The sequence below is a fragment of the Panthera tigris genome, chromosome X, assembly GCF_018350195.1.
Source record: "Panthera tigris isolate Pti1 chromosome X, P.tigris_Pti1_mat1.1, whole genome shotgun sequence".
Classification (NCBI taxonomy): domain Eukaryota; kingdom Metazoa; phylum Chordata; class Mammalia; order Carnivora; family Felidae; genus Panthera; species Panthera tigris.
Genome location: NC_056677.1, coordinates 41604959 through 41677047, shown reverse-complemented (window position 1 = coordinate 41677047; position 72089 = coordinate 41604959). Strand labels below are relative to the sequence as shown.

At 40.6% G+C, this 72089-nt stretch overlaps 2 protein-coding genes, 1 non-coding gene and 1 pseudogene across 7 annotated transcripts; 3 read left to right on the top strand and 1 right to left on the bottom strand.

Moving 5' to 3' along the window:
- The first annotated feature begins 2779 nt into the window (after nt 1-2779).
- LOC107179578 lies at nt 2780-3267 on the top strand (annotated as a pseudogene).
- An 11195-nt stretch (nt 3268-14462) lies between these two features.
- LOC102958733 (sperm acrosome-associated protein 5) lies at nt 14463-16983 on the bottom strand. Its single transcript, XM_007081617.3, has 4 exons — nt 16798-16983; nt 16218-16376; nt 14670-14748; nt 14463-14566 (listed from the first exon to the last, which is right to left on the bottom strand). The coding sequence occupies exons 1-4, from the start codon at nt 16940-16942 to the stop codon at nt 14467-14469; spliced, it is 483 nt and encodes a 160-aa protein (XP_007081679.1). The 5' UTR covers nt 16943-16983; the 3' UTR covers nt 14463-14466.
- A 5678-nt stretch (nt 16984-22661) lies between these two features.
- On the top strand, nt 22662-51968 carry ZNF182 (zinc finger protein 182). 5 transcript variants are annotated; one of them, XM_042974795.1, is made up of 6 exons: nt 22662-22786; nt 23128-23210; nt 24089-24147; nt 44259-44385; nt 44697-44792; nt 49040-51968. In XM_042974795.1, exons 3-6 carry the CDS (start codon nt 24133-24135, stop codon nt 50668-50670), a joined length of 1869 nt encoding a protein of 622 aa, XP_042830729.1. In that variant the 5' UTR covers nt 22662-22786; nt 23128-23210; nt 24089-24132; the 3' UTR covers nt 50671-51968. The 5 variants fall into 5 exon arrangements, with proteins under 5 accessions (XP_042830729.1, XP_007081674.2, XP_042830727.1 ...); XM_007081612.3 differs by having other exon boundaries at nt 23123-23210; XM_042974793.1 differs by having other exon boundaries at nt 23076-23210.
- A 13954-nt stretch (nt 51969-65922) lies between these two features.
- LOC122235611 lies at nt 65923-65987 on the top strand. Its single transcript, XR_006213652.1, has one exon. It is a non-coding gene; the product is annotated as a small nucleolar RNA SNORD43 (small nucleolar RNA).
- Nucleotides 65988-72089: the final 6102 nt, after the last annotated feature.

The window sequence follows — 72089 nt, the reverse complement described above, 5'->3', positions numbered from 1 at the left end:
ATTATATATCTATAGCAAATACCTAGAAAATCCTCAAGTGTTTGAAAATAAGTCATACACTTGTAAATAACTCATGGATCAGGAAGAAATCACAGTAGAAATTAGAAAATGTCTTGGACCACATGTTAATGAAAATATGTCACCTCACTGATGCAGAAAAAAATTTGACAAAAATCCAAAATCCTTTCTTGATAAAAACACTCAACAAACTAGGAATAGAAGGGAACTTCCTCAACCTGATAAAGGGCATTTATGGGAAACCCACCATTAACGTCATACTCAATAGTGAATGAACAAAAGCATTTCCCTAACATCAGGAACAAGACAAGGAGGCCCATTTTTGCCACTTCTATTAAACATTGTACTAAAGTTCTAGCCAGAGAAATTTTCAGTCAAGAAAAAGAATTTAAAAGTACTCAAATTGGAACAGAAATATAACTATTTCTATTCCCAGATAATAGAATCATATATATATATATATATATATATATATATATATATATATATATATTCATTCTTAGGGAATCCACAAAAAACTATTAGAGTTCATCACCAAATTCATCCAAGTGGCAGAATACAAGATCAGCACACAAAATCACTTGTATTTCTATACACTGGCAATTAGCAAACCAAAAAGGAAATTAAGAAATCAGTTCTATTTATAACAGGATCAAAAATAACAAAATACTTGGGAATATATTTAACCAAGGAGGTGCAAGACTTGTGCGCTGAAAAGTACAAAACATCAGTAAAATAAATGAAAGGAGACTTACATACTGGAAAGACATCCAGTGTTCATGGATTGGAAGACTTAACATCGTTAAGATGGCAATACTCCCCAAAGCAATGTACATACTTAATGCAATCCCTATCAAAATTCCAATGGCCTTTTTTCCTCAAATGGAAAAGCAGATCCTAAAATTTATATGGAGCTTCAAGGGGTACCAAATGGCCAAAACATTCTTGAAAAAGAACAAAATTGGAGAACTCCCACTTCCTGATTTCAAATCTTATTACAAAGCTAAAATAATTGAAATGGTGTGGTACTGGAACAAGGATAGACATATATATTAGTGGAATAAAACTCAAAGTCCTGAAACAAAGCCATACATGTATGGTCAATTGATTTTGGCAAGAGTGTCAAGATAAGTAAATGTGGGAAAGAACAGTCTCTTCAACAATGTGCTAGGACAACTGGATATCCACATACAAAAGAAGGAAGTTAGATCTTGACCTCACACCACATATAAAAACTAACTCAAAATGTATCAAAGACCTAAATATAAGAACTAAAAGTATAAAATTCTTCTAAGAAAATATATGGGTAAATTTTCATGACCTTGGATTTAGCAGTGGTTTCTGAGATATGACATCAAAAGCATAAGTAACAAAGGAAAATAGACAAACGGGACTTCATCAAAACTGAAAACTTTTATGCATCAAAGGACATTATCAGGAGAGTAAAAAGACAACTTAGAGAATGGGAGAAAGTGTTACTAATATATATCTGAAAAGGGTTTGGTATCCAGAATATATAAACAACTCTTACAACTTAACAACAAAAAGAGAAAAATTCATTTAAAAAATGAGCAAAGGATTTGAAAGGACATTTCTCCAAAGAAGATATACACATGGCCAATAAACACATGAAAAGATTCTGGCCATCATTAGTCATAAAGGAAATGCAAATCAAAACCACAATGAGATACCACTTCATACATACAAAGATGGTTGTAATAAAAAGACATAGAAAACGACAAGTGTTGGGCAGGATGTGGAGCAATTGGAGACCTCCTCTACTGCTGGTGGGAATGTAAAATAGTGCAGCCATAGTGAAAAACAGTTTGGTAGTTCCTTAAATAAACATAGATATACCATCTGATCCAGCAATCCCACTCCTAGGTATATACCCAAAGAAGTTGAAAACAGGTATTCAAGTAAAAATTTGTACACAAATGTTCATAGCAGCAGTATTCACAATAGTCAGAAGGTGGAAGCAGCCTAAATGTCTACCAACAGATGAATGGATAAACCAAATGTGGTATATCCCTATAATAAAGTACTTAGCCATAAAAAGAAATGAATACCAATGCGTGATACCACATGGATGTATCTTTTTATTTATTTACTTATTGTGTGTGTGTGAGAGAGAGCCATCTGGAGAGGGACAGAGAGGCAGGGAGAGAGAGAAACCCAAGCAGGCTCTGTGCTGTCAGCATTGAGCCTAATGCAGGACTTGATCTCACGAACTATGAGATCATGACCTGAGTGGAGATCAAGAGTGGAATGCTTATCCAACTGAGCAACCTGGGCACCCCACCACATGGACGTATCTTGAAGATATTATGCTCAGTGAAGGAAACCAGACACAAAAAGCCACATAGTGTTTGATTCTATTTATATGGAATATCCCGAATAGGCAAATCCATAGAGACAAAAAACAGATTAGTGTTAAGCAGGGGCTGAGGGCAGGGGGGAATGGAGAATGACTGCTTTATGAGTAGAGTTTTGTTTTGGGGTGATGAAGATAGTCTGCAACTAGACAGTGTTAATGGTTGCACACCATTGTGAATGTACTAGATGACACTGAATTGTACACTTTAAAATGGTTAAAACAATAAATTTCATGTTATATGTATTTTACCACTGAATTGTACACTTTAAAATGGTTAAAGTAATAAATTTCATGTTATATGTATTTTACCACAATAAAAAAGTTGCTAATTATCTCTCCCTTTCTCTGGCATTGTGGTGTGTGTGATTGGGTTTGTTCTTCACCATGTCTTCTCACAAGACTTTCAGGATCAAGCAATTCCTGCCCAAGAAACATAAGCTTCTGCTTATTATCTTATTATCTTATTCCTCACTGGGTTTGAATGAAAGCTGGTAATAAAATCAGGTACAGCTTCAAGAGGAGACATTGGGGAAGAACCAAGCTAGGTGTGCAATCTCAGGTGCAATTCCTTACATATTGGGAATGTAAATTCATGAACCGTTTAATAAAACCAATCAGATTTTCAAATTCACTTGGTTAAATTTTGTTATTTAACACTCTATAAAACCCCAGGTCCCTTTCCTTGCCTTTGAGATGTTCCTCATTAATGAGTTTTCCCTATTGCAATAGCCTGAAAAAAAAAATCATCTCCTTAATTATCTAGTGCATTTTGCCTTTGACAGGACTAGGTGGTAGGGTGTGATTAATAGGGTAGAGTTCTTAAGGTCCAGAACCTGACCACTGTATCCCATTTGTCCCATCCAGATTACTGAGGCCTATTGGCCTGGAACCTTGTGGTGTAGGACTCTGACCCTGGCAACTGGAAGGACCAACCGTCCCACAACTTTCTGGGGCAGATTCCTAAGAAGGTGGATGGAATGTGGGCCTGGCGGATCACCATCAGTTTCGGTTTCTTATCTAGTTTCTGTTTAGGGCCTCCATGTCGCCCCAGTCTCCCCAAGCTTTTGTCTCTGGCTCTCCTTGTACTTATGTTTACCTTTGCCATTTTCTTCACACATCTGTTTCTCTGAGGGCCGAATTGTACCACCCCGACTTTCCCCTATCTGCGCTAGTGGTGTCTCCCACAGAGGACAGATAGCCCAATAGTATCTATCACAAGGACTGTACTCCCCAGGATCGCCCCACCCGTCTCCCCAGTGTTACCTTCTTGGAGGACTAAGATCCCTACACTTTATCCCCATCTAACCAGTATTACTGATCTGTAGAGGAAGGTATCATTCCTAGTTTGCCTCCTTTCTTCCCACTAATAGTTCTCAGGGATATTTGTTCTATTCCCGGTCTCCCCATCCACAACTCCACAGAGGGGGTGGTCTTGTCCTCAGCTCTACGTTTGTTTATATCAGTTCGTATCAAACCCCCAATCACGCGCATAACTCTCCCATTACTAGCCTTTGGCAAAGGGCCCTACTCATCGCAGGTTTTCAAAGTCCTCCCGAAGTCCCATCTCTTCTAAACTTTAAGAGGCACATTTCTCCGCTGTACGGAATGGGAACCCTTGAAAGATGTCTCCTCCCGTACAAACCGGTTTATTGGCGCGGCCATTTCTCTGGCCCCCCAATACGGTCGTGGCAGTTACAGAACCACACGCACAGCGATGCTACTGGTTACTGGGATGGCTTCAGGGAGGGCAACTGCGCGTGAGGAGGAATGGTGACGAACTGTACCGACGGTAGGGGTAAAGGATCAAGAAAGTGGTTGTCGGAGGAAGTTGTGACTGATTTGGGAACTCCAGGTGGACCTCGCCAGAATAAGCGTCCTGGTGGAAACATGAGAGTAGGGGATGAAGGAAGGCAGAGGGTTCACTTGGAGCAGAAGTGAGACAGAGCTGGTGGTCTGTGGGCAGAGCGACATGTTCGAGTGTGGATTTTGTAAAGAAGCAAATTTGCTGGGTGAGTACTTGGAGGGGGTTAATGAGATGGTTAATGACAGTACCTGGGGGTATGTGATGGGGGGACTCTAAGCTGAGTGATGGGGTCTGTGGAAGTCAAGGACTGGGTCTGTGGAGTGAGAGATAAGGTCTGTAGGGTGTGATGGGAGGTCTCTGGAGTCAGTGATGGTGGGATCTGAGAGGTGAGTGATGCGGTCCGTGGGGAGAATAATGGTCGTATTTGGGGTGATAGGGTGGTGTCTAGAGTGAGGGATGGGTGAGGGTGAGTGTTGGGAAGTCCGTGAAGTCAGTGATAAAGCATTGTTGTTGAATGATGGGGCTCTGTTGGGGGTAAACAAATGTTCTTTCCCATTTTTCTTGGCTACAACATGGTCATTTAACCAGTTGGCATTTATGGATTGCTAGCCTGATGATTTGGTGAACTGTCCATTTGGGTTTTCCATGTCATTGCAAACTCTTCTCTTTTCTTCGCCCCTCTCTCAACAGCTTTGCTTTTTTAGGTCACTGCCCTGTCTCCACAAGTCAGACATGGCTAATTTCCAGGTAGATTGTTATTTGCTCCTCTCTTCCAGATCTATGTTAAAACACTTAGAAGCAAAGAAGCAGTAATGTGTAGCAGTTAACAGCTCTGAGGCCAAAATGCTCATAATAGCTTTGTGAGCTTAGGCATTCTCTAACTTCTCCAGGCCCCAGTTTCCCCATCTGTAAAAATGATGATGATGATGATGATGATGATGATGATGATGGTGATGGTGGTGATGATGATACCTATGCCTTTATGGTTGTTGTGAAGATCAATTGAGTTAATATTAAGTGTTTAGAACAATGCCTGGTACACACAGAATAAGCTTTATATATTGGTTTGACACTATTATTTATACCATAAAATGTACATGTATAAACACATAGAAAGTTAGGATTAGAGAAGAAGAGCAATACCAAAGCAAGGTTGAAATGTGTATATGTAGGTCATAGGATCCTACATAATTATGTGGAGCTACAGTTATTTTTCTGAGCTTCCTGGAAGCCATGACATAAAGGGGAGAAACACTCACTTGTTTTATTTATGTTACCCATAGAACAAAAGTAAGCCACTTCCTCAGCAGCAGAGATTTCTGATGTTGAAGTTTCAAGATATTTATCTAATGGGTCAGCCATGTCCTCATCAGTAATCTTGTGATAACTGCAGGGATACGACTTAAAATATAAATGTGACTTAAAATATGTCTTCATATCAGCCAAAGGTGTCCTGACGGGGCAGAACTAAGGGGATACGACTCTTCAGGAAACCAAAGCCATGTCAGCACAAGCAGCTGTCTTATGTTCTGGCTCAATACAGGGATAAAACCTTGATGGTCAGGAAAGAACCAATAAACCCCATGCCCTTCAAATTATTTTCCAATTTTTTTTAATTGAAGTATAATTTAACATACAATGTTATATTAGTTTCAGATGTACAACCTAGTGATTTGACAATTCTATACATTACGCAACGCTCACCAAAGTGAGTGTGGTCACCATCTGTCCCCAAACAACGTTATTACAATATTATTGACTATATTAGCTATGGTGTACTTTTCATCTCCTTGACTTCTTTATTTTATAACTGGGTGTTTGTATCTCTTAATCCCCTTTCTCTATTTCACCCATCCGCCACCCCCCCCAGCCCACCTCCCCTCCAATATATATTTTTTCCTCATCTGGGATTGCAGTACAGCCTGAGCAATCCAAAGGTCTGCCCTTTTCCTTTTCAGGCTGAGAATTCATGATGTCCCTGACTATATTCAGTTCTTTACCTTTTGCCCTTTTAAACAAATGTCTATATTGTTTTGTCTTTTTTCCTCTCGCTACCAAAGAAGTGGCACCAAAAATTCAAACTCTTTTAGGAATGTACAAGCAAAATATCTCAAGATTTCCTATCATCACTCATTCCAGATAACCAATTCTATGGTGAATTTAATTTCCATCTATACACCTCTCTCTGTCCCTTGTTCTTTATATTTACATACACATGAAAATATATAGTTGATATAAACCTTGCTTTGCTAAGATTTGCTCATGATATACAAACTGTTTGCAACTCCCTGTCTTTCCTTTACATAATAATATTGGTGAAGGTAGTAGGAGTAATGGTCAAGATACTACAGATGAGGAGGAGGATGATAATATTAGTGGTAGTAACAGGAGCTAACACGTAAAGAACCTGCATTGCACTGGCACTCTACCAAGTACTTTATACACATGACCACCTTAATCCTCACAGCCACCCTAAGAAGTGGGTACCTTTATTATCCACATCTGATGAGGAAACTGAGTCCCAGAGTGGATAAGCAAGTGGCATGGGGTTGCAGAGCTGGTTACCTGCTTAGCTGGGATAGTCCTTGCTCCATGAATACTTGTTGATAGAAGATATTTCACTATCAAGACAGATGTTTTTGACAGCTGCATGTTTTTCCCTTGTATGTATGTGCCACGATGCATGGCATGGCAGTAACCTTTCTTGTCCTGTCTTTTTATACTGTGATGAGCATTTCTAGAATTTTTGGTTCAAAAGGTGGGCATATATTTGAACTTTCAAAGACATTGCCAAATTGCCTTTGGAAAAGTTAGTGCAAGTTTATACTCCCACTAATAATGAATAAAAATACCCTTTCTAATCCTATTGTCATGTTTTTATTTTATTCTATGTTATTTATTTTTGGAGGAAAGAGACATTTTATTTTTTATTTATTTTTTGTTTTCTTCATTATATTTTGCTTTCAATACTTTTATTTATTTTTAATTTTTTTCATTTTATTTTATTTTTTCCATTTTATTTTATTTTATTTTATTCTGTTTTCTTTTTTTCACCACGAGAAGTGTACTCTTTAATTCCCATCCCCTATTTCTCCCATTGCCCTGTCCACCTCCCTGTGGTGATCATCAGTTTGTTCTCTATAGTTAAGAATCTGTTTTTTGGTTTGGCTCTCTTTTTTTCCTTTTTCTTTTGTTTTGTTTCTTAAATTCTCCATATGAGTGAGATCATACGGTATTTGTCTTTGACTCACTGACTTATTTCATTTACCATAATACTCTAGCTCTATCTCTGAATGAAAATACTCTTTCTAATCCTTTTGTCATGTTTTTAATCCTTGCCATTTGCTAGTTGAAGATATCTCTTTTGTTTGTGCTTATTTAGTTAGCAGTGAGGTGGAGCAGCTTTTCATATTCTTCCCTTTTTTTGTGAATTGTTCTTTTACATACATTGGTCTTTTTCCTGTGGTTTATTTTTTTAATTAAAAAAATTTTAAGCCCCAAGATGAGGCTTGAACCCACAACCCCGAGATCAAGAGTTGCATGTTTCTTAAATCTTTGTCTTACTATTTTTAAAACTTTTGTGGAAATATTAGATAAAAATTTTGGAAGTAGACATTGGTAGACATTTTATTGACGCATAGCATACAGAGAAAAGTGTATAATGTGTATAGTTTCATGAACTGCAAATTGGAAATACTTGTGTAACCACTACCTGAATCAAGAAAACAGAGGGGCGCCTGGGTGGCTCAGTCGGTTAAGCGGCTGACTTGGGCTCAGGTCATGATCTCGTGGTCCGTGAGTTCGAGCCCCGCGTCGGGCTTGTGCTGACAGCTCAGAGCCTGGAGCCTATTTCAGATTCTGTGTCTCCCTCTCTCTCTGGCCCTCCCCCGTTCATGCTCTATCTTTCTCTGTCTCAAAAATAAATAAACGTTAAGAAAACAGAAAGTGAGAAGCCGCTCAGAAGCCTCCTTCATGCCACTTCCAATCACTAACCCCTGACTCATGGGTAACCTCTTTCTGATAGCTATAATCATAGATTATTTTTGCCTGTTCTTGAATGTCATATAGATGGAACCATACATTTATTCTTTTGTGTCTGGCTTTTTTCACTTATCATAATGTTTTTGAGATTCATCCTTGTTATTTTATGTACCATTAGTTTGTTCTTTCCATTACTGTGTACTGTTCTATGGTATACATATATCACAGTTTACCCATTCTACAGCTGATTATCCATTTTGGCTATTTCAAATAATACTTGTATGGATATTCTGGTACATGTCTTGATATGTGTTCATTTCCATTGGATATATACCTAGGAGTGGGATTGCTGGGTCCCAGGTTAGATGTATGTTCAGCATTAGTAGATTCAGCTAAAATGTTTTCCAAGGTGGCTATACTACTTTACATTTTACTGTCACCAGCAATATATGAGAGTCTGGCTGCTCCACACCCTTGCCAACATTTGGGTTTTTGGTCTTAATTTTAGCCATTCTCTTGGCATACAGTTGTATCTCATTGTGTTTTTTTAAAATATGAAACTTATTGTCAAATTGGTTTCCATACAACACCCAGTGCTCATCCCAACAGGTGCCCTCCTCAATGCCCATCACCCTCCCTTCCCTCCCTCCCACCCCCCATCAACCCTCAGTTTATTCTCAGTTTTTAAGAGTCTCTTATGGTTTGGCTCTCTCCCTCTCTAACTTTTTCATTGTGGTTTAAATTTGCATTTCCCTGATGACTAAAGCTGTTGAGCACCTTTTCATATATTTATTGGCCAATTGGACATCATCTTTTGTGAAGTATTTGTTCACATATTTTTCTGGTTTTTCTATTGGATTGCTTGTATTTATCATCTTGATTTGTAGGAGTTCTTTATGGTTTCTAGAATATAAAAGCCCTTCACTAGCGATAGGTATTGCAAACATCTCAGAGAATACTTTTTTGAAATTATTAAACAGTAGCCTCTCTCTGAAGAATATTCCTTTTATCTTAAAATATATTATCATTTAAATTTCTATCAAACTTATTGAACAGAAGTATGCAACTCCAGGGATTGGTGTCATTTGAGGATGTGGCTGTGGACTTCACGCAGGAGGAGTGGAATCATCTGGACTCCTCTCAGTGGACACTTTACAGAGATGTGATGCCATAGAACTATAGTCATGTGGTCACTGTGTGTGAGAATGGCTTCCCTGAGTAATTTACAGTGTACCAAACAGGATAACATTACATCTCTGAAGTGTTTCAATACTTTGACCTCAAGTTCCAGGGACTAAAGATTCCTAATCCCTCTTATACTGAACAGAGTGTATTTTCATCTCTCATGTGAAATTTATGCTTATCAACCGGTACTTCTTAATTACTCTGAGGCCCTGAAGCCCACATGGGTGTGCCCAAATCATATATCATTTCCATAGCAGGGTATCCTGTTACCAAACCAGATGTGATTACCTGTTTGGAGAAGGGAGGACTCTGGATCATAAAGAGAGAAATTCCAAGCTTGAGTTATACAGATAAATAAGAAAGGGACAGATGGAGATGATGAGTAAGACCCCAGTGGGTCAGTGAGGGATAGACATCTTTAAAAGCTGGGAAATATCTTCCTTAAGCATATGAACTTTTTCTGTTAACTCCAAATTGTTAGTCTTGTGGGTTGCTGTTTCATGGTAATCTTGGAATGAAGTGGTGAGGAACCAGACTACAATCTGCCTTGTACTTCTGCTCATTCTCTTGGTCACATTCATTGCTTTCAGCCTTCCTGAAAGATTCTTCCCATTCTATTTGAGTCCCCTCCCTCAAACTCCTGGATCTGCTCCTTTTCAAAATCCCTTTTCTTATTTATGGCTCTCTAAACCTATTTTCACAGTCTTTCCTCAATTTGAAGGCATTTTTCTTAAACAGAGTCACTTATATTTATTGTTCCTTTCTTGTTCCAATTTCTGTTAGAGCAATGTGTGCCTTCTTTCCCTCAAGCTCAGAGTATAGGAGACATGTATTTGGAATTTCTTTCTGCCTGGTATCTGTACCTAAAAGAAAACAAGTCAACCTTATCAGAGTTATCCTTCTAAAAAAAAGGTATATTTACAGGGTATGGTTTATTCTTCTTTCTAGAAGTCGGGCATGTTGACCAGCTGAAGAGGCACCAGAAAAACTGGAGCAGACACCTGAGGCAAGCTATAGCCATTAAAGAGAAAAAGGTGACTAAGGAGCGAGGTCATGAAATTATATATATATATATATATATATATATATATATATATACATATATATATGTACATATATATATATATATATATGCACATGTATCTCCTATGGGAAAAGTTTTAAAGATAATTTAGGCTTAATCAGTCACAATAGAGGCTTTGCAACACAGAGATATTATGAATGTAATGGATGTGGGAAATTATTAATTCATGGCAGGCATGAGAAAAAATAATGGAATGAAACCCCCTGACTATAATGTGGGTGGGAAAGGTCTAATCATAACCCAGCCTTTGTTCAGCATAATGTAACACAAGTTGGTGAGAAAACCTATGAATTTCCTGAATGTAGAAAAACTCTCAGCAAGAATTCACTCTTTATTGCTTCATCAGATCACACATGCAGGAGAGATACCCTATGAATGTAAAGAAGGCATAAAAACCTTCACCAAGAATGCACATCTCTGTGGGGCACCTAGGTGGCTCAGTCTGTTGAGCGTCCGACTTCAGCTCAGGTCATGATCTCACAGTTCGTGGGTTTGAGTCCTGTGTTTGGCTTTGTGCTGACAGCGTGAAGCCTGCTCGGGATTCTCTGTCTCCTCTCTCTCTCCTTCCCCGTGCGTGCGCACACACACACACACTCACACACACACTATCTCTCAAAAATAAATAAACATTAAAAAAAATTTAAAAAAGGAAGGCACTTCTCCATGTACATCAGAGAACACATTCGGGAGACAAACCTTTTGAAGGTAATGTGGCAAGTCCTTCAGAGAGAAATCAACACTGTGTAGACATCAAATAATTCATACAGGAGAGAAACTTTATGTGTGTTCAGACTGTGGAAGAGCCTTCACCCTTAAGATGAGTCTTAGTGTACATCAAAGAATCCATGCAGGAGAAAAAAAACTGATGGATGTACTATATGTGGAAAAGTCCTCTCCTGGAAGTCCTATCTCACATTGCATCAGAGAGCTCATATAGGAGAGAAATTTGAGAAATCTTATGAATTCAATGAATGTGATAAAGTATTCTTACAGAAATCACATCTCATTATTCACATAGGAGAGAAGCCCTATGAGTGTAATGTATGTGAGAAAGCTTTCTCCCAGAAATCATATTTTATTATACATCAAAGAATTCATACAGGAGAGAAACCCTATACGTGTGATAAGTTTCAGAGAGCCCTCAGAGAGAAGTCAAAACTCACTGTACACCAGAGAACCCACAGAGGAGAGAAACCCTCTGACTCCTCTTGAATAGGAGAAAAACTTTCTTCTAGAGGTTAAAGGTCATCATGGATTAAAGATCTCAGAAAGAAGAGAAACTTTGGGACAGAACTGAACATGGGAAATCCTTCATAAAGTCAAATGAAAAGAAAAAGGCAGGTTGGGAGGGGATCCTGATTTAGCTAAGATGGTCAGGGAAGGTCTTTCTGAGGAGGTGACATTTGAGTTTAGATATGAAAATGAGGTGCCAGCCATACTAGGGGTAAGAATATTCTAGGAGGAAGGAATAGCATGAGCCAAGATCTTGATGCAAAAAATTTGCCCTCTGTACTTGCTATCATGGGTGTATGTTGAATGACTACTTTACATCAGAGAGGTCTTTTAAGTTTACAGGGCCTTGAATATATGAGAGGCTTCAGCTGGAAGCCAAACCTCACTGTAAATTTGGGCACAGATATCAAGAGGAACCCAATTTAGTTAATTTCAATAAACATAGTGCCCTGAGACTGATATGAGGGAAATATTCCAAATTTAATACCAAACTCTCATAGAAAAAAAATAATAAAATCTATTTAAAATTTTTTTTGAATGTTTATTTTTGAGAGAGAGCATGAAAATGGGGAAGGGACAGAGAGAGAAGGAGATACATAATCTGAAGCAGGATCCAGGCTCTGAGCTCTCAGCACAGAGCCCAATGCGTGGCTTGAACCCATGAACCATGATATCATGACCTGAGATGAAGTCAGACTGAGCCCCAGGCACCCCTATAAAATCTATTAAGAATAGCTATTTTGACGACTCCTATGATAGGGAATAAGTGCCATCCACAAGAAAAAAAGGGTTTACCAAGTGATATCTGTAACCAAAGTTACAGATTTAAAGATAACCACTAAAGAAACAGTGATTATAAATATACTATAAATGTTATAAGTTATTAGAAAGGATGCATAATCAGAATAATGTAAAGAAAACAACACTAGGGCATCAAATCCAGGTTCCAGAAGTAGTAACAGTTGATAATGCCAGTATTTCTGTTCCAGCCTGTTCTACAGTCAAGATTCTGGCTTTATTTCTATGTGTGGACCTCCTCCCCCCCTGCCCCATTCTGGGCTTGGTCATGCATTCAGTCTTTCCAGAAATACTATGGAACTACCTGATACGCTTTTAGGAGATCTGCTTTTTACTTAAGTCTACCAGAGTTTATTTCTGCTGCTTTTAATGAATACAAAAATTGGTACCCAGCGTGACGGCACCTTTTATGGATGGATCCCCAGGGAAATGCGAAATTTGGTCATCTGATTGGGGCCAAAGGCAGGGGAAATCAAGTTGGCATTAAGGAAGGGGGCTTGGTCATTCTTACATTGGTGGATATCTGCTTTAATGATCATCTGCTTACCTTGGATAAAGTAAACACTGAAAACAAGGCTTTGGGTAGCTGAGTATCCACCCCCAACCAAAGAGTACAAAAGACATAAGGGACTGCTTCCCCCCACCCCCCGCTCCCTGACCAGGAGTGGCTGCTTCTTATGGGGCTGGTACAAAGAGAAAGAATGGCAAGTTTAAATTCCTAAAATTCTCCGCCCAAGACACAGACCAAAATCCAGGCATTCTGTCAAAAGAAATTATTACTTTGGGCATCCATTGAATTCCTGGCCTAAATTCCCAGTCTATCATTTGAAATTTAGGGTACTTATGGTCAAAGAGGGAGTAGGGGGCTGAGTGTAGAATGGGAAGATGCAGGACAGTATGAATACTTTCAACTGATTCCCACTGATTTTCCCATGTAAAATGGAACCAATCTTATTTTCCCTGGAGAAGTTGTATCTACCTTAATTGAAGACCCTGTAGTGACTTCGAGTGAGAGTGATGCTTTTTTGAGAGAGAGAGAGAGAGTGAGCGAGATCAAGTGGGGGAGGAGTAGAGGGAGGGAGAGAGAGAGAGAGAGAGAGAGAGAGAGAGAGAGAGAATCTTAAGCAGGCTCCACACCCAGCACGGAGCCTGATGTGGGAGTTCAATCCCACTACTGTGAGATCATGATCTGGGCTGAAATCAAGAGTTGGACACTTAACTGACTGAGCCATCCAAGTGCCCCGGGTGATGTGTTTTTTTTTTTTTTTAACGTTTATTTATTTTTTAGACAGAGAGAGACAGAGCATGAACAGGGGAGGGGCAGAGAGAGAGGGAGACACAGAATCGGAAACAGGCTCCAGGCTCTGAGCTGTCAGCACAGAGCCTGACGAGGGGCTCGAACTCACGGACCGTGAGATCATGACCTGAGCCAAAGTTGGACACTCAACTGACCGAGCCACCCAGGCGCCCCCGGGTGATGCTTTTTTATGAGACTGACGTGCTACCTACTGCGCTAACGAGGCACCTGATGATGCTTTTTTAAGGGAAGCCACTTTTCATAGCCCCTCATGCCACCCTTCTATCTCCAGACCTGTAACTGCCTTGTGTACGAAGCACTTTATGAGCTTTACAAACATTAATTCACTTAATGCTCCCAATAATCCCATGAAATAGTTACTACCATTATCATCCTCATTTTGCACATGAGGAAACTGAGGCACAGAGAAATTAAATGCCTTGCGCAAGGCAACACAGCTAGTAAGTGGTAAAGATGGTATTTGAACCCAGGAGAAGCTATGCTATTACCTTCACCTCAAGTGATCTGGAGGAAGTGATTAAATGGGGACACCTCCATTGGGAAAATGAAGAGCTGGGCATCCGAGGCCTCTTATGTTGTTTATAGATAGCACTATTAAATCTAGATAGCACTATTCAATCCACAGAAGAAAGAAAGGAGAAAATAAAATTTCTATCTCTTGGAATGAGTCATGAATTAATTTTCTTTGAGTCATGTTTTGCATGCATATTACATCCCTTGAGCCATTCAGATAAATCATGCCCGTAGCAGTGCCGGATCCAAGAATCCCTGGGAAATGAAGAGAGGGAGGGAGGATGAAGTGGACAGGCTTGTGCGGTGGCAGTGCCATTATCCCAGCTCCCCAGGGTCCAAGACACCTCCATGAACTTACCAAGCAGTCATACCATTCTGTGAGGACACCACCTGCCTGGCACACAAGATATCATCTAGAAGATGGCGGTTGAGCAGGTCTGGTAGGGAGGAGGGGAAGAAGAGAGGGATATAGTGATCTGGTGCACTGGGGACAGGGTGACAGTTTATGGTGGGCCCAGGGAGCTTGAATAACTTCAATCACTACATTGGCTGATTCTCACTGTCCTTGATTCACTTGTCAGCTGGTTATGAATGACCTCAACTACTATGTTGGCTGTTTCTGTAGAACCTTAACTCATGTTGACTGATCCTGGATGAACTTGACTGTCATATTGACTGGTTATGAATATCCTCAGCCACCATACTGGCTGGTCCTAATGACCTCAAACTCCTTGTTGGCCGGGTCTGGATGACTTCAGCTGTAATTATGTGTGGTTATGGATGATCTCAACTGCAATGGCAGCTGGTCTGACATCACCTTAACCACCATCTTGGCTGGTTGGAAAGCTACTAAACTGCAAGGTTGGTCAGTTTTGGTGATTTCAAACACTATGTTGTCAGATCCTGGATAACCTCAACTCCCATTTGACTAGTTACAAATGACCTCAATCTCCATGTTGACTAGTTCCATTCAACCTCAGCCATCATGGTCCAGATGTTCTCAACTGCTCAACCAGGGTGACCTTTACTGCCATTCTGACAGGTTAATGATCTCAACCACAGTGTTAACCAGTCCTGAACAGCCTCAATTGCTATTTTGACTGGTTATAAATAATTCCAACTTCCATGTTAACCAGTCTAGGACCTCAACTTCCATTATAGCTGATCCTGGACTACTTCAACTTCCATGTTGACTCAAAGTGAACCTTAACCTTTATTTTAGCTAGTCTTGAAAAGCCTTACTATTCATGTTACCCTGTCCTAGATAACGTCAACCTCTATGGTGGCCAGTGTTAGACAACCTCAACCTTCAAGCTGGCCAATCCTGTTGGGGTTACCTCACATGTTACTGTAGCAGGACTTGGGCTGCCTCAACCTCCATTTGGTCTGGCCCTCAGTAACCTCAGTCTCCATTTTGGACTGTCTTGGATGACCTCAAGCACCATTTTGGCCAACCCTGAACAACTATTGCTATTAAATTTTGTCCTCAATAACACCACACTCTTGTCTGGAAAGTTCTCTCCTTTCTGCATGAAGGTAACTTATTTATGTTCCTACAGCCAGATATTTGCTTCTTCCCCCAGGGCCTGAACAACCTCATCCACAAATCAGGAACATCTCCCCCTCCATTCTGCATGGAGCTACGTTTCCTATCTCCTGAGTCACAGAAAACTGCAGCCTCCATTCTGGGTGAGGTATAGGAGTTCTGAGCCCTCCTGACCTGGACAACATCTAAATGTAGTTGGTAAGGATACAGGATGGTGTCTTTTAACAGCCCAGGCAACTCTGCTCCTTTCCCTGTCATTTTTCTGCTTGTTACTAGAGATCATGGTTTAACAGCCTTGAATTCTGGTGTGTTGGGCAGTGGGGCAGGCAGGGCTTCAGGGTGTCCCCAGTGCTGCCTTACCATGACAATCCATGTGACAGAGGTTCTGGGTGGGTGTAATCCCATTGTCACACCACCAGGCAGAGTTCAGCTGGAAAATGCCGTATTCACTGCTGCCGTCAGGATTGTGGTCCACGAAGGAAGTGTCAAAACCACTCTCATAGTGTGCCATGCACATCCCTGAGTCAAATAAGGAATAGGTATCAGGTAGGCATGGGTCCTGGAAATAGGGGATGGTAGAATGAGGGAGAGGGGACAGTGATCATTGTCATCTCAGTTGTGGGAGTGAGGATCTTGGTTTGGTGTAGTGGTTTTGATGTTGGTGATTCTGGTGAGATATCAGTGATGGCAGTGGTGATAGTATGTGTGATGACTTTGATGGTAGTGATGGTATTGATGGTGGAGATGAGGATGATTGTTGTGAAGGCAATGATAGTAATGACATTAGAGTAAGTTAAACCAGCCATCACAGTCAGTCATGGGGTGACCGAGAGGATCATGCCCTGGGCTGGGGAGGTGATAAATGACAAAGGGGGGACTGGGTCTGAATGTGGTGGGCAGCTCGGGGTGTAGGTGGGACTTGGGGCAGCTGGGGTCTCACAGTCTCCAACGGTGTAGCCCTTGAAGCTGTTGAGGCCTGCCCTCTCCAGCTTCAGTGCCAGTTCACAGCGTTCATAGATCTTGGCATCCACAATAGCAGCCATAAGCATGGCTAAGGTGACCTTCGCAGTAACAAAACCCTTCATTATAACACCCACAGGCCCTCCTGGCCAACTCTTTGCTCCAGACTCACCCTGCTATGTCCAGAAATAAGGGCATTCTGGAACTCTGGGCTGTATGAGCAAATGGCTATGCAATAGATTCTGGAACAGAGAAGCCAGAGGGTTAGACACCTCACCACCTTTCCCAGTGCCATTTCTGTTAGAGACATACACACAAGAAACGAGAAAGATACTGACATATGCATAAAGATGGGAGGAGACAAAAACAGGGAGAAACCCTGAGATGTCACAAAGAGACGCAGGAAGAGAGGAACTGGTGACACAAAGGACAGATAGGACTCAGGCACTGGGACTCACTATCAGCCTACATCCCCCCACATTCCTTAACACTGTTACACTCTGCTGTCATTAATCATGCTGTACCACTTGATTACCTCCATATCCACTCACTCTGCCCCTCATCGCCTCCATTCCTCCTACTCCGCTCAGCAGTCAGCTCTGTTCACTACATCGTGTCTACTACCACCTCGATTTCTCATGCTCTGCGCAATATGGCCACCATGCCCTCATCTTCTGACCCTCATTACCTCCATTTACCCATTCTTGGCTCCTCCTTTACTTTTATGCATTGTTCCATCCTAATTTACTGGAATCTGTCCCACATTACCCCCATTCAATCACACTCTGCCCTGCATTATGTATTACACATGACACATTACATATATATGCACACTCTACTAATTTTCCACCTCCATTCTTGTTCTTTTATTGCCCCATTCACTTATACTGTCTCTCATCCACTTACATTCATTCACACTATGCCTCATATTATCACAATTTCTTAACCTTCTCCTTATATTACCTCAGTTCTCTCACATCATATTCCTTCACCTCAATTCACTCTCAGGCTCTCATTTTCTACTTTCTCCTCCACTTCTTGACAGTGCATGAAATGACACCCATTCATTCTCACATGGCCCATCCTTCAGCTTTGTTAATTGACTCTGGGCCTCATTCTTTCTCTCATTCACTCTCTGCCCCTTCTTCACCTCTATTCTCTCAAATACTATTCCCTTGTTACCCCCGTTTCCTGGAACTCTGCCCTGTAATACTCCCAAACACTAGCTCAAATTACCCATATATACTCATTCTGTGCTTGGTCACCCCCATTCCTCATTTTCTCTTCATTGACTCCATTGACTCTTACTCTGCCTCTCATTCATTTAAACTCATTTCCAATGTAACCCCATTCCCACTTATCACTCCTGTTTGGCTCATGATTTCATGGCTAGTTGTTTCCATTCTGCCCCATAGTACCTTCATTCAGTCACACTCTGCCTTTGAATTCACCACTTTTTGCTAATACTGGGCCCCATTCATCCATCGCCCCCCGACTTCATTCACTTGGGGCCATGTGACCTTCATCTTTCTCTTTGGCTTATAATAACCACAGTTACTCATCTTCTGTTTTTTGCTTCTATTCCCTCTCATTCTGCCCAACATTAGCTCCATTCATGCACATGCATCAGCTCATTCACCTGGGCTGATTGAAACTGGGATCCCTGGACATTCCTGGAGCCCCAAATCACCCCTACCTAGTCCCAGTCTGCCCCTCATTTACCTCTAGCCATTCCCCTTCTCCCTCATAGTGTCACCACTCAAATCTACCTGATTCATATATTCACATTCTACCACATATACATCTTCAGTCCCTCTTATTCTGTCCCTCGTGCTCTCCATTCTTCCTTCTATGCCTCACGTTACCTCCATTCACTCCCACTCTCCTCCTGAATCCACCTCTCTCACTCTTACGTGCTCCATAAACCATCATTTATTCACACTTTGATCCTTAGTACTCAAAACAACTTGCACTCTACTGCTTTATCAATTCCATTCACATTCACTGCCTTGAATTGCTGCAGTCACTCAGTCTGCTTCCACTTTCACTTTCTGTCACCTTAGACCATGCCTCATTTTCCCATCATTTACTCAGTCTCATCCATAATCTCAAATTAATTCAAAATCTAATGCATAGTCATTTCCTCATGCTGCTCCACGCTGCCCACTTTTCACTCCACTCTACTCGTTTACTTCCCTCCCATCACCCTTTGTCTCTCCTTGCTACCATTCACTCCCAATTTGTCCTTCATTCACCATTATCCACCCCCACCCCCAACCAGTCCCATAGGTCTCCCATTTAATGACACTCAGATTGGCCAAGACAGAAAAGACTGATCTATTGTTCAGGATTCATATTACCAGTGATGGTATATACTACAAATACCAGTGGCTTCAAAAGGATGGAAGGGGATTCCTCTTCCCCTCAGGTAGTTCAGAGCTAGCATGGCAGCTTCAAGATCACCAGAAAACTGGCTCCTGTGCTGTTTCTCTGACAAACTCTTTTGCCACCTTATGGTCCAAAATGGTTGCTCACAATTAGCCACACTTCCATAGTTTTGATGAAAATTTTTTTATTTTTTTAAACGTGTATTCATTTTTGAGAGACAAAGAGAGACAGAGCATGAGCGGGCAAGGGGCAGAGAGAGGGAGACACAGAATCTGAAGCAGGCTCCAGGCTCCGCGCTGTCAGCACAGATCCCAACGCGGGGCTCAAACTCACAAACAGTGAGATCATGACCTGAGCTGAAGTCGGATGTTCAACCGACTGAGCCACCCAGGCGCCCCGATGAAATGTTTTTTTTAAAGGTAAGCCCTACACCCAATGTGGGGCTTGAACTCATGACCCTGGGACCAAGAGTCACCTGCTACTAACTGAGCCAACCAGGCACCCCTTGATAAAATGTGTATTGAGAGCAATTGTAATGATGTCTAACTGGTGAGGTGGGGGGCCTGTGGGTGGGAGCATCACATTGTACAGACTCTGTGGTGGGACCAGTTCCTGTTAGCTTTCCACACCCTTTCACCTTGCTACCTGCTGCTTAGACCACTGTATGAGGAGGTTGCATCTGCAGGGACTGATGGCAGAGGATGCTCAGGAAAGAGTGGGAGTCTGAGCTCTTCAGCGCAGAAAAGCTGGTCTCACATAGCTTATGGATGTGCACTATGAACTCTGAAAGTTTTGAGGGGCTGTATCACTGCCTTAGGGACATTTCTGGAGCTGGCAATCACTGTACCCCAATACCCACAACCCAAAGGATTCTCCCTAAACACAGGGGTGTGTGTGTACAAGGTGGTGGGGAATGGGGCTTCTAAGATGGAAGAGGCTAGGTTGGGATGGGATGGGACCTACAGGTCCAGCCCTTCCAACTTCCCACCTTCTAATGCATTTAGAGAGCTGACATGTTTGTACCTGATAAGTGCTGATCCTTCAGGGAGCAAGAGATAGGAGTTACTCCTCTGTTTTTTCTCTTTGTCTGCTAGGGAGCTCCATCTATATTCCCTTTTTTTTTTTAGTGCTTATTTATTTATTTTGAGATGGAGGGAGGAGCAGAGAGGGAGAGAATCTCAAGCAGGCTCTGCGCTGTCAGAGCAGAGCCCGACTGGGGGCTCCATCTCACGAACTGAGAGATCATGACCCGAGCCGAAATCAAGAGTCAGATGCTCAACTGACTGAGCCACCCAGGCACCCTCCCCCCCTACATTTTTTTAAGTTTATTTTATTTTGAGAGAGAGAGAGAGAGAGAGAGAGAGAATATCCCAAGCAGGCTCCGCACCATCAGCACAGAGCCTGATGCAGGGTTCAAACTCACAAACCCGTGAGATCATGACTTGAGCCAAAATCAAGAGTCAGATACTTAACTTACTGAACCACCCAAGCACTCTGCTCCACCTATATTTCTGGTAAAAATGTTCCTTGGTTAGTTTTAATGGTTCTGGGATGAGGACCCTCAGATACTTTCCAAAAGTTCTGGGGGATATTGAATAAACAAAAGAAAAAATATTATTGGGTAGAAGTTAAGAATCCAACCCTGGGAAACTCTGTGACCTTGGGCAAGTTACTGAGTCTCTCTGGGACTCAGTTTCCTCATCTGACAAGTGGGGGCCATGGGAGTGTTCACAGATGGTGGGGACTATCTGAGGCAGGTCACGTCATATGCTTCACACAGTGTGTGGCACTCAGGAGATACTGAGCTAGGTCTGAGTCCCATTATCACTTGCTGGGCTTGTTGGCAGGAGCCACAGTGTTTTTCCTGCTTTTGCCCTTGCCCTCTGTGGCCTGTTCTCCAAAGTAGCCTGTAGATTATCTTTTAATTTTTTCCTTCTTATTTTTTTTATGTTTTTATTTATTTTTGAGACAGAGACAGAGCATGAGCAGGGGAGGGGCAGAGAGGGAGACACAGAATCCGAAGCAAGCTCCAGGCTCCGAGCCGTCAGCACAGAGCCTGAGGTGGGGCTCGAACCCACGGACTGTGAGATCATGACCTGAGCTGAAGTCGGAGGCTTAACCGACTGAGCCTCCCAGGTGCCCCATTTTTTCCTTCTTATTAAAAAAACCTTTATGCATATACATTTCTATTTTTATTTAAATAATAATAAAACATGCAGTACTTACTATGTGCCAAGCCTTGTTCTAAACCCTTGATAAGTATCAATTCATTTGTCATTGTCCCCATTTTATAGATAAGGAAACAGCACAGAGGAGTTCTCCCCTAGGTTACAAAGCTGGTAGGTGGGTGTTTGAAACCAGACTGTCTCCATAAATGTTTGTTTGGTTAGTTCTGTCTTCTTCCCTTGCTATATTCCCAACGTCTAGAATACTATGTGTCATTCAGGAGGTGCTTAAGCACATCCCTGTGAAGCTCATGTTCTAGCGGTGCAAGACTCACGATCAACAAGAATTCTTGATTACTTCTGAGGGGTCTTTTAAAAATCTTTCCCTTCTTATGGCTTCCCATTATGTCTAGAATGAAGCATGAGCTCTGTTCCTGCCAGAGGAGGCCCTACAGCATCTGGCCCCACCCACCTCTCCCACCCTCACACCTCCTACACTCCCAACAAGCTGCCACGGTTTCCGTTCCTCTAACACACCAATTTAGGTTTCACTTCCGGGCTTTTGGAACTGCCGTGCCCTCCACCAGAAAGCTCTTTGCTTCAGCTATTCGTGTGGCCGGCTCCTTTTGGTCAGCGTATCTGTCACCTCCAACGAAAGGAGTTCGATCCTGCCCATCCAAAGAAAGCATCCTTTCGTCAGTCACTACTTAACACATTCCTTACACCCCGGGGTGGGTGTGTTCTAGGTGGCCGTTTATTTATCTTTAGTTTGTTTGTATACTGTCCTTCAAACCCCCAGCTCTAGCCACTGGATGGAGTCAGTGTGACCTTTCCTTACCTCCCAGCCTTTGTGCACGCTGGGCAATGCTGCCACGCATCCCGTCTTCGTGTTCAATTACACCTGTAAACCTGATGCTGCCCTTCGGGTTCAAGACACCAAATTCCTGCCTGCCAGAATTTTTCTTAATTGGGCAATTCCCCTCCTCGCCATAAGGAAAATGGTTTTTGAAATCTCAGGAATGACGGCCTCTGCAGAACAAAATAAACACCTGCTCCATAGGTGATGGCAGCCAGCGAGGTGAAGAGACACGGTGGACACGGCCACCTCAAAGCAGCCGCGCGGGCGCAGCCATCTTCTCTCCGCGCAGGCGCAGGCGCAGGCGCAGGCGAGGCGCAGGCGCAGACGCAGGCGCACGCGCCCCAGCCCCATCTCTTTCGCGTCCCGCCGGCGGGAGGGGGCCTGGTGGTGACTATTGGCTGACGCGGGCTCAAAGACCCCGCTGAGCGTGCGCACACCAGCCTGCTGCAGCCCTGTAGGCTGCGGAGCCCGAGTCGGTCCCGAAGCGGAAGTGTTGCTCAGGGCCAGTTCTTCTAATGGTCTGCTCTGTAGTGAGCAGAAAATCTATTGTCGAGAGGGTGAGAAAGAGGAGGGGGGATGGGTTGAGAGGGCGAGTGCTAGGGGTGATGGGCCAAGTGATGGGGAGTTCTGGAGGAACGAAGGAAGGGGGATTTGGGAGGATCATTGATGCGGGGAGTTGTGGGGTGATGGGAGACTGAATGAAGGTCTCTGGGGCATGATGGTGGACAAAGTTACGGGACTAGTCAGGGTTGAATGGGGCTTATTAAACGTTGACTTTAACACGTTTTCCGGCACAGTGACTTGCGCTAAGGGTTCTTACCCACTCCTCATCAGGCGCCTCCTTAGGCGCGCCCCACCTTTTCCTCTCCCCTCTCCCCTCGCCCACACCCCAGCGTAGGGGCCTGGTGTGAATGCTCCAGCCGAAGTGAATCTGCACCCGAAGGCTTCCTTCTGGCTCCTGGGCAAGCCGGCCCCAGTGAGGTGAGGAGGAGAAGGAAGAGGTACCTGAGTGGACTCACTTCGGGGCATGGGGGTTGGGGTGGGCGAGGCCTGGTGTCGCGGGGTCTGGGGGGATCATGGGGCTTTAAAACGTCATGGGGATGATAGTTTTTAAAAGTTCATTTTACTTGGTGTATGATAAATACTAACACATTTGAATTACAGATTAATTAAAAATAGAAGAAAAGAAAATCAAAAGGAATTGATTTTTATCCCCCTGCATTTAAATGTCCGGTCCATTCTTAGCAAGTTTTTAGTGGGTATTCGGGGTATGCGTTTTTAAACTTTTAACAGTTTGAAATGGGTTCCTGCAATTTTATAACCTACCTTATTTTCATTTAGAAGTTTACTGTGATTCAGCTTAAAAATTTATTCTCTAACATTTAAAAAACTTAATTTAGATATACGTACAGAGAAATACACAAATACTAAAGCATACAGTTCCATACAACATTTTTAATAGGTCTGTAACATTTCACTCCTTGTATTTCCTTACTGATCGCTTATTATGAGTCACAGGATTAACTTCGGCATTCAGAAAGTCAGTGCTGAGGTGAAGGTACTTACAGAGAAGTTGTGATGCATTAGAATACATTATTTCATTAGGTAGAATGCCTAGAATTACAATTTCTGGGTCAGTACACAAGTATATATAGAAAAAAAACCCTTTTGTGTTAGATGCTCATGTAAGGAAGAGAGTCAAGAATACACAGGTGGTTGTTGAAAACTACATGGTTGCCCAAACTTCCACAGAATGGCCTCATGCCCCGCTAGTGTGAGGGGAATTTCTAGGCAGATAATTCTGGGCATATAAACCTTATGGGTTCTCTCATATGCTGTACACTTTTCCATTCTTCCAGCTCAGCTTTCACACATCTCTGCCTTTTCCCAAGAAAAGCAGGAAATGGCCAAACCCCAGGTAAGTATGCTGTTTCTCCCCCCCCCCTTTTTTTTTTTTTTTTTTTTTTTTTTTTTTAACCATGGACGTGATGAGCGACTTAGGAATCTCTGACCTAATAGGAAATTATTTGTAAATAAGCATTAGGATCAGGGAAAATGAGAGACAGCAAGGCCAAGTTAGAATGTAGACATTAGGGTGTGACAGATACTAACATTGACTTACAGATTTCTCTTTGAGCTTCTGGCAGCCAGAGGGAAACGTAACCAGGAACCTGGTTCACCTTACTCCTCAGGAGAGAGTGCACTGAGTTCTCAGGGAAGTAAAGGTTTCCTGTGTTTGCCTTCCAAGGCATTTCTTTTCTGAGTCTTCATGTGGTTGGTGGAATTGTCTTCAACCACAGCCTAGTGATAAATGCAGTCGCTGGTTTCCTACAGATATTTCTTTTTTTTTAATTTTTTAATGTTTATTTTTTATTTATATTAGAGAGAGAGAGAGAGCGCGAGCAGGGGAGGGGCAGAGAGACAGAGACAGAATCTGAAGCAGGCTCCAGGCTCCGAGCTGTCAGCACAGAGTCTGATGCGGGGCTTGAACCCACAAACTGTGATATCATGACCTGAGCCGAAGTCGGAGGAAATTTTTACTCATCATAATTCCCTGGAGATTCAGACAAGTTGTCAGTTCTTTCCTTTTTTATTGCTGGGTGGTATTCCATGGTATAGATGTACCGTAGTTTATTTATCCATTCTCCTGTTGAAAATCATTTGGATTATTTCCAGTTTTGGCAGTTACGAGTAAAGCCACTTTAATATTCATACACAGGTTTTTGTGTGCACATATGTTTTCATTTCTCTAGAATAAATATTGGATTTCTGGGTCTTATGGTAACTGTATGCTTAACGTTTTAAGAATCTGCCAAATTGTTTTCCAGAATAGTTGAATCATTTTTCATTTTCACCAGCAATGTATAAGAATTCCAGTTGCTTCACATTTTTGCCAGCACTTGGTATTGTCAGTATTTTTTAATGTTTATTTATTTATTTTGAGAGAGCATGAGCGTGAGCAAGGGAGGGGCATAGAGAGGGAGAGAGAGAATCCCAAGCAGGCTGATCGTGACCTGAGCTGAAATCAAGGGTTGGACACGTAGCCAACTGAGCCATCCAGGCGCCCTGGTATTGTTAGTATTTTTAATTTTAGTCATTCTAGTAGTATAGTTATTGTTTCATCATGCCTTTAATTTGTGTTTCACTAATAGCTGATGATGTTTAAGACCTCTATGTTTCTTTACTTTTTGTATATCCTCTTTGGCGAAGTGTTCAATCAAGTCATCTGCCCATTTTAAAATTGGATTGTTTTCTCGCTCTTGAAATTGGGGAGAGTTATTTATGTATATTGTTTACAAGTCCTTTGTCAGACACAAGTCCTTTGTCAGATACGTTTGTAAATATTTTGTCTATATTTCTTCAAGCCACGTCTTTTCATTTGCTTAGTGTTATTCACAGAGCAAGAATTTTTAATTTTGAAAATGGCCAATATATGAATTATTTCCTTCACGCACGGTTATTTCAACATCACGTTTAAGAATTCTTTGCTGGGTCTGGGGTGCCTGGGTGTCTCATTGGGTTGAGCATCTGACTCTTGATTTTGGCTCAGGTCATGATCTCAGGGTTTGTGGGTTCAAGCCCTGCATTGGGTTCTGCGCTGACAGTGCAGAGCCTGCTTGGGATTCTCTCTCTGCCCCTCCCCTTCTTGCTCTCTCTGTCTGTCTCAAAATAAATAAATAAACATTAAAAAATAATTCTTTGTTGGATCCTAAGTCATGAAGATTTTTTCCTGTTTCTTCTATAAGTTTCATAGTTATTGGTTTTCCATTTAGATCTGTGATCTCTTTTGTGTTAAATTTTATATAAGGTGTAAGGATTAAGTTGAGGGTCATTATTTTGCATATGGAATTCCATTTGTTCTAACCCCATTTGTTGAAAGTATAATTTTTCTCTTCTGAATTGCGTTTGCAGTTTTGTCATAAATAAATGGGCTGTGTTTGTGGATCTGTTTCTGGACTCTGTTCTGTTGATTTATAGATCTAACCCTCTGCCAGTACCACACTTTTTTAAAGTTTTTATTCAAATTCCAGTTAGTTAACATACAGTGTAATGTTAGTTTCATGTATACAATATAGTATTTCAACACTTCTATACAACACCCTGTGCTCATCCCAACCAGTACCCTCCTTAATCTCCATCACCTGTTTAACCCGTCCCTCCACCCACCTCCCATCTGGTAACCATCAGTTTGTTCTCAATAGTTCAGAGTCTGTTTCTTGACTTGACTCTCTCTTTTTCCCCTTTGCTTGTTTGTTTTGTGTTTTAAATTCCACATAAGTGAAATCATATGGTATTTGTCTTTCTCTGACTTACTTCACTTAGCATAATACTCTAGCTCCATCCATGTCGTTGCAAATGGCAAGATTTCATTCTTTTAAATGGCTGGGTAAAATTCCATTGTATATGTATACACCACATTTTCTTTTTTTTTTTTTTTGAAGTATTTATTTATTTATTTATTTATTTTTTATGAAGTTTATTGTCAAATTGGTTTCCATATAACACCCAGTGCTCATCCCAAAAGGTGCCCTCCTCAATACCCATCACCCACCCTCCCCTCCCTCCCACCACCCATCAACCCTCAGTTTGTTCTCAGTTTTTAACAGTCTCTTATGCTTTGGCTCTCTCCCACTCTAACCTCTTTTTTTTTTTTTTCCTTCCCCTCCCCCATGGGTTTCTGTTAAGTTTCTCAGGATCCTCATAAGAGTGAAACCATATGGTATCTGTCTTTCTCTGTATGGCTTATTTCACCCAGCATCACACTCTCCAGTTCCATCCATGTTGCTACAAAGGGCCATATTTCATTCTTTCTCATTGCCACGTAGTACTCCATTGTATACACCACATTTTCTATTAATCAGTTGATGGACACTTGAGCTGCTTCCATCATTTGGCTTTTGCAGGTAATGCTGCTATAAACATCAGGGTGCATGTTTCCTTTTGAATGAGTATTTTTGTATTCTTTGCGTAAATACCTAATAGTGCGATTGCTGGATCATAGGGTAGTTTTATTTTTAACTTTTGAGGAGCCTCCATAGCTGTTTTCCAAAGTGGCTGCACCTGTTTGCATTCCCACCAATAGTGCAAGAGGGTTCCCCTCTCTCCACTTCCTGGCTAACACCTGTTGTTTCGTGTGTTGTTGATTTTAGCCATAATGGCAGGTGTGAGGTGAAACCTCATTGTAGTTTTGATTTGAGGAGTGATGTTGAGCCTCTTTTCATGTGTCTGCCATCTGGATGTCTTCTTTGGAAAAATGTCGATTCATTTCTTCTGCCCATTTTTAATTGGATTATTTGGTTTTTGGATGTTGAGTTTTATAAGTTCTTTATATGTTTTGGACAATAACCCTTTATTGGATATGTCATTTGCAAATATCTTCTTCCATTCTCTAGGTTGCCTCTTAGTTTTGTTGATTGTTTTCTTTGCTGTGCAGAAGCTTTTTATATTGGTATAGTCCCAGGGGCTTATTTTTGCTTTTGTTCCCTGGGCACAGAGACATATCTAGCAAGAAGTTGCTGTGGCAGATGTCAGAGAAGTTACTGCCTGTGTTCACTTCCAGGATTTATATGGTTTCAGGTCTTATAGTTGGTCTTTTATCCATTTTGAATTTATTTTTGTGTATGGTGTAAGAAAATGGTCCGGTGTCATTCCTCTGCATATTGCTGTCCCGTTTTCCCAACACCATTTGTTGAAGAGGTACTATTTTTCCTATTGGATATTCTTTCCTGCTTTCTCCAGGATTAATTGACCATATAGTTGTGGGTTCTATTCTGTTCTATTGATCTGTGTGTCTGTTTTTGTGCCAGTACCACACAGTTTTGATCACTTTGTAATATAACTTGAAGTCTGGAATTGTGATGCCTCCAGCTTTGCTTTTCTTTTTCAAGGTTGCTTTGGCTGTTTAGGGGCTTTTGTGGTTTCATACAAATGTTAGGATTGTTTGTTCTAGCTCTGTGAAAAATGCCGTTAGTATTTTGATACAGATTGCATTAAACATGTAGATTGTCCTTTGGATAATAGACATTTTAACAATATTTGTTCTTCCAATCTGTGAGTACAGATTGTCTTTCCATTTCTTTGTGTCATCTTTAGTTTATCAGTGTTTTATAGTTTTCAGAGTACAGATATTTTCACCTCTTTGGTTAGGTTTTTATTCCTAAATATCTTATTGTTTTTGGTGCAGTTGTACATGGGACTGATTGCTCAAATTTCTGTTCTGCTTCATTATTGGAATATATAAATGCAACAGATTTCTGTATGTTGATTTTATATCCTGCAACTTTACTAAACTTGCTTATCAGTTCCAGCAATTTTTTGGTGGAGTCTTTTGGGTTTTCTATGTATGGTATATTGTCATCTGCAAACAGTGAACATTTTACTTCTTCCTTGCTGATTTGGATGCCTTTTATTTCTTTTTGTTGTCTGATTACTGTGGCTAGGACTTCCAGTACTGTGTTGAATAAAAGTGGTGAGAGTGGACATCCCTGTCTTGTTCCTGACTGTAGAGGAAAAGGTCTCAGTCTTTCCCCATTGAGTATGATGTTAGCTTTGGGGTTTTCATATATGGCCTTTATAATGTTGAGGTATGTTCCCTCTAAACCTACTTTCCTGAGAGTTTTCATCATGAATGGATGTTCTATTTTGTCAAATGCTCTTTCTGCATCTATTGAAATGATCATATGGTTCTTAACCTTTCTTTTCTTTTCTTTAAAAAATGTTTAACATTTATTTATTTTTGAGAGACAGAGCATGAGTTGGGGGAGGGGCAGAGAGAGAGGGAGACACAGAACCCAAAGCAGGCTCCAGACTCCAAGCCGTCATCACAGAGCCAGACGTGGGGCCCAAACCCACGAACTGCAAGATCATGACCTGAGATGAAGTCAGACACTTAACCAACTGAGCCACCCAGATGCCCCTTAACCTTTCTTTTCTTAATGTGCTGTAACATGTAGATTGATTTGCAAATATTGCAACTCAGGAATAAATTCCACTTGATTGTGGTGAATGATATTTTTCATGTGTTTTTAGATTTGGTTTTGTAGTATTTTATTGATAATTTTTGCCTCCATGTTCATCAGGAATGTTGGCCTGTACTCTTTTTTATTTATTTTTATTTTTTATTTCATTTTATTTTTACATTTTTTTCTTTATGTTTATTTATTTTTGAGAGAGAGAGGGAGAATGAGCAGGGGCGGGGGAGAGAGAGGGAGACACAGAATCTGAAGCAGGCTCCAGGCTCTGAGCTGTCAGCACAGAACCCGATGCAAGGCTTGAACTCACAAACTGTGAGATCATGACCTGAGCCGCAGTCAGATGCTTAACCGACTGAACCACCCAGGTGCCCCTGGCCTGTAGTTCTTTTTTAGTGGTGTCTTATCTGGTTTTGGTGTCAGGGTAATGCTGGCTTCATAGGATGAATTTGGAAGTTTCCTTCCTTTTCTGTTTTTTGGAATAGTTTGAGAAGAATAGGTATAAACACTTCTTTAAATGTTTGGTGGAAATAGGGGAGCCTGGGTGGCTCAGTCACTTAAGCATCTTACTCTTGATTTTGGCTCAGGTCATGATCTCATGGTTCATGAGTTCAAGCCCTGTGTGTGGCTGCACACTGATAATGTGGAGCCTGCTTGGGATTCTCTCTCTCCCCCTTGCTCTCTGTCCCTCCGCCACTTGTGCTTTCTCTCACTCGCTCTCTCTCCATTTCTCCAAATAAATAAATAAATAAATAAATAAGCTTTAATTAGGCAATTTTTTAAAAAGCCTCTAAATATTTGGTAGAATTAGCCTATGAAGCTGTCTGGCCCTGGACTTTTGTTTGTTGGGAGTTTTTTGATTACTGATTCAGTTTGTTTGCTGGTTATCAGTCTGTTCAAGTTTTCTATTTCTTCCTGTTTTGGTTTTGGTAGCTTATATGTTTGTAGGAATTTATCTGTTTCTTCCAGGATGTCCAGTTAGTTGGCATATAGTTTTTCATAGTACTCTCTTATAATTACTTGTATTTCTGTGATGTTGGTTGTTCTGTGTTGTCTCTCATTTGTGATTTTATTTATTTGTGTCCTTTCTGTTTTCTTTTTGATAAGTCTGGCTAGAGGTTTATCAATTTTATTAATTTTTTTCAAAGAAATAGTTCCTGGTTTCAGTGATTTGTTCTGTTTTTTTTAAATTTAATTATTTATTTTTTAAAATTTATATCCAAATTAGTTAGCATATACTACAACACTGATTTCAGCTGTAGATTCCTTAGTTCCCCTTTACCCATTTAGCCCATCCTCCCTCACACAACCCCTCCAGTAACCCTCAGTTTGTTCATATTTATGAGTCTCTTCTGTTTTGTCCCCCTCCCTGTTTTTATATTATTTTTGTTTCCCTTCCCTTGTGTTCATCTGTTTTGTCTCTTAAAGTCCTCATATGAGTGAAGTCATATGATTTTTATCTTTCTCTGACTAATTTCACTCAGCATAATACCCTTCAGTTCCATCCACGTAGTTGCAAATGGCAAGATTTCATTCTTTTTGATTGCCGAGTGATACTCCATTGTATATATATACACCACATCTTCTTTATCCATTCATCCATCAGTGGACATTTGGGCTCTTTCCATACTTTGGCTATTGTTGATAGTGCTGCTATAAACATTGGGGTGCATGTGCCCCTTCAAAACAGCATACCTGTATCCCTTGGATAAATTTTTTTTAATGTTTATTTATTTTTGAAGGAGAGAGAGACAGTGTGAGCAGGGGAGGGGCAGAGAGAGGGAGACACAGCATCTGAAGCCGGCTCTAGGCTTTGAGCTGTTAGCACAGAGACCAACTCAGGGCTTGAACTCACAAACTGAGATCACGACCTGAGCCAATGTTGGATGCTTAACTGACTGAGTTGCCCAGGTTCCCCTGTTCTATTATTTTTTAACTTTCTGTATCATTTATTTCTGTTCTAATCTCTATTATTTCCTTCCCTCTGCTGGTGATAGGCTTCATTTGTTCTTTTTCTAGCTCCTTTATGTGTAAGGGTAGGTTGTTTATTTGAGAGTTTTCTTGCTTCTTGAGGTAGGCCTGTATTTCTGCATACTTTCTTCTTAGGACAGCTTTTGCTGCATCCCAAAGGCTTTGGAGAAGTGTGTTTTAATTTTCATTTGTTTTATGTATTTTTTAATTTTTTCTTTGATTTTCTTGTTGACCCATTCGTTGTTTGGTAGCATATTGTTTAACCTCCATATATTTATGGTCTTTCCAGATTTTTTCTTGTGGTTAACTTCAAGTTTCATGGTGTTGTGGTTCAGAGAACCACATAGTATGAATGGTATGATTTCGGTCTTTTTGTATTTGTTGAGGTCTGTGTTGTGACCTAATATGTGATCTATTCTGGAGACTGTCCCATGTGCCCTTGAAAGTAATGTGTATTCTGCTGTTTTAGAATAGTATGTTCTGAGTATATCCATTAAGTCCATCTGGTCCAGTGTGTCATTCAAAGCCATTGTTTCCTTATTTATTTTCCATTTAGATGATCTGTCCCTTGATGTAAGTGGGATGGTAAAGTTCCCTATTATTTTGTATTATTATCAATTAATTCCTGTAAGCAGTTGGTTAAGCATCCAACTTTGGCTCAGGTCATGATCTCACGGTTCATGAGTTTGAGCCCCATGTTGGGCTTTGTGCTGACAGCTCAGAGCCTGGAGCCTGCTTCAGATTCTGTGTCTCCCTCTCCCTCTGTTCCTCCCCTGCTTGCACTCTGTCTTTCTGTCTCTCAAAAATAAGATTAAAAAAATAAATAAAATGAGTCTCTTGTATTGGGTGCCTGGATGGCTCAGTGGGTAGAGCATGTGACTCTTGATCTTGGGGTTGTGAGTTAAAGCCCCACATTGGATGTAGAGATTACTGAGAAAATAAAATCTTCAAAAAGTGAAAAATAAAATGAGTCTCTTGTAGGCAACATATAGGTGGTCTTGTTTTTTAATCCATTCTGACACCCTATTTTTGTGATTGGAGTTTTTAGTCCATTTACATTCAGAGCAATTATTAATAGATATGTATTTGTTGCCATTTTATTTCTTGTTTTGTCATCATTTCTGGAGATTTTCTCTGTTCCTTTCTGGGCTTTGTCACTTTTGGCCTTTCCATTCCACTCAAAGTGTCTCCTTTAGTATTTCTTGCAGGGCATGTTTACTGGTCACAAACTCTTTAATATTTGTTTGTCTGGAAAACTCTTTATCTCTCCTTCTGTTCTGAATGATAGCTTTGCTGGATAGAGTATATTCTTGGCTGCAGATTTTTCCCATTCAGCACTGTGAATATATCATGCCACTCCCTTCTGGTCCATTTACATTCAGAGTAATTATTGGTAGATACGTATTTTATTTGTATTGCTTGTTTTGTGGTTGTTTCTGGAGATTTTCTCTGGTCCTTTCTTGTCTTTCTCTCATGTTTTGCTAATTTTCTTTAAAATTTTTTTTTAATGTTTATTTATTTTGAAGGAGAGAGAGACAGAGTGTGAGGAGGGGAGGGGCAGAGAGAGAGATAGAGAATCTGAAGTGGGCTCCAGGCTCTGAGCTGTCAGCACAGAGCCCAAAGCAGGGCTCGAACTCATGAGCCGTGAGATCCTGACCTGAGCTGAAGTTGGATGCTTAACCAACTGAGGCACCCAGCCCCCCCATTTTGCTCATTGTCTTTTAGTGATATATTTGGATTTCTTCTTATTCTTTTCATGGTTATTAGTGGTTTTTGATAGATGGTCACCATTAGGTTTGTGTATAACATCTTCTGCAAATAGCAGTGTATATTGATGGTCATTCCAGTTTGAACCCATTCTTTTCTCCTCCCCACATTTTAGGTATGTTATATTTTATATCCTTTTTTTGTCTGAGTTCCTTCACTGATTTTTACAGAAATGATCTGATTTTGCAGAAATATGCAGAAATATTTTTTACTGCTTTTGTATTTCCTGCCTTTATACTGTCACTTTTGAATTTTTTTGTTTATTTAATTTTGTTAATGTTTGTTTATTTTTGAGAGAGAGTCCAAGCGTGAGTGGGCAAGGGGCAAAGAGAGAGGAAGACACAGAATCTGAAGCAGGCTCCGGGCTCTGAGCCGTCAGCACAGAGCCAGATGTGGCGCTCAAACTCACGAACAGTGAGATCATGACCTGAGCCGAAGTTGGACACTTAACTGACTGAGCCACCCAGGCACCCCTTTTAAGTTTTTTTTTTTTTAATTTATTTTGAGAGAAAGTGAGCGCATGCACCGGGAAGGGGGAGACAGAGAGGGAGAGAGAGAAACTAAAGCAGGCTCTGTGCTGTCAGCGCAGAGCCTGACGTGGGGCTCAATCTCAGGAACTGCAAGATCATGCATGACCTGAGCTGAAATCAAGAGTCGGATGATTGGGGCGCCTGGGTGGCTCAGTCAGTTAAGCGGCCAACTTCAGCTCAGGTCATGATCTCATGGTTCGTGAGTTTGAGCCCCATGTCAGGTTCTGTGCTGACAGCTCAGAGCCTGGAGCCTCCTTTGGATTCTGTGTCTCCCTCTGTCTCTGCCCCTCCCCCGCTCACGCTTTGTCTTTCTAAAACATAAATAAAAACATTAAAAAGTCGAATGATTAACTGAGCCACCAAGGCACCCCTGTACTGTCACTTTTGTCTCTCCTTTCCACTCAAAGACTCCCCCTTAATATTTCTTGCAGGGCTGGTTTAGTGGTCACATGCTCCTTTAGTTTTTGTTTGTTCAGGAAATTATTTTTCTCTCTATTCTGAAGGATAGCCTTGCTGGATAGAGTATTCTTGGCAACAGATTTTTCCATTCAGCAATTTGAATATATTATGCCACTCCCTCCTGGCTTGCCAAGTTTCTGTTGATAAATCTGCAGGTAGCCTTATGGGTCTTCCCTTATAAGTTAAGGACTATTTTTTTATGATTTTATTTCTTGACTAATCTCTACACCCAACCTGGGGCTCAAACCCACAACCCCAAGATCAAGAGTCACATGCTGTACTGACTGAGCCAGCCAGGCACCCCTTAAGACTTTGTCTTGCCGCTTTTAAGATTTTTTCTTCATCACTATATTTTGCACATTTAATTACAATATGTCTTGCTGTTGGCCCACCTTTGTTGATTTTGATCGGAGATCTCTGTTCCTTGTGGATCTGGATGTCTGTTTCCTTCCCCAGGTTAGGGAAGTTTTCGGCTCTTATTTCTTCAAATAAGTTTTCTGCCCCCTTTTCTCTTTCTTCCTCTTCTGGGACTCCTATAATACGAATGTTATGTTTGATGGAGTCACCGAGATCCCTAAGTCTATTTCTCGTGTTGCATAATTCTTCTCTTTCTTTTCTTCAGCTCTGTTATTTTCCATTAGTTTGTCCTCTCGGTCACTAATTTGTTTTTCTGTTTCTTCTAACCTGCTGTTCATTGCACCAGGTGTGTTTCTGATCTCATTTATTGCATTCTTCATCTCTGATTGATTTGTTTTTCACTCTTTTATCTCTTTGGTAAGCATCTCACTGATGTCTTCTATTTTTTTCTCAAGCCCAGTGAGTATCCATATGATTGTTCTTTTTTTTTTTTTTTTAACGTTTATTTATTTTTGAGACAGAGAGAGACAGAGCATGAACAGGAGAGGGGCAGAGAGAGAGGGAGACACAGAATCTGAAACAGGCTCCAGGCTCTGAGCTGTCAGCACAGAGCCTGACGCAGGGCTCAAACTCACAGACCGTGAGATCATGACCTGAGCTGAAGTCAGACGCCTAACCAACCAAGCCACCCAGGCACCCCCATCTGATTGTTCTTTAAATTATCCATCAGGCATGTTACTTATATCTGTTTTGCTTAAATCTCTGGCCATGGCCTTACCTTGTTTATTCCTAGGTATTTTGTTCCTTTTGATGCACTTGTAAATCTGGTTTTCTTAATATGGCTTTCTGATAGTTTGTTTTTAGTGTATAGAAACACAACAGATTTCTGGTTATTAATTTTGTGTCCTACAACTTTACTGAATTTATTTGAGTAGTTATTTGGTGGTGTCTTTAGGGTTTTTAATGTAATAGCATGTCATTTGCAAATAGTGACAATTTTACTTCTTCCTATTTAGATGCCTTTTATTTCTTTTTTTTTCTGTGTTGATTACTGTGGCTAGGCCTTCCAGTATTCTTTTGAATAAAAGTGGTGAGTAGACATCCTTGGGTTGTTTCTGATCTTAGAGTAAAGGCTTTCAGCTTTTCACTGTTGAGTATGAAATTAGGTGTGGGCTTGTCATATATAGCCTTTATTGTGTTGAGATACCTTCTCTGCATATCCACTTTGTTGGGGGTTTTTATCATAAATGGATGTTGAAATTTGTCACATGCTTTTTTTGGTGTATCTCATTGATTTTTGGATGTTGAACCATTCTTGTATGCCTGGAATGAATCCCACTTGGTCATGGGGTGTGATCCTTTACATGTTATTATTGACATTGAATTCGGTTTGCTAATATTTAGTTGAGGACTTTTGCATCTATGTTCAGCAGGGATATTGGCCTGTAATTTTTTTGTAGTGTCTTTGGTTTTGGTATCAGGGTAATGCTGGCCTTGTAAAGTGAGTTTGAAAATGTTCCTTCCTCTTCAAGAGTTGGAATAATTTGAGGAAGCCAACTTGACCTGGACTTTTGTTTATTGGGAGTTTTTGATTACTGATTCAATTTCATTGTTAATAATTGGTCTACTGAGATTTTCTATTTCTTCATGATTTAGTCTTAGAAGATTATATGTTTCTAGGAATTTGTCCATTTTTTCTAGGTTGTCTAATTGGTAGTATATAACTTTATTGTGTTCTCTTTTCCTTTGTATTTCTGTGGTATCAGTTTTAATTTCTCATTTGTTTCTGATTTTATTATTTGGGCTCTCTTTTCTTGAGTCTGGCTAAAAGTTTGTTCATTTTGTTTACCTTTTCAAAGAACCAGCTCTTACTTTCATTCATCCTTCTATTTTTTTTTTTTTAGTGTCTATTTCATTTATTTCCATTCTGATCTTTATTCTTTCCTTTCTAATACGAACTTTGGGCTTTGTTCTTTCTTTATTTCCTTAAGTGTTAAGACAGATTGTTTATTTGATGTTTTTCTTATTTCCTGAGGTAGACCTGTATTGCTATGAACTTCTCTCAGAACTGCTTTTGCTGTGTCCCAAAGATTTTGGAACATTGTGTTTCCATTTTCATTTGTCTCATGTTATCTTTTGATTTCTTTTTGATTCATTCATTGGTTAATAGCATGTTGTTTAGTCTCCATGTTTGTGTTTTTCCAGTTGTTTCTTGTAATTGATTTTTAGTTTCATACAGTTGTGGAAAAGATGCTTGATATGATTTCAGTCTTGTTAAATTTATTGACTTGTTTTGTGATCTAACACGTAGTCCATCCTGGAGAATGTTCCCTGTGCACTCAAGAAAAATGTGTATTCTCCTGTTTTTTTAATGTTTATTTATTTTTGAGAGAGAGACAGAAAGAGAGAGAGAGAGAAAGAGAATGAACACAGGATGGATCCGAAGCAGGCTTGAGTCTCTGAACTGTCAGCACAGAGCCTGACGTGGGGCTTGAAACCACGAACTGTGAGATCATGACCTGAGCTGAAGTAGGATGCATAACCGACTGAGCCACCCAGGCGTCCCATCTCCTGTTTTTGGATGGGGTGTTCTGTATATATCTATTAGGTCCCTCTGGTCTAGTGTGTTGTTTAAGGCCAATGTTTTCTTTTTGATTTTTTTGTCTGGATGATCTATCCATTGATTTAAGTGAGGCGTTAAAATCCCCTACTATTATTGTATTGCTGTCTATTTATCTCTTTATTGCTGTTAATATTTGCTTTATATATTTAGGTGCTCCTATATTCAGTTCATACATATTTACAAATGTCATATCATCTTGTTAGATCAACCCCTTTATCATTATGTAGTACCCTTCTTTGTCTTTTGTTATGGTCTTTGTTTTAAAGTCTAATTTTTCTGATACAAGTATTCCTATCCCAGCTCTCTTTTCATTTCCACTTACATGATACATCCTTTTCTATCCCTTTACTTTCTTTTTTTTTAATTTTAATGTTTATTTTTGAGAGAGAGAGCAAGCGAGCACGAACAGGGTAGGGGCAGAGAGAGAGGGGGATACATAGAATCTGAAGCAGGCTCCAGGCTCTGAGTTGTCAGTATGGAGCCTCACACGGGGCTTGAATTCATGAACTGCGAGATCATGACTTGGGCCGAAGTTGGAAGCTTAACCAACTGAGCCACCCAGGTGCCCCTCTACTTTTAGTCTGTGTGTGTCCTTAGGTTTGAAGTGAGTCTCTTGTGCGTAGCCTATAAAAGGGCTTTTTTCCCATCTGTCCACCCTTTGTTTTTTGATTGGAGCGTTTAGTCCATTTACATTTAATTATTGATAGATATGTACTTATTGCCATTTTGTTAATTGTTTTCTGGCTGTTGTAGTTCCCCTCTGTTTCTTCTTCTCTTTCTTCCCTTCTGGTTTGTCTTCTATAGTGTTATGTTTAGATTCCTTTCTATGTATTTCTGTAATTTTTTTCTTTGTGGTTACTGTTCGGTTCACATATAACATGTATGTAACTCATTTTTGAATTGACAGTAAATTAATTTTGAACACATTCCAAAGCTTTAAATTTTTACTCCCCCCTCCTACATTTTGGATTTTTGATGATACAGTTTACTTTTTATTTTATGTATCCCTTAACTGTTTTATTTTCAATTAATTTTACTACTTCTGTCTTTTACCCTTCATACTTGCTTTATAAGTGGTTGATCTACTATCTTTAATTTTTACCTACCTTTTCTATTTTCACTTTCGTATGTATTTTAAAATTAATTAGTGCCTTTTCTTCTTAGCTTAGAGAAGTCCCTTTAACATTTCTTGTAAGGCCAGTTTAGTGGTGATGAACTGTTAGATTTTGCTTATCTGGAAAACTCTTAATCTCTCCTTCAATTCTGAATGATAACCTTGATGGGTAGAGAATTCCTGGTTGGCACTTTTTCCCCTTTTAGTACTTTAAATATGTCACCCCACTCCTTTTTGGTTTGCAAAGTTTCTGCTGAAAAGTCTAAAAACCTTATGGGGTCTCCTTTGTACATAGTATTGTTGCTTTTCTCTTACTGCTTTTAAGATTTTCTTGTTATCCTTGGGGTGCCTGGGTGGCTCAGTCGGTTGAGCCTTGGACTCTTGTTTTGGCTTGGGTCATGATCTCATGGTTTGTGGGTTTGAGCCCCACATCGGGCTCTGTGCTGACAGTGTAGAGCCTGCTTGGGATTCTCTCTTTCTCCTTCTCTCTCTGCCCCTTCCTGGCTCGTGCACACGCATGCACTCTCTCTCTCTCTCTCTCTCTCTCTCTAAATAAATAAACCTAAAAAAAATATTTTCTCACTATCCTTAACTTCTACCATTATAATTATAATGTGTCTTGGTGTGTTTTTCTTTGGGTTCATCTTAATTTGAACTCTCTGGGCTTCTTGAACTTGAATGTCTGTATCCTTCCCCGGGTTAGGGAAGTTTTCAGCCACTATATCTTCAAGAAATTTACGATCCTTTTTCTCTTCTCCTTCTGGAACTCTTACAATGCAAATATTATTCTGCTTAATGTTGTGCCTGTGGTCCTTCAAGATATCCTTACTTTTAGTTCTTTTTTTACCTTGCTGCTCTTTCTGACTGTTTTCCATTGCTTTGTCTTATGGTCCTCTGATTTGTGCTTCCATTTCATTCATTCAACTTTTGAACCCCTCTAGTGTATTTTTCAGTTTAGTTATAACTTCTGTTTGGTACTTATATATTTTTTTCTTTTTGTTGAAGTTCTTACTGTGTTCATCCATTCTTCTCCTGAGATCAGTGAGTATCTTTACGACCATCACTTAGAATTCTTTATTGGGTAGGTTGCTAATCTCTATTTCATTAAGGTCTTTTTCTGAGGATTTGCCTTCTTCTTTGGTTTGGAACATATTCCTCTGTCTCCTCGTTTTGCATGTCTCTCTGCGTTTGTCTGTATATATTAGGTAAAACAGCTACCTCCCTCAGTCTTGAAGGAGCAGTCTTATGTAGGAAATGTTCCATGTGGCCCAGAATTCTCCCTTGGCCACCAGAGTCTGGCCCTCTGTGGGTGTCTCTTGTGTGGGCTGCATGTTCATGCTGGCTCTGATAGGGCCGGCCTTAGCTGCTGTGTGGGGAGGTCAGGACTCAGGGCACTTGCCTGGCTTTGTTGTGACTGGACTGCTTCATGGGGGAGAGTGGGATTCAAGCTGTTAGCCCATCCATCGTGGCTTGGTCTCTGCATGGGGAGGGCAGGGCTCATGGCACTCACCCTATCCATTCACAGCTTAGCCACTATGTGGGAAGGTGGGGATGGGTCACTGACCTGGCCTGTTTGCATCTTGGCCACTGAGCAGGGAGAATGGGGCTTGGGATGCTTCACCTGTCATTCCTGTGGCTTGGTATCTGCAAAGGTTGCATGGTGCTTGGGGTGCTAGCCCAGCCCTGTTGTGGGTTGGGCACTATGCAGGGTGCGTGGGGTGCTAATCCAGCCCAGTTATGGCATGGGGTGGGCAGAGCATGGCCTCTGGTGCTAGTAAGCACCAAAAATGATGCCTGTTGGTTTCATCACCATCAAATTAGGATGAGATTGCTAAAATGCCATTGTCCAGTGCTTCCATCCCCAGATAAAGTCCTTGTAAGTTCCTGCCTCTGTGACAGCTGCTTTGAGTGGGATCTATATGTTCCCTGTAGTTCTATGATTCTCCTGATCTTAATCCCCATTGGTTTTCAAAACTAGACATGTTGGGGTCTTATTTTTCTGATGCTGGCCCCCAGGGTTGGGGGTTGCTGAAGTGGGGCACAATCCCTTTACTCTTTGAGTAGAGTTCCATATTTTTGGGATCCCTTCTGATTGTGGGGTCACCACGTCTGGGGTGGGTGGGTTCCCAGGCAAGGCTCTGTCATTGCCTCTCCTGCCCTTCTCAGTGTGTCTCCTTGTCTTTTGTTATGGATGTGCTGTTCATCTAGTTCTCAGGTCCTTTTTAGAGGAAAATTATTCCACATATAGCTGGAAGTTTGTTGTGTCCATGGGAGGAGGTGATTTCATGGTCTTCCCACAGGACCATCTTGAACTCCTCTCTCATTGTGGTTTTATTTTGCAGTTTCCTGATGTTAAGTATCTTTATATGTACTTATTTGTAATTTGTATATCTGTTTTGGCTTAATATCTTTTGCGTTTTTTTAGTTTTGAGAGTTCTTTATGTATTCTCAATATAACTTTTTTTTTTTTTTTTTTTGGCCAGAATGTGATTTGTAAATATTTTGTTTCATTCTGTGGCTTTTTCTTCTCTTAACAGTGTCTTTGAATTTTACTGTCCCACCTAAGAAATATTTGGCTACCCTAATGTTAAAAAGGTTTTCTCCTATATTTTCTTCTCGAAATTTTATAGGTTTAGATTTTGCATTAGGTCTGTGATCTATTTTGAGTCTAAGTTTTATATATATTGGAGGTATTTACTGGAGGTTTTTTCTGCGTATTTATATCCAGTTGTTCCAGCACCATTTGTTGAAATGGGAACTCCCATTTTCCATTGAATTGCCTTTGCACTTTTTCTAAAGTTTATTTATTTATTTTTGAGAGAGAGAGAGAACGGGAACTGGGGAGGGGCAGGGAGAGAGGGAGAGAGAGGATCCTAAATAGGCTCTGCACTGTCAGCATGGAATCCAGGGAAGGGCTCAAACCCTCAAACTGTGCGATCATGACCTGAGCCGACATCAGGAGTTGGACACTCAACTGACTGAGCCACCCAGACGCCCCTACCTTTGCACTTTTGTCAGAAATAATGTTTAAGTATAAAGAGATAAAGTACATTTAATTATATGTGAAATGCAGTTTATATGTGAACAACTTGATGCATTATCACAAAGTGAACACACCGTGTAGTCACCCTCCAGGTCAAGATTAGAACATAACGAGGACCTCAATCCACACTCATGCCTTCTCCCAATCAGTACCACCCACAAAGATAATCAGTCACTCCTGATTTTTAGCATCATGGATTGGCCCTGCCTGTTCTCTTACTATTTTTAAATAGAATCATGCAGCATGTACTCTTGTGTCTGGATTCTTTTGTCCATCAGTACATCTGCAAGATTCATCTGTGTTGGATGTGTAGTTGTAGTTCATTTATTTTCATTACCACCCAGGATCCCGTTAAGTGACTGTGCCACAATTTACCCGTTGTGTATTGAGGGACATTTGATTTTTTTCCACAGTTTTCGTTTTAGAAGTAGTGCTTGTGTGAACATCCCTGTACTTGTTTTCTAGAGCATATGTGCATGATTTTCTTTAAGCCGTGTACCTAGAAGTAAATTCTATTGCTGGGTCATAACATATGGAAATCGTTAACTTTAGTAAACAGTGTCAAACTGTTTCCCCAAGCAACTCTGCCAGTTTATATTCCTACTAAGTATGTGAGAGTTCTCATTTCAACACAATCTTACAATATTTTAGTCTGCTTAATTATAACCTTTCTTTTTAAAAAAAAAATTTTTAACGTTTATTTATTTTTGAGACAGAGAGAGACAGAGCATGGATGGGGGAGGGTCTAGAGAGAGAGAGGGAGACACAGAATCTGAAACAGGCTCCAGGCTCTGAGCTGTCAGCACAGAGCCCGACGCGGGGCTTGAACTCACAAACCTCGAGATCATGACCTGAGCCGAAGTCGGACGCTTAACTGACTGAGCCACCCAGGTGCCCCTAATTATAACCTTTCTAGTGGGGGCATAGTAGTGTCTCAGCATGGCTTAAAACTTCATTTATGTGGGTGCTAATTGCATTGAGTACATTTAAGTGGTTGCCTGAGTGCTAATGGGGTTGAGTACGTTTTCTTATGTTCATAGGTCATTGAGGTTTTCTTTTTAGTGAAGTACATATTCACATCTCTTCTCTGGTTTTTTGTGTTGTGTGTTTCTTATTGATTTGTAGGACTTTTGTTATGTTCCAGATAAGATCCCTTTATCACTTTTTAATGTTTATTTATTTTTGAGTGAGAGACAGAGAGTGTGGGAGGGACAGAGAGAGAGGGGGAGACATAGAATCCAAGTGGGCTCCAGGCTCTGAGCTGTCAGCACAGAGCCCGACGTGGGGCTCAAACTCATGAACCGTGAGATCATGACCTAAGCTGAAGTCGGATGCTTAACTGACTGAGCCACCCAGGCGCCCCCTTTATCACTTTTGAGTGTAGCAGATAGTCTTCCCATTTAAAGCTTGCCTTTTTACTTTTGTACTTAAAAAACATTTTTTTTAATGTTTCTTTATTTTTGAGAGAGAGAGAGAGAGAGAGTGCAAGCAGGGGAGGGGCAGAGAGAGAGGGAGACAGAATCTGAAACAGGCTCCAGGTTCTGAGATGTCAGCACAGAGCCCAATGCAGGGCTCGAACCCACAAACCATGAGATCATGACTTGAATCAAAGTCGGATGCTTAACCAACTGAGCCACCCAGGTGCCCTGTACCTTTTTAAAATGTAAATTCCAGTTAGGTAACATACAGTGTAATATTAGTTTCAGGTGTACAATTTAGTGATTCAACACTTAAATACAACATCCAGTGCTCATCACAAGTGCACTCCTTAAATCCCCATCACCCATTTCATCCATCCCTGCACCCACCTCCCCTCTGATAACCGTCAGTTTGGTCTCTATAGTCAAAAGTCTTTCTTGGCTTGCCTCTTTCCCTCTTTTGTTTTCTCCTTTCCTCATTCATTTTGTTTTCTAAATTCCATGTATGAGTAAAATCATATGGTATTTATCTTTCTCTGACTTATTTCACTTAGCATAATTCTAGTTCCATCCATGTTGTAAATGACAAGATTTCATCCTTTTTTATGGCTGAGTGATATTCTGTCGTATATATATACCACTTCTTCCTTATCCATTCATGAGTCAGTGGACATTTGGGCTCTTTCCATAATTTGGCTATTGTAAATAATCCTGGTATAAACATTGAGGTGCATGTATCCCTTTCAAGTTAGTATTTTTGTATTGTTTGGGTAAATACCTAGTAGTGCAATTGCTGGATCATAGAGTAGTTCTATTTTTAGCTTTTTGAGGACCCTCCCTACTGTTTTCCAGAGTGGCTGCACCAGTTTACATTCCTACCACCCTTGCCCCATATCCTTGCCAACACCTGTTGTTTCTTGTGTTGTTAATTTTAGCCATTCTGACAGGCGTGAGGTGATATCTCATTGTGGTTTTGATTTGTATTTCCCTGACTGCGGTGCTATTAATCTTGTGACATTTTAAAGCCTTTTCTTTATGAGTAGCTCTTTTCACATCTTGTTTTAGAATTCTTTCCCTACCCCAGGACTATGAAAACATTTTCCTTTATTGTTTTCTAGCCACCTTATTGTATTATCTTTCACATTAGACTTACAATTTATCTGTAGTTGATTTTTGTGTATAGTGAGTTAGTGGCTAAGTGTGGTTTTTTCCCCCCATGTAGATAATCCAGTAATTCATCCACATTTATTTGAAAAGCTCATCCTCTCCCCACTGCTCTGTAGGGCCAACTTTTTCATAACTCAGGTATCCATACACATTTGGATTCTTTAAAAATTCTTTAATGTTTATTTATTTTGGAGGGGGGCGGACAGAGAGAGAGGAGACAAAGAACCTGAAGCAGGTTCCAGGCTCTGAGCTGTCAGCATAGAACTTGAATTGGGCTCGAACTCAAGAACCATGAGATCATGACCTGAGCCAAAGTTGGACGCTTAACCGACTGAGCCACCCAGGTGCCCCTGGATTCTATTTTTAGTTCTACTGGACTATTTGTCTATCCTTGTGCGAATACCACATTCTCTTTTGTATATTCGATATACTTAGAGAATATTCCATATATTTGATGGAGTAGTTTTTCTACCATGATTTGTGATTTTCCAACAATGTAGGCCTCTTGTATTAAGTCATCATCATGAACTGGGAACCCAATCAGAAGTTCCTTTCATCCTCCTCACCTGGTGATCAGTATTTTAGAATAAAAGGAATGTACAATTACAGGGACTCGTGACATTTGAGGATGTGGCTGTGGATTTCACCCACGAGGAGTGGCAGTACCTGAACCCTTCACAGAAGTCTCTGTACAGAGAAGTGATGCTAGAGACCTATAGCAACCTGGTCTCTGTGGGTAAGAATGGCTTCCTCAGGTAACTTTGCTGTTTGTGATTGTCTCTGACAGAGGGTGTATCCTTTCTCAATTTTGAAATCTTGTAAGACCTCTGAACTGCTTGAGAAGTTTGACATTGAATTCTGGGGATCAAAGTTCCTTTTCCCCCCTTTGCTTTCCTGACAGGGTGTTTGTGAACTCAAAACCCAGGTGAAGTGGTTTGACTTGACCATTATGTCAATTGATAGGTCTCTTGTGCTGCCCCACACTCCACCTTCTTCTTTCTCAGAGGCTCTGAAGACCAAGGAGGTGTCACTGTCATTTCTCATTAGCAGGGCAGCAGGTTACCAAACCAGACCTCATCCTCAAATTGGAGGTAGAAGAGCCATGCCTGGCAGAGACAAAAATCTCAATTTGGGACTTTCCAGGTAAGCGGGATTGACTCAGACGATGGTGACACTAAGTGCCACCTTGTCACCCAGGAGTAAGGACCTCTGAAAAGGCTTTCAGGAATGTCTTGAGAAAGGTTGTGACCATTTGATGTTGTTAGTTAGGGACATGAATATCTCAGACATAAGACTGACATCCTCACCCCTGTCCCATACTCATCAGACCACTCCCCTTAAGTTGGTGCTCACCCACAGATTTCTGCACAGTTCCTTTTCCCAGCATGGAAGTGTCTTAGCTGCATGTCCCTGCCCCTAAGCCCTGCCACTTCTCCCATTCTCATTTCCCTTGCTGCCTTATCTAAAGCCAGACCCACATTAGTCACAGGCCTAGGAACAAAGGCTCTAATTCCATATTGGATTACCTGATTCCACTCATTTTAGATATTCCTATCACATTTGCTCTCCTAGAAAATCTTGATTATCTTTTTTAAAAAATAGCTTTATTGAGATATAATGCACAGACCATAAAATTCACTCTCTTGAAGTCTGCAGATTCAGTGATTTTTAGGATATTCACCCAGTTATGAGACTATCACCACTATCTAATTCTAGAACATTATCATCACCCCAAAAAGAAACCCTTACCCCTTATCAGTCAGTCTCCATTTCTTCCTTCCCCCAGCCCCTGGCACTTACTGATCTACTTTCTGCCTCTATGGTTTTTCCTATTCTGGAAATTTCATATAAATGGAACCATACAAAATGTGGCGCACTATCTCTTCTATACCTCAAAAGTAAATAAGTAAACTTTAAAGAAATAAAAGGGAAAAAAAGATGGACAGGAATCATTTGTAGGTTATAAGAAACAAGAATCCAAGTAGCTATAAGCACACCCAGCACCTAGATTCTGATTTCTCAGTACCATTCCCCACTAAAAAGGAATCGAACATCCTTGGAGAAGCTGCTGATTCTAGGTCTGAAACAGGGAAAGTACAGTGTGAACTGAGAAAGAAAGAATATGAATGAATCCCGAGCAGGCTCTGTGCTATCAGCGCACAGCATGATGTGAGGCTTGATCCCATGAACCATGAGATCATGACTTGAGCCAAAACCAAGAGTTGGATGCTTAACCAATTGAGCCACCTCAGGCGCCCCTCCTCTTTTATTTTTATAAAGTAACTGGTTGTCTTTTAGTTTCCCACATTCTGGACTTTGCTAAGTCCCCTATGGTGGTATTTAACATACTCCTCTGTCCCTTGTTTTTCTTGTAAATTGGTGGTTAGATTTTGAAATTTGATCAGATTCAGGGTTTTATGTTTTAGCAAGTTTACTTCCTAGCTGGTGTAACATCCTTCCATCAGGAGGCATGGTTGTCTATTGTAATGATGAGTTATCGGTGATTATTGCTCAGATCTATTAATTCATTAATGTTTGCAAAGTGGTGATATTCTATCATTCCTTCTTTGTTGATTAGCTGGAATATTTCTATAAAGAGGATTGCCCTTCATCTATTATTTGGTTACATGTTAGTTCCATGAGTTCCATATGAGTTGCATATGTTTTTCCATATATTTACCAGTTTTAAAAAATAAGGAGTTGGTTTTGTAGAATCATTCAAAAGGTGACTAATATGTCCTTTTTGAGGATCCATATTTTATTTTTTAATCCACTGCCTTATTCTTACTGTGAATCAAACTGCCCTGTCTCTGGCCAGTGGAAACCCTTTCAAGTTGGCTCCTGAGTCTTTGCTTCCTTGCTTTCTGTTACAAGATGTTCCAAGCTCATTTTATATATTTTCCATCTCCGGCCTGGAATCAGCCATTTCTCTAAGGATCCCTGGTTTTTTAGGGGTAAATAGTGTTTTCAGACCACAATTTAGACATTATGGAATTGTTTCTAGGCCTTTTTATTGACAAAGCTAGGAACTATGTTTTAAAAAAAAAGATTTTAAAGAGAAAGTATATCATCTGTTCAAATTGGTATTTCCAAATCAAATTCTCTGCTTAAAGGTTTTTACTTTGTTAATCTTAACATCTGATGGTAATATTGTTAGTATTATTCTGAAACTGCTAAATGTCTATAGTGGTTTCAATTAATTGAGGTAATCATGTTGGTGCCATTAAGAATCAAGACTTTTCAGCATGGTTGTTTGGAAATACAGATGAGGGTATAATTATTATTATGGAAGCCTTTTAAATTCAGTTTTGCTTATGATTATATAAAATATTGCCTTGGTTCCAAAGTCAAATCTAGAAAACAAGGTATATTTAAAGAAGTTCAGCTGCTTTCCCTCCATCTCATTCTCTTCCTTCCTTTTTCCTGTAAGTAATCATTTATTAAAATTTAAAGGTATAGTCTTCCATTGTTTATATGATGAGCCCATATAAATATATATTTATATATTTCTTTCTTTAGAAAAATGGTAGCCTATTATGTACAGTTTTATTCACCTTTTTTTCACTTAATGGTCAAGAACATGTTGAATATATTGACATATTCCTTATTTCTTCTTATAGGAGTATAGTGGCTCTTAATCATAATAGTAGTTGTTATTGTAGTAGTAGCATCAGTTGTTCTAGCAAACAGTTGAAAGTACTTCCTATGTGCCATGCATGCCCTGTTATAAGCAGGTTAATCCTATCAACATTTGAGTAAGCACTATTACAACTCCTGTTTCCAGATGGGAAATAAAATACAAATAGATTAGGTAAGTTGCTCAGGTCACAGAGCAAGTGAATGGTTGAGCCAGGATTTGATCCTGGGCTAGAGAGCTTATGACCCTAACTATGCTGCTTCTTACCACCTAATGAGGTCCAGATTCAGTAGATGCTTGGTGGAGCTTGGGTCCCATCAGATGTATTTTGTAAAAGCTTTTCCTGTGATTCTGATGTTCATGCCTGGTTAAGAACTAGTGCTTTGCTAATATAATTAAGGATGTCATAGGAACATGATCCATTTTAAACTTCAGTATTACTATTGTAAGTGTTATCATTGTTAAATCTAAATGGTAATGAGTCTTTTTTTACTCTTTCATCTTTTTTGTACATTTGATAATTTTCATACAGAATTTTAGGAGAAGGTAGGAAAAAATTAAACTACAAAAATGATTAAAATTCAGTATATATGCAAAAAGTATTTAGCATATTTTATTGACTTCAAGATCCAGTTGATTTTTTTTAATTTAATTTTAGAGAGTGTGTGAGTGAGGGAGAGGGGCAGAGGGAGGGAGAGAATCTTGAGTGGGCTCCATGCTCAGTGCAGAGCCCAACACGAGGCTTGATCCCACAACCCTGGGATCATGACCTGAGCCCACATCAAGAGTTGGCCAGCCGCTCAACTGACTGAGCCACCCAGGTGCCCCAAGATCCAATTAAATTTAATACATACCACTAAGAAAAATTGCCACCAATTAATTTATGAGATGTCATTGATTATAAGGTACATCTGGATTCAGAGATGTTAAAATGTGAAATAATATGCATCTTGCAATTGGTGAAACATGGTATATTTAAGGCAAGGCTTTGCAACTTTAACTGTCTAAATGAGTGGTACAGATGACTACTTTAGAAATTAACAAAAATTATATAGGAAGATCAGAGTAAGCTTTTGTGAAAAGACTGAATTGCTCCTTGAAAGTTATCGATATTCTGATCATAGCAAAATATGGAAGACTGGGCTATGTGAGTGATAGAACATGAGGAAGGGTTTTTAGTGAAAAGAATGTAGATAGGAGCAGAAGGTGGTGTTGACAAACTGCAAGCTTGGATGACTCCAGATTGGGCAGAGATCTTTAAGGTGATCTTTGTTTTTGTAAGGCTAATCTTTCTAGATCTTTATCCTATTCACTAAGAATGTGGATTCAGGATTGTAAAATTTGAGTCCACTAATCACACTGTTGTATTTCTACCTAGTTAGAAATAGTGTAAGTCGGTACAGTTAAGAGTTCATATGATAAATGAAGGGTGATAAAGTCCCCAGAATTGATGGAAATCAGAGATGATGTAAAAGTAGAGGTAAGAAAGACTGAGATATCAAGGTAAGATTGTTTTTGGTAACAAAAAGACTAGGAGGTGGGAGTTTAGTAAAAGAACAGGATTTGACCATCAAAATTCTCTCTAGGAACTCATAAAATGAGATAATTATACCAGCTCTCCCCATGCTTTAATAAAATCACGTTTTTGCACCCAAACAAAAATAGTATTGGCTTTTATATGGTAGGGGATTTTTAAAGAAGTTCCATTACATAATGTTAAGTTACAAAAATGGTTTATTGTACTTCCTTCTAGAAGCCTATCAAGTTGATGAACAGATTGAGAGACAGCACCAGGATGACCAAGATAGGTATTTGTTGATGCAAATTGGATTCCCTGACAAGACAACAATTATCACCAGGACTGGCCCTGACTATAATGAATTTGGAAATGTACTTCATCTTAGTACAAACTTTGTGGCTTCAATACAAAGATCCCATAAACATGAGTCATTTGGAAATAATATGGTAGATAATTTAGACCTATTTACCAGAAGTTCTGTAGGAAAGAAACATGATAATGGATGTGCAAAATTATTCTTCCACACTGAGTATGAGAAAACAACTCCTGGAGTAAAACCCCATGGATATAAAGAATGTGGGAAGGCCCTGAGGCGAAAGAAAGGTCTTAGTCTACAAGAGAGAATTAAAAATGGAGAGAAACCCTTTGAATGCACTGCATGTAGGAAAACATTCAGCAAGAAGTCACACCTCATTGTACATTGGAGAACTCACACAGGAGAGAAACCCTTTGGATGTACTGAATGTGGAAAAGCCTTTAGCCAAAAATCTCAGCTCATTATACATTTGAGAAGTCATACAGGAGAGCGACCCTTTGAGTGTCCAGAATGTGGAAAAGCCTTCAGAGAAAAGTCAACTGTCATCATACATTACAGGACTCATACAGGAGAGAAGCCTTATGAATGTAACGAATGTGGAAAAGCCTTCACACAGAAGTCAAACCTCATTGTCCATCAGAAAACCCATACAGGAGAGAAAACTTATGAATGCACTAAATGTGGGGAGTCTTTCATACAGAAGCTTGATCTAATTATACATCATAGTACTCATACAGGAAAGAAACCACATGAATGTAATGAGTGTAAGAAAACTTTCAGTGATAAGTCAACTCTCATTATACATCAAAGAACTCATACAGGAGAGAAACCTCATAAATGTACCGAATGTGGGAAGTCTTTCAATGAGAAGTCAACCCTCATCGTGCATCAGAGAACTCATACAGGAGAAAAACCCTATGAGTGTGATGTGTGTGGGAAAACCTTCACCCAAAAATCAAACCTTGGTGTACATCAGAGAACCCATTCAGGAGAGAAACCTTTTGAATGTAATGAATGTGAGAAAGCATTCTCTCAGAAATCCTATCTTATGCTACACCAGAGGGGTCACACAGGAGAGAAGCCCTATGAATGCAGTGAATGTGAAAAAGCATTTTCCCAGAAATCATACCTCATTATACATCAAAGAACTCATACAGAAGAAAAACCATATAAATGTAATGAATGTGGCAAAGCCTTCCGAGAAAAGTCCAAGCTCATTATACATCAGAGAATTCATACAGGAGAGAAACCTTATGAATGTCCCGTATGTTGGAAAGCTTTTAGTCAAAAGTCACAGCTCATAATACATCAGCGAACACACACAGGAGAGAAACCCTATGCATGTTCTGAGTGTGGCAAAGCCTTCAGAGAAAAATCCACATTCACTGTACACCAGCGAACTCATACTGGAGAGAAACCCTACAAGTGTACAGAATGTGGGAAAGCCTTTACCCAAAAATCAAACCTTATCGTACATCAGAGAACACATACGGGAAAGAAAGCCCACGGAAAAGGCCACAGCCGGAAGTCAAAGCTCATTGCACATTAGAGAGTATATCAGTGGTGCCTGTTAAATGTTAATGTTCACTGAAGGAAGTTTTTGTCAATTTAGTTAACATTTTAAAAGTATGTTTGGACTTCTGGTTTAAATATGGGGAATAAAGCCAGCCTCTCTTTTTTTCATCTCATTCTTCACCCAGAAACTACCAGGATAAAAAGCAGAAGTATAATCTCTGTATCTAACAAAATGAGGAGATAGCTAAAACCTTGATGGGAGTGCTGCCAGAGGCAGAGGGAAGCAAGCGATGGTGCAGCAGATTTTAGAGAGAACACTCAAGGCTGCAGATGTGAGACAGCACTGGGAAGGACTCTTAGTTGAGGTTTAGGATATACTCTGAGTGTAAGACCACATACATCCACAAGAGTAGCAGAGGGCGTGGGCAGGTGGGAGATAGGATGTTTCCTAGACCCACTTGGGGTCTGAGGAGAGACAGAGGCCTCGACAAGGAATCGCTCAGACAAGCCATATTTGTAGAAAGTAGTCTGTACTCCTGAGAGGAGCACTTGGCAGGGGCTGGGGCAAGAGAAGGGAGTGTTCCTTGTGAAGAACCCTTCGGCTGCACCTGTTTACTGACTGGAGAAATCAACTCTAAAAGAAATAGCAAATGGAGAAAAAAAAATCATCCCAATTGTAAGAAAAACTCTTACCTGCCTAGAACGTGGCCCTGGCTTCTTATCAAACAGCACGTCCAGGAAAAACTCTTATTCAAACAAAAATGATTCCAAAGTAATGAAAACCACAAATGCAATGGCTTTGAGCCAGCAGTTCCACTTCTAGGAATGTATATACTCATGCATGTACAAAATGATGAACACAACAGATACTCGCTGGTGCACTGTTTGTGAAAACAAGAGGTTGGAAGCTGTCCAGATGACGGGTCTGGATCCTGGAATCTCAGCATGCTTATATAACAAACTCCCAGGTAGACAAAATGAATAAATGTAGAAAGAGAACCTGGGCATCATTTGGGCAGTGATGTGGAAGATCTCCAACATACATCATTAGGTGCAAAAAGCAGGGTGCAAGACAGTGAATATAATATGCTACCATTCATACATAAAAAGAACAAATGGCAAGTACATAATTGAGCATATATGCATAAACTATCTCTGGGAAGATACATGAGAAGCTGGGAACCCTATTACCTCTGGGAAAGGGAAGGGGAAATGGGTGGCTGGGGGAATGGAGTTGGGAGGGAGACAACTGTGTATGTCCTTTCATAATTTTTGAAAATCGTGCTATGTGGATGTACTACCTTTTCAATAAATAAAACTTTTTAAAATGCATATTTTGTTCCACAGCTGTGATAATGAAGTTATATTCTAAATATAGGATTTCATAACATTTTTTAAAGAAGTTTATTTATTTTGAGAGAGAACCAACGAGGAAGGGGCCGGGGGTGGGCAGAAGATCTGAAGCGGGTTCTGTGCTGACAGCAGCAAGCCCTATGCGGGGCTCGAGCTCACAAACCATGAGATCATGACCTGAGCCGAAGTTGGACATTCAACTAGCTGAGCCACCCAAGCACCCCAGGATTTCATAGCATTTAATACATATATGTTCAATGTGGAGTTACATTTTTTGAGTGAATAATCTGCCAGAAAAACCGATATCTAGCCAGTTCCAAAGGTACACAGGCATTACTTTCCTGAGGGGGTCCAATAAGGTGATTCTTAGGTCAGCTGGGACCACATCATGTAAACCTGAAATAATTGAGACTGAAATCCTAAGCAGGCTCCGTGCTGTCAGCACAGAGCCCGGTGTGGGGCTTGAACTCATAAACCATGAGATCATGACCTGAGCCGAAGTCAGTTGTCGGACATGCAACTGACTGAGCCACTCTGGCACCCCAAGACTGGAATACGTTCTTACTTAGTGTGCACAGAGACATCTGAAAATATTCTGTAACAAAGCCCACCATTGTCTTTCCATATCTTACCACAATGATATAGATTTCATTTGTGTTTGCGTATTTGTATTATAAGTGATAAAATCATGAGTACACAAGGAAATTGGGTAGCTTGCCCCCTAGGTCAGACTGCTGCTGGTGACATATTGAGAACCATGGTCCGAATGGACACAGCCAAAGACCAGGTAACAGTATGTCTGCTCCAGAAGAAGAGGTCCAACTGTGTGACCATATTTGTGGCCCTCATGATTCTGTGGCTTTTCACTGGGGCTATCTCTGGTGGAACTGGGTAACCCAAGCTATGTAAAACTGGGCATGGTCAGTGTTTGGATTTAACAAAACAGGTGAATGAATCAGACCTCTGGGACCATGCCTGTGCCCTTCCAAGCCTTGTTTTTTCCCCTAAATTATCCTGCAAGAAAATGAAGCATGGACTCCCTTTTTATGAGCTATGTGAATCAGATATGTCACATTTAGTGCCTTTCCAGGGAGAAAGAGCTTGGAAGAAATGTGGGACTGACTTATTGCTTCTGGTACAGTCTGCTGAGAGGATGATGCCCAAAGGCACTAAAAATGAAGCATTTCATCTTCCCACTAAATAAAGAATATTCCTGGGGTTTCAGGTCATCCTGAAGTGGGGCGTGGATAGGGGTCAGATCTTACCATTCCAGGTTGATTATGAACTCCTGCTTCCTGGGGCACAGATGGCAAACGAATGGGCCATGTGTGTGAGTCGAAGTGAATGGGGCATGGACCTAGGGGGAAAGGGTGGGGGTGAACAGCAGGATGTGGATAAGTGGGTTGGAATTAGGGGAAAATAGAAGAGGGTAAGGAAGGGCCAGGTGTGAAGGAATGGAGTAATGAGGGGGCAGAGTGGGGGCAAACAGGGAAGAGTAGGAGAAAATTGTATAAATAGCCAGTGGGGTGAGTTACTGGAGAAGAGTAGAATATAAGTCAATATGAGTAATGCTGGGAAGAGTGGGAGTGAGTAGTTTGAGTGAATGGGCAGAAAGTGGGTTGAAAATGTGGATAGAGTGGAGTAAGTTGGGATAGAAAACCTAGTGGGAATGATGGTGAACGGGGCAGAGTAAAGAGCAGTCAGACGAGCGGCAAAATATGGCAGACCATTAGCAAGTGTGAAGAGGAAGAATATGGGTATCAGCGAGGGACAGACCACTGGATCTGTCGTAACAGGGACTTGTGTTGGGCCGTAGGGTTTTGGGGTCTCAGTGACGTGGGATCTGATCGTGATAGGGGTTTGGTGAGGACTGAGTGGAGGAGGCAGGAGGTGGTCACAGGTTTCTGCACAAAGAGGCGCTGCCCTGAGGACCCCACGGTGATTACAGGTATACGGGATGGGAACAGCCCATGCTTGGGACACAGTGCTCAACAAATGTCCCTTCCATGTTCTATGTTCTTGTTCTTATTTGTATACATTGGGAGAGGGAGAGGCTCTATCACAAATGTATCCCCGATAGCACCCCCAAATCAGCTCTGCTGTGCCCATAGGCCAGCCCTGAATCCTGTCTCCCATTATTTATGCCAATTATTTGTCTTCTTGCTTTAGCTAAAATCTCTAAAATGATATACATAATGATGTTTCTTCAACTTGTTTCCTAGGACCCTCAAGACTACCCTGGAATCCCTAAGATCGGTCCTGTGACCCTTGATTGGCCCTATAACCACCCAGATCAGTATTGGGCCCCCAATATTTTAACCAGTTACTTCATATTGTCTTATTTCTTTAGTAAATAAGACAAACTGTCCACAAACTGTGAATTATGATCTTTTCTCACCTCATCCTTTGGGAATTGTTAATATGAGACATTCCCTTGATACAGTGATGGACTCCAATATATACTACCAGGCAAGCTATCCCAGGGGTCTTAGAATAGAAGGGCTCACAGACCAAAATAAAATGCTCAAGGCATGTGGCTTATTGTCAGTTTAAAAACACTAAGATATATGTATTTAAAAACCCACCAAGAAGCAAAGGAGAAGAGATGGGTAAGTTTAGAATAGGATACAAACGGTGAAGGACCACATTTCCTGAATCCTTTGTTATGTAATGTTCATACACCTTATCTTTGCTCTCCCTTTGTGTTTCCCTATCTCTTGCATCAGCCTCCTGGATTATGAGGACCAGAGTTTGAAGTTGAAACAAGGGGCCTGGTCAGACTGAAAATGCTCAGGGGCAATGACATACCCTGTTTGCCTCCACTGTAACTCACCAATAGCTTCCCGCACGGTCCCGGGTTTTATCTGTGATCCATGGAACAATACTGAGCGTCACCAACTAGTGGTGAATTTAAGTAAAACTTAGCTGTTGGCTCAGGTGTTAGGATACCTTATGACCTAGTCTTTGCATTCCTTACTATCTTTAACACTTGTTTGTTCCATCATATATTCCATTCTATTTATCTTTAGTGTATCCTATCACCTACTAATTTACTTGCCAACTGTATTTAACACATCTTATGAATTCTGCCTGTGCTTCAAAAGCAGCTTGCTTACTCATTCTTTATACTTCACACCTTATGAGTTTTGGTATATCTCAAGCTTCTAGCTTCCTATCTATGCTTAACACTGAGGAGTTTCCTCCATCATACTTTTTTTCATGTCCTCTAGAGGACAAGCAATAAGCGAAAATCAAAGGGAATTCTTTGAAAAGATTAATAAAAGTGAGAAACCCTAGACTGATCAAGAAAAAAATGGGAAAACACAAATTTTCAAATTACGAATGATATAGTGTACTTCAGTACAGATTTTATAAACATTAAAAAAAATTAGGAAATTATGAAAAAACTTTATGCCAATGAAGATCATTTAGTCAATGTAATTCATGGAGAAAATCATGTAATCTCTATAGATGCAGAAAAGGGGATCTCATACGATTCAATACCCATCCATATATAAATTCTTAGCAAACTAGCATAGGAGGGACTTGCTTAGTCTGATAAAGGGTGTATTAAGAAAACAAAAACTTAATGGTGACAGTAAAAATTTTTCCCCTGAGATTAGGAATGAGACTAGGGGGCTTCTTGTGCCCACTTCTATTCAACACTGTACTGTACTGGAGGCCTTCATGAAATACAGCAAGACAGGAGAGGAGTCATGAAAGGAATAAAGCTCTCAATTTTTACAGATGACACACACACACAGAAAAACCCAAAAGCATCTAGAAATAGACTTAAGTGAATTTTGCAAGGCTGCTAAATATAAGCTCAAACACAGAAACTGTTTTTCTTTGTACTGCCATCAACTAGAAAACACCATGGCTTCAATTTTGGGGAACAGAAGACTAACAGATGGGGCCATGTAATGGAGATCCTTGAAAGGAGTTTACATGTCGGTGGGGTGGAATCTGATTGTAAAACGGAGAAAACAGCTTGGGGCTTCTCACAAGGGTGAGAGAAGGAAGAAGAAACAAAGGTCACAAAGTGAAGGACAGATATATAGATGCTGGAATGCATAAGAAAAGGGACAGGTGATAACTGGAGGGTTAGAAAATGAAAAGGCCAGGGAAAGGGAGTATGACCTAGAAGGGCTTGTTCCAGCTGAAAGAGGCAGCTACAAGATTTTGAGGACAAAGAAGGCAGGCATGGTTCTTTCTCAAAGCTAAGTAAAGAATATGGGGTGGGGGTGGGGATGGATGTGGAAAGGTCATTTAATCTGTGAGGGGTTCACACCCACGTCCTACAATCATTGGAAGCCTACCTCCTCTCCTTTAAGGAAGACCAAAGGTATGTTGATGGCATGTCGAAGAAACCTCCCTCACCAGCTGGAACCTTCCATGCACCATCCCTAGTCTTCCTAGTTCTCACCTATGCAACTTTAGGTTTTTCTGCCATCCAAGGCTCTTCTTTCTCAAATGTGAAGATGAGGTCTGGTTTGGTAACTTGATCAATTGTAAGAGGACATGATTCAGAATTTACGGCACCTGCTTGGACTTGGGGGCCTCTGAATACTGAGAAAGGGGTAGACTCATGGACTACATAATAAAGCTGCCCAATTATATATATCCTGGTGAAGTCTAGCCATTTCTCTTGGGAGGTGAGAGAACAAGCACCTCCAGTGTCCAAAAGGGATCAGGACCTTTTCACCCCTGAACATTTTCAGCACTTTACAGGCAAGAAGGTCCCATATATCTTTTCATCACCTAGGGATGATTTTGGTTTGCTAACTGGCCCCTGTACACAGAGGGCAAGGAGAGACCAAAGAAAGAGGCAGACTATTTCTGATTGGTAGGTGGTAAGTTTAATAAGCAAGGGAAATTACCTATGAGGCTTGTCTTGGGTGACTGCAAGATGAGTAGATCTCCACACCTGCCAGCCAGGATCTTAAGCTTACAGAGGTCTTAACTAGGTTCAGTCACATATACCAGCCATATATTGACACACTACTCTGAATTCTGCATCCTTGAAAATGGCTCCCACTGTGAGAATGGTGGACAGAGTGTACATTCCAAGGACAGGAGAGGTGAGGAGCCTCTCATTGCCTGGGTCCAGCTCACGAATCAACTGGAAGTCATGTCCTCTTGATGACCTCCTCCAACATTCCAGCCCTTGTGACTGGCTCTTATAATCTTACACATGCCCCTCTTCTGAAATGGGCCCTGATCAGTCAGCAAGAGGTATCACTAGCATGGAAGAGGCTCCTTTGGAGGCTATCTGGCAGCATTGTAGGCAGACACCCACAGCAACAGTATGGGCACATGCAAAAGGAAACCCAGATTAAGATAATTCCTCAAGTTTTTTCCACCAAGAACCCCATGACCCAAACCACTGAGTTATTAATTCCTATAGGCTTGGGGATGGGTCACTCAAGACATTCACTTGTACACTCATGTGATTTAATAAGGGTGATACATTAGCAGACTCATCAGGTATGAACACACAACACTGGATAATGGCACAGGTGCCTCTTTGCAAAGCAGTAATAATGTCCTTTTCTGGAGGACAGTTTTTTCATTAGAGACATTTCAGTATTAAATAAAATGAAGACTTTGCTATCATTTTGTCGGGTGAATTTAGTAAGGTTTCTATACATGCTATAACACCCTCCAGGCCAATGGAGGGGACGAGGATGGTAGCCAGATGATCATACTAGTGGAAAACATAATGTGCCCACCTGGCCTTGAGGAAAGGTAGATTGGAAATTTTAGGAACTTGACCATCCTGGTGAAATGTCCCATTGCAAATTCCAGTAGGTAATGCCTTTCCTAGGTGTGTTCTGAGCAGCATAGCATGCTGATCCATGGTGAAAGTTAGGGCAATGACTGTCTCCTATGACTTCCATACCTTATTAGTGTTGGGTGTCTCAGAAATTGTCCCCTGACTGGCATAGGGGGCAACAGGCCCTACTGGTTGATCATTAATGTTTTAAAGGCTACAACAGTACTTTAGTTCACCTGGCCAATGTGGTTTTACCTGTTAGTAATTTATTTCACTTAAAACTTTTTAATTTAAAGTAGGTTTCATGCCCAATGTGGGGCTTGAACTCATGACCCCAAGATCAAGAGTTGCATGTTCCACCAACTGAGACAGCCAGGCACACCCCTACTTGTTAGTAATTTAATCTGCTGCTTTAATATTGCATTCTTCCTATCAGTCCTGCTGCTGTGGGTTACAGGGGAGATGGAACCTCTGTTGAATGCCACATTCTTTTGCCCAATCTTGCACATTATGACCTTTGGACTGTGACCCCCATAACTGTCTAGTCAATGAGGGTATCTGTACTTATGCAGCTTTTCTAATCCCCTAATGGTGGCAGCCTGGTTTGCACAGTGATGGGGGAAATCTTAGGCCAGATGCAGCGTCCATACAAACAAAGGCATATTTAGAACCTTCACTCAGAGGAAGGGAGACCAATATAATCAATTTGCTAATCTCTCACCAGTTGAAAACTCCCATGGATGTTCTCAGACTTTTATCAGCAGCTGCCTTGGGCACTGTTTAGAACATACATGCTCTATTGCATTGACCAAGTCACTGCATTTCAAGGGCAATATGCCACCCCAAATGGGTGCTATGGTGGCCACTCTTGCTATGCACCTAATCTGTTATATCTATTGAAGACTCTGTTGTTAGAGCTTGTACTCAAGCTGGGGCATCAGCTGCCTGATTGCCAGGGGGTGTCAGTGCCTTATGACCTAGGATGTAGAAGACTGAAAAGACTGCCTCAGGTTCTCAAAGGTGAATCTAAATGCCTTTCCACCTATCCTGACCCCAAGAGGGTTATTCATGATCATCCACTACTTGGCTTCCCATTGTCCAAGTCATAGGGTTAACCCCTTTAGAACAGCCCAACTGTCAGTGCCAAGGGTTAACAGCTGGAGCTCATGAGCAATCACCAAACTACTCTGAGTTCAGCCTTACGGCTTCTGTGGCTTGGTCCTGTTTTTAGGCATCTGTATACCAGGCATCGACAGGAATTCCCCACACTCCCACTCTACAGGCTGCAGAGTTGCCACAGGAGTAGGCGCATGGGCATTTGGAGGATCTACATACTCTAAAGGGCCTAGTAGCACCTGCATTTCTAGAACCAGTGGGCTGAGAGACGGGATACTCTTCTGTCGCAAATAGGCATGTGACTTAGTCAAAGTGGGGGTTTGAACCATGGCAGAGGTGGGTAGATGGAGCATACTCTCAACCTACCCTTTGATAGGGAGGCAAGTTCTTACCATGATATGTTTTTCTTCATGAGAGGCTCTACCTGAAGGAGTGCTGTGTATACCTTTAGAAGCTGTCACTCTATGGGGGTATGTTGGGCTTCTGCCCCCTTCCAGAGCTGGGACCAAAATCCTATGGGTTCTCTCTCCTGTTGCTTCTGCCACAGTACCCAATCCATATCTCCTGGAGCCACATCTAACTCAATGGGTAGCCCTACAGGCTTGGGAGATTCCCATAGCTTTAATCTGCTTCATTAGTATTTTTGTCTTCTCAAAGGGGGCTTGCTGTTTTGATCCTCAGTCCCACACCTGCCCTTTCTTTCCCAGGCAGTATAAGGGATGAAGGAAGGCACTGTGCCAAGTGGAGAATAAAAGTCCTCCCCAAACCCAAAATTCCTACAAAGGCTTGCATTTCTTTCATGTTCTTAGGGGTTGGATAGGCTTATATTTTATCAATCATAAGACATTGTCACAAGTTCATTGTCTGAGACAATGAGCATCTTACCCAAACAACTTCCAAAAACTACTGTTGTGCCTGGGACTTGAATTATCTGTGGGTTCAATGACTCATCCTCTTACTCACAGATGTTCCAGCAAAGTCAGTAGCGTGTCCTACAGCAGAAGAAAATCTTCACATGTTAACATTATATCATCAATGTAATGGGCTCATTTTACCCAATGTGGGGAAAGAGAACAGGGACAGGTCTCCGGCTACCATCCCAGGACACACTGTGGGGCTGTGCAAGTAGCCTTAGGGAAGCACTTGAAAGGTCCATTGTTGTTCCTCCCACATGAAGGCAAGTTCTTAGTTACCAGAAACCAGTACCTGTTAGAGACTTTTCCGCGAATCTCCTTGAAGGTGAAACACTTTTGTAGGAACACTTTTGCAGTAACACTTTTGAAAAAGCAGTACAGAAAAAGAATAACTGTAGATGACAAAAGACTTAAAAATGGTCATGATTAAAGATCTGATGAGAGTTAATTAAAATCCAATTGACAAGGAAAGTTTTTCTTTTTTTTATTTCTTTCTTTTTTTTGAGAGAACAACTCTAAATTATATAAAGGCAGGGAGTGACAGGCTTCCTGAGGCTCTGCTGGGAGAGAAGGAGTCTGAGAAAAGTGGTAAGAAAGATCTGGGGGGAAAGTTTGCTATTTCTGTGACATCCTTTAAAAAATAACTAGAATGAACATAGGGAAGGGAAACAAAAATAATATAAAAACAGGGAGGGGGACAAAACAGAAGAGAATCATAAATATGGACAACAAACTGAGGGTTGCTGGAGGGGTTGTGGGAGGGGGGATGGGCTAAATGGGTAAGGGGCATTAAGGAATCTACTCCTGAAATCGTTGTTTCACTATATGCTAATTTGGATGTAAATTTTAAAAAATAAAAAATAAAATAAAACAAAAAAAATAACTAGAATTATGATTGATAACATTATACCAGGGTATATCAGAGTTTTAGAAATTTCATACAATTTCTGGAGCACTTATATAACATATATAAATATAACCTAATGAAAGTTCAGCATCACTTCTTATTTGACAATGCTTCCCTTGTAATTTAACATATCAAATAAGCCAAATTAGTTTAATATCTTCCTTTTATAAGGAGAGAACACATCTTTTGAGATGTTCCAGGGATTGTCTAGAAAATCCCAAAGTTAGTTTGAAGTAAAAAAAACTTCAGAATTTGTGACATTTGTCAAAAATATCAAAAGAATTTTTAATTTTTTTCAATGTTTATTTATTTCTGAGAGAGAGAGAGAGAGAGAGACAGAGCACGAGTGGGGGAGGGGCAGAGAGAGAGGGGGAGACACAGAATCTGAAGCAGGCTCCAGGCTCTGAGCTGTCAGCACAGAGCCCAATGTGGGCTTGAACTCACAAATCATGAGATCATGACCTGAGCCTAAGTCAGACACTTAACCAACTGAGCCACCCAGGCGCCCCTAAAAATATCAAAATAATTTAAAACACTTGATTAAACAGAATCATAGATCACTGTGAAACAATACTTAGTTGTCCATTTAATCAGTAACAAAGACTTCAAAAGCAAATACAGAAAGTTACATCGTTACAAAACCTTAGTGGTTTCAATAGAGAATACTGTTTTCTTAAGTAATCAAAGACATAAAGACAACATTGAACACAGGAAATTATTTTGATAAAACACAGAATCTTTGTTTTTGAGGCAGATTACTTAAAAGGTAAGAAAAACCTTTCACGACTTCATTAAGAACAGGTCAATAGTACAAGAAAAGTTTGTTCTTTTAGCAGATGAAAGAAAATTAAGTTTTAGTTTTACATGAGCACACTATTGATATTAAAACTTATCAGATGGAACAAGTTAAGGTTACCCACTTACCTGGCTAAAACTTTTCATTAACATTTGTGGGGACTTATGATTTGTATTTGCCTTTAACAAGTAACCTTCTGGAAACTGTGGGATGGATTTGGGGCAAGGTAGATTCTGTAGTAGTATTTTTCAAAGCCTATTTCCCCTTTTTTTCTCTTCAGTCTCAGGCAATCGTGGGCAGTGTTTTAGTTATCTCCTGGGGTGTTTACTTTTCAAAGACAGGATGAGATTTACAATCTTAAGGGACAGAGAAAGAATGCAAATTTTTTTCCTAGGGGGTTTGGGATATATTTCTCTATTATCAGAAGTCGGGGGGGGGGGGCGGGGCGGGGTACCTGGGTGGTTTAGTTGGTTAAGCATCCAACTTCAGCTCAGGTCATGATCTCACAGTTCATGGGTTCGAGCCCTGCATCAGGCTCTGTGCTGACAGCTCGGAGCCTGGAGCCTGCTTCAGATTCTGTGTCTCCCTCTCTCTGCCCCTCCTCCACTCACACTCTGTCTCTCTCTCTTTCTCTCTCTCTCTCTCTCTCTCTCTCTCAAAAATAAATAAAACATTAAAAAAAGAAGTCAGGATAATTACTATTTAAAATTTTCCTTTGTATCAGGGGTCATATAGCATGGGGCACTTTGTCTCTTCCACTGTCAATCACCACAATACCCTCCTCTCCACTCTCCTCACTTTCCCAGGGATTCTACCTCTCAGCATCCTAATCAGATTTTTCCACAAGTGTTCAGACCTTAATCTGTAGCAGTTTGTACCCTCCTAGCTTTGCAAAATGGCATGCTAAGGTCTCCAACTTATTATCCTGTTCCTCCACCTTGTCTGTCAGCCCCAAAGGTAGCAAAGTAGTGGACAACTGCATGTCCTTTTCTAATTTCAGCTCTTCTCCCAACTTTCTAACTTGAGTTTCAGCCTCTAGTTGGGCAGATGAACTGTTTACAGAGGTGGTCAGCCCACTGCGGCAGCCATTTTTTTTCCATTCTCTGCTGCAGTACACTCTGCATTGTTCCTCAAACAAGCACATCAAACCAGCAAGTGTTATGGGGCATCCCCCTACTCACATAGTAGTCCACAAGCATCTAATATCTGGGCCACCCTTACCCACAGAGAGGTTGATGGCCACCTCGGGATTTCCCCTATGGATGTCTTTTTCCCAAGGCCCATTTTGTTGGAGAAAGTCATCAAGAGGAAGTATTTGACAGTTAACCTGTAAGCTGGACCCAGGGCAATTGAAGGCCCCTTCCTCCCCACCCTTTCCTTGAAGTTCAGGTTCCACTTGCCTTTCCTACTCCCAGAGGCTTCTCCAAAGATAGGCCTCAAAGAGATCCAAATCTGTCCAGAGATAATGATGTGGTGTTGAGAACATCTGCATAGTATACTTGACTAAACACAGTTAAAGCTTCTCTCTATATAAATTTTTAAGATTTGCTGGGTAGGTGCAGGGATATACTCATCTTGCTTCTGCCTAAGACAAATCTTGTATGTAAGTTTCCTTTGCTTATTAAACCTGCTACATACTAACCTGGAGTGGCCTGCCTCTTCCTTTGTTCTCTCCCTGTCCTCTGAGTACCAGTGGCCAGTTTCAGATTGTACTCTGGGAGCTCCCAAGAGGGTTGCAAACCAATGCATTTGTTTGGACTTTTGTTTGGCTCACCAATTATTGTTTCACAAACTGGCCCCCATTCATGGAGTGCAATGAGAGACCAAAGAAAGAGACAACCCACTCCACATTGGTAAGTGACAGCTTTAATAAGCAAGGGAACTTATGAGGCTTGTCTTAGGTGGTCATAAGATGATCAGATCTCCGTGTCTGCCTGCCAGAATTTTAACAGTTTATAGAGAGGCCTTAAGGGGGTTTAGTCATGTATACAATCCAAGTAGTCTCCACAACACATCACTCTCTTGAGGCTGCATCCTTGCAAACAGCGCTCACTTGGGAATGGTGGGCAGAGTATACATTCCAAGGACATGACAGGAGAGGAGGTGAGGAGCCTCCAACAGCCTGGTTCTAGCTCACAGGCCACCTGGTGGTTACATCCTCTTGATGACCTTCTCTAACAGATGATCATTTCAGATGGAGCAATCACAAGATAAATGACAGTTGAAGATAAGGTTGAGGACTTCACCTGGCAAGAGTGGCAGCACCTGGGCCCTGCTCATAAAACTCTGTGTGGAGATGTGATATTGGAGAATTACAGCCACCTGGTCTCTGGGGGCAAGGAAGGCTCCCCCAGACAATTTGGTACTTATGATTATTGTGTCCTACTGTAAGGGTTAAATTGTAGTGTAGGGCTAATGCTTAGCTTGAAAAATAACAGCTTTGTGTTGACATTGAAGGTTAAGAGATAACAGCCTTGCTTTACTCTTATAAATTATGCCTCATACTCTTGTAAATTAGGCTTCACCAATTAAGGAAGCAAAAGTTCAAAGAAAAGAGCATCAGAGGCAGGGTCAAGGAGATCCACTGGTTGCAACTTAGAGGCAGAAAGTCTAAAGTAAACACCTCATTAGGCAACTGTTTCTAACTCATCTGGAAATTGTTTCTTTGTTCTGTTCCCAGGTGATGATAAAACGATGTGATCGGTTATAAAAACTCTGTACCCCGGCTGTTCGGGGCCGCACTCTTATCAAGAGTGTTGGTCCCGATCGGTCGGCCTTGCCTCTCATTGTAATAAACTTTGTTGTGACTGTCACTGGTGCCCGTAGCATTCTGTTTCAGGAGTCGTGTGGATGCAACACTACACGGTATCTTTTATTTTTAGGTTTTGAAAGCTAAGTTTCTTCCTCATCCTCAAACATCACTGATTTTGTAATGACACATGACTCCATCTAAGTAGCCATCCCTGGATGATGAGGAAACGTTTTGTGGGAACATCTTCTCTGTTCACAAAAAGAATGCCTGCATTCAACCTGGTTTACGTTACATGTTGGACGAGAAACAAAAATCTAATTAGAGAAACTTCTGCTTTTGGTGATGACAGAGAAGCTTTTAGCAGACCAACTTTCCTGCTGAGGTCAAATAAAAAAGTGGATAAAAGACAATATTTGGGGGCATCAGAAAGCTGCTGAGGAGATGGAGGCCCCAGTTCTGGCGGGAGTGATGTCAGGTCTCATTTCACAAGCAGACCAGAGCACATCTACTCAATACCGACTACATTTAGACCAGGGACCAAACAGTGTCCACAGGAAACAAGGAGAGCTTCTGCAGATGCCTGGTCTGAAGGACAGAGCAGCTAGAATACAAGAGCAGAGTGTATGAAGCACATACCAGAAACATTCCCTGAGTGCTACATGATCTCTTCTTTATAAAGCCATTATTCTCAGAAATAGGAAACATGACTGGCTATTCTAACACAGAGAAGAAGGAAGAGACTTAGATAAAATGCCAAGATGGAGGAATTTATCCCAAATGAAGGACAAGAAAAGGCCATGGCCAGAGATCTAAGCAAAACAGATATAAGTAACATGCCTGATGGAGAATTTATTATTTTTTTAATGTTTATTTATTTTTGAGAGCGAGAGAGACAGACACCAAGTGTGATATGGGGAGGGGCAGAGAGGGGGAGACACAGAATCCAAAGCAGGCTCTAGGCTCTGAGCTGTCAACACAGAGCCGGATGTGGGGCTTGAACTCATGGACTGAGAGATCATGACCTGAGCTGAAGTCAGAAGCCTAACTGACTGAGCCACCCAGTCTGATGGAGAATTTAAAGCAACAATCATAAGGATACTCATAGAATGGAAGATACTCATGAGACCCTTACCACAGAGATAAAAGAGTTTTAAAAGAATCAGTTAGAGAGGAAGAATTCAATAAATGAGATTGGAAATAGGCTTCATACAGTGAACAGTAAGCTGGAAGAAGCAGAGGAATTAGAAGACAAATTAATGAAAAATAACGAAGCTGACAAAAAAAGAGAAACAAGAATTACACAACACAAGAATAGGCTTAGGGAACTCTGTGACTCCATCAAACGTAATAACATTTGTATTATAGTAGTCCCAGAAGAAGAGAGGGAAAAGGGAGCAGAAAATTTATTTGAGGAAATAATAGCTGAAAACATCCTATTCTGGGGAAGGAAAAAGACATCCAGATCCAAGAGGCACAGAGATCTCTCATCTAAATCAACAAAAGTAGGCCAACACCAAGACATATTATAATTAAATTAAAAAGCAGCAGGACAAAACAAGTCCTAGCTAGGGGTGCCTGACTGGCTCAGTAGTAGAATATGCAAGTCTTGATCTTGGGGTTGTGGGTTCAAGCCCCAGGTTGGGTGTATAGATTACTTAAAAATAAAATTTTACACAGATGATGAATTTATTGATGGGCAGATAGAGACTCTGTGCTGATTGTCATGTAAGTTCAGTGGGAAGCATGTTGTCTTTATTGCTCAGAGGAGAATTCTAAGTCAACTCGAAAAAGCTGTACAAAAAATAAGCAAAAGCATCCCAGGAGCCGCACATTGATAGCCGTGCACGATGTGATCCTGGAGGACTTACTTTTCTCAAGCGAGTTTGTAGGCAAGAGAATCCATGTGAAACTGGATGGCAGCCAGCTCATAAAGATACATTGGGATAAAGCACAGCAGAACAATGTGGAATACAAGGTTGAAACTTTCTCTGGCATCTATAAGAAGCTCATGGGCAAGGATGTTAACTTTGAGTTCCCAGAGTTTCAGTTGTAAACAAAAATGATTAAATAAAAGCATTCATGGTAAAAAAAACTAATAATAATAATAAGTTCTTAACTTACAAGGGAAGACCCATAAGGCTAGCTGCAGATTTATCAAAAAACAACACAAAAAAAACTTGGCAAGCCAGAAGGGAGTGGCATGATATATTCAAAGTGCTGAGTGGGAAAAATCTGCAGCCAAGGATACTGTTTTTGGCAAGGCTGCATTCAGAATAGAAGGAGAGATAAAGAGTTTCCCAGATAAACAAAAACTAAAGGAGTTCATGACCACTAAGCCAGGCCTGTAAGAAATATAAAAGAGAACAATTTGAGCACAAAGGAGAGAACAAAAGTGATAAAGACAAGAAAGGATCAGAGAAATGTCCATAAACAAGTAAAAATATGGCACAATATACATATCTATCAATAATTACTCTGAATGTAAACGGACTAAATGCTCCAATCAAAAGACATAGGGTGTCAGAATGGTTGAAAAAAAGACCCATCTATATGTTGCCTTCAAGAGACTCCTTTTAGACCTAAAGACACCTGCAGATTGAAAGTGAGGGGATGGAGAAACATTTATCACATAATGAATGTCAAAATAAAGCTGCAGTAGCCATACTCTAGAAAGTCTCTAGCCAGACTCAGCAAAAAGAAAAGAGAAAGTACCGAAATAAATTTTAAAAATCACAAATTAAAGAGGAGAAATAAAAAACAACACCACAGAAATAAAAAAAGAAGAGAGAATCTCAAGCAGACTCTACACTTAGCACAGAGCCCAATGTGGGGTTAAATCTCATGAAGCATGAGATCATGACCTGAGCTGAAATCAAGAGTCAGTCACTTAACTGACTGAGTCATTCAGGCACCCCGAAAATGGATCATTAATAGAGGAACTGTCATGGCAGAGAACAAAGCCATTAGGGACTGCATCACATGCTAGTAGGACAGTCTCTTCAATAAAGGCTCTTGAAACTGTACAGCAACATGCAAAAGCATTAGACTATATTACACCATGCATAAAAAACAACTCAAAATGGAATAAACAGCTGAATTTAAGACCTGAAACCATAAAACTCCTAGAAGAAAACATAGACAGGAAGCTATGTGACATCTGTCTTGGTGATGATTTTTTGGATCTGATCTGACTCCAAAAGCAAAAATAAATAAGTGGGACTATATAATGTTAAAAGCTAATGCAAAAAAAAAAAAAAAAAAAAAAAGGAAATCATCAACAAAATGAAAACGCTATCTAATAAAGAGACTCTTTTCCATACTGTATATTCCTGCCTCCTTTGTTAAGTAAGTGTGAGTTTATTTCTGGGGTCTCTATTCTGTTATACTGATCTATGTGTCTATGTTTGTGCTGCCACCATACTGTTTTGATTACTATAGGTTTGTAGTATATCTTGAAATCTGGGATTGTGATACCTCCAGCCTTGTTCATTTTTTTTTTTAAGATTGCTTTGGCTTTTGGGTATTTTGTAGTTCCATAGAAGTTTTAGTATCATTTTTCTACCTCTGTGAAAAATTCTGTTGGTATTTTGTTTTTTGGGTTTTTTTAAAGTTTTTTTATTGATTTTTTATATTTTATTTATTTTTGATAGAGACAGAGCACAAGTGGGGAGGGGCAGAGAGAGAGGGAGACACAGGATCCGAAGCAGGCTCCAGGTTCCAAGCTGTCAGCACAGAGCCCGACGCGGGGCTCGAACTCACGAACTGGGAGATCATGACCTGAGCCGAAGTCGGATGCTTAACTGACTGAGCCACCCAGGCATCCCTCTGTTGGTATTTTGATACGAATTGCATCAAATCTATAGATTGCTTTGGGTAGCATGGACATTTTAACAATATTAATTCTTCCAATACATGAGCAAAGTATATCTTTCCATTTTTGTCAGTTTCAATTTCTTTCATCAATGTTTTATAGTTTTCTAAGTACAGGACTTTTGCCTTTTTGGTTAAGTTTATTCCTAGGTATTTTATTCTTTTTGGTACAATAATAAATGCAACCGTTTTCTTAATTTCTCTTTCTGCTACTTTGTTGCTAGAGTATAGAAACAATATTATTTTCTGGGTGTTAATTTTGTATCCTTAAACTTTACTGAATTTATTACTTCTAGTAGGGTTTTGATGGAATCTTCAGGTTTTTCTATGCATATGTATTGTGTCATCTGAAAATAGTGACAGTTTAATTTCTGCCTTATCAATATGAATGACTCATATCATTTTCTTGTCTGACTGCTGTGACTAGGACTTCCAGTACTACGTTGAATAAAAGTGGTGAGAGTGGACATCTTTGTCCTGTTTCTGATCTTAGAGGAAAATATCTCCATTTTTCACCACTGAGTAGGATGTTAGCTGCACTGGGAAAACTAGACAGCAACATGCAAAAGAATGAAACTGGACCACTTTCTTACACCATATGCAAAAATAAATTCAAAATGGATTAAAGATCTAAACATGAGACTTGAAACCATAAAAAAATCCTAGAAGGTAACATAGACAGTAATTTCTCTGACATTGGCTGTAGCAACATTTTTCTAGCTATATCCCTTAAGGCAAAGGGAACAAAAGCAAAATTAAACAATTAGAACTACACTAAAATAAAAAGCTTTTGCACAGCAAAACAAAACAAAACAAAACCCCAAACCATTGACAAAACAAAAAAGGCAACCTAGTGAATGGGAGAAGATGTTTGCAAATGATATATCTGATAAAGGGTTAGTATCCAAAATATATAAAGAACATATATAACTCAACATCAAAAAAACAATCCTGTTAAAAAATGGACAGAGAACATGAATAGACATTTTCCCAAAGGAGACATACAGATGGCCAACAGACACAGAAAAGATGCTCAACATCATTAATCATCAGGGAAATTCAAATCAAAATCACAATGAGACATCACCTCACATCTGTTAGAATGGCAGTTATAAGAAATAACAAGTGTTGGTGAGGATGTGGAGGAAAGATAACACTTGTGCACTCTTGGTGGGAATGTAAATTTGTGCAGCTACTGTGGAAAACAGTGTGGAGGTTCCTCAAAAAAAAAGTAAAAGTAGAACTACATATAATCCAGGAATTTCACTTCTGGATATTTATCCAAAGAAAACAAAAATATGAATTCAAAAAGATATATGCAAATGAATAAACAAACAAAAGGCAGAATCAGATCTATAAATACAGAGGAAAAAGTGATGGTTACCAACTGGGTAGGGTGGGGGGCTGGGCAAAATGGGTAAAGGGGAGGGGAATATACAAGCTTCCAGTTATGGAATGAATAAATCCCAAGAATAAAGGGCACAGCATAGGGAATATAGCCAGTGGTATTGTAATAGCATTGTGTGGTGACAGATTGTAGCTACACTTGAGATGAGCTTAGCATAATGTATATACTTGTTGGATCACTATGTTGTACACCTGAAAGTAGTTGTAACACTGTGGGTCAACTACACTGAAATCAAAAAAGAAAAAAGATTAAAACAAAAATAACAATACAATAAAAGCAATTTAATCATTAAAAAATGTAAAAAGATATATGCATCCCCATGTGCATTACAACACTATTTATAATACAGAATATGGAAACAATCTAAGTGTCTACTGATAAATGAATGGATTAAAAAATATGGCATATATAATGAAATATTATTCAGCCATTAAAAAAAATGAAACCTTGCCATTTGCAACAACATGGATGGACCTTCAGAGCATTATCCTATTATTTTATTTTATTTTAGTAAGCTCTATGCCCAATGTGGGGCTTGAACTCATGACCCTGAGATTAAAAGTCACATGCTCTACTGACTGATCTGGCCGGGTGCCCCCAAAGCATTATTCTAAGTGAAATAAGTCAAACAGGGAAACACAAATACCATATGGTCTCACTTATATGTGGAATCTTAAAAAAGCCAAAAACTAAAACCAAGCACATAGATACAGAGAACAGATTGATGGCTGTCAGTGTCAGGGGTTGTGAGGTGGGCGAATGGGTAAAAGGAGTCAAAAGGTACAAACTTACAGTTATAAAATAAATAAGTCCTGGGGATGTAACGTCCAGCATGGTAATTATAGCTAATAATACTGTATTGCATATTTGAAAGTTTCTAAGAGAGCAAGTCTTAAAAGTCCTTAGCACAAGGTAGGGTGCCTGGGTGGCCCAGTCGGTTGGGTATCTGATTTCGGCTCAGGTTATGGTCTCGCGGTTTATGGGTTCGAGCCCCATGTCAGGCTCAGGGCTGACAGCTCGGAGCCTGGAGCCTGCTTCGGATTCTATGTCTCCCTCTCTCTCTGCCTGTCCCCTGCTTGTGCTCTCTCTCTCTCTCTCTCACTCAAAACTAAATAAACATTAAAAAAATTTTTTTAAGTCCTTAGAACAAGGAAAAAAAATTTTTTGACAATATATGGTGACGGATGTTAGCTAGACTTTTGTGGTGATCATTTCATGGTATATAACAATATTGAATCATTATGTTATACACCTGAAACTAATATAACGTTATATGTCAATTATACCTCAATTAAAAAATAGCATAGCTTTGGGGGCGTCTGGGTGGCTCAATCGGTTAAGTGTCTTGACTTAGGCTCAGTTCATGATCTTGCAGTTCGTGGGTTCAAGCCTCACGTGGGTTCAAGCCTCTGAGCTGTCAGCACAGAGCCTGGAGCCTGCTTCAGATTCTGTGCCTCCCTCTCTCTCTCTGCCCCTCTCCCACTTTCTCTCTCTCTCTCTCTCTCTCAATCAGCTTGGGAATTCCTCTTTAACGTTCTCTCACAACACCAAGGGCAAGTTGACCTTACACTCAGAGTGGAGGGAGGCTCTGCAACAATTGTAACACTGGCTGCCACAGTGAACGAGCAGAGCTCTTAGGTGTTACAGCAAGGAAAATTCTCACAAAACTCATATATGATCCCATGGAGAAATCTTTTTTTTTTTTTTTTTTTTTTTGAGAGAGAGAGAGAGAGAGAGAAAGAGAGCAAGTGAGCAAGGGGAAGGGGCAGGGAGAGAAAGAAAGAGAGATAATCTCATGAGGGGCAGAGGGAGAAGCAGGGCTCACTCAAAGAGGGCCTCATATTCACCCAAACAGGGGCTCATGTTCGCCCATGTGGCGCTTGAGCTCACCTGAAGTGAGGCTTGTGCTCACCTGATGCAGGACTTGAACTCACGGACTGTGACATCATGACCTGAACCAAAGTCAGATGCTTAACCACTAAGCCACCCAGGGGCCCCATCCCGTGGAGAAATCTAACCACTCTCTGCATGGGTGTGTCTCTACCCAAATCCACAACTACTTTCCACCCAAACCACAACTACTTGCTCACAGGTATTATAACATTTGCTGGGCCCACCAAGGCCATTAATAAGGCTGCAGAAATATTTGGGTGAAACTGTCACCCAATGTAACTCTACTGGGGGAATCCTTTAAAAATGTACAGACCCCACAACAGAGGAGATAGAAGCTGTAATGAAAAGGTTAGAGGCAAGCCTAACCTAGGAGGGAATTTGGTGTAGTCACATCACCTTCTTCCATGGGGCAACTTCTGAGTCTGCCCTAGAAAAATTTCCCCTAGAAGAGAAGTGATGGAGCATGTGGTCTTCTACTGCAACACAGCAAAGTCATGATAAAAAAGGACAGAAACTGCCAAATGTATAATATAATTAATGTCTATTTTGAAAAAGTTTTAATGTTTACTTATTTTTGAGAGGCAGAGAAACAGAGTATGAGCAGGAGACAGGCAGAGACAGAGGGAGACACAGAATCCAAAGCAGGCTCCAGGCTCTGAGCTGTCAGC

What these genes read in the sequence shown, in the direction of transcription:
- LOC102958733 (XM_007081617.3), bottom strand. Translation starts at nt 16,942, where the DNA reads ATGAAGGGTTTTGTTACTGCGAAGGTCACCTTAGCCATGCTTATGGCT. An exon ending in GGGCTACACCGTTGGAGACT is followed by an intron (nt 16,377 to 16,797) that starts GTGAGACCCCAG and finishes TATTTGACTCAG; the next exon opens with GGATGTGCATGGCACACTAT. An exon ending in CAGAATGGTATGACTGCTTG is followed by an intron (nt 14,567 to 14,669) that starts GTAAGTTCATGG and finishes TTCATTTCCCAG; the next exon opens with GGATTCTTGGATCCGGCACT.
- ZNF182 (XM_042974795.1), top strand. An exon ending in TAGCAACCTGGTCTCTGTGG is followed by an intron (nt 44,386 to 44,696) that starts GTAAGAATGGCT and finishes ATTTCTCATTAG; the next exon opens with CAGGGCAGCAGGTTACCAAA. An exon ending in CTCAATTTGGGACTTTCCAG is followed by an intron (nt 44,793 to 49,039) that starts GTAAGCGGGATT and finishes ACTTCCTTCTAG; the next exon opens with AAGCCTATCAAGTTGATGAA.